This window comes from Oncorhynchus tshawytscha, linkage group LG12 (genome assembly GCF_018296145.1).
Source record: "Oncorhynchus tshawytscha isolate Ot180627B linkage group LG12, Otsh_v2.0, whole genome shotgun sequence".
NCBI classification, from domain to species: domain Eukaryota; kingdom Metazoa; phylum Chordata; class Actinopteri; order Salmoniformes; family Salmonidae; genus Oncorhynchus; species Oncorhynchus tshawytscha.
In genome coordinates, this window is record NC_056440.1 from 58531566 (window position 1) to 58603654 (window position 72089).

Consider the following 72089-nt stretch of genomic DNA (forward strand, 5'->3'; position numbering starts at 1 on the left):
TCCGGGTGTGGAAAGCTCTTAGAGACTCACACAAGAAGAATCACAGCTGTAATCGATGCTAGAGGTGTTTCTAACATGTATTGACTCAGGGAGCTGAATACTTAAGCAACAACTACACATGTTTTCTTCCACTTTGACGATACAGAGTATTTTGTGTAGATGGTAGACATTTTTTTTTATTATTAAATACATTTGAATCTCACTTTGTAACACAATAAAATGGGAAGAAATCCAAGGGGTATGAATACTTTTGTAATGCACTATAAAGCATCACTGTCTGAACCACTGTAGTCTGTCAGTCCTGCTGTTGTTGTCAGATTTAGGTGTTGGGGAAGCCCAATTGAGCACACAGTTAATGGAAACGGCATATAGCGAGATAATGCCATCAATTCCACTCCGGGTCCCATCAATTCAGCCATTACGACCTGCACTAGTCTAGTCCGCCTTTGATGTAGTGCCATGCTTACGTGTGCATAACCACACGGGAATTTTTTTTCTCCCTCTCTCTTCAGATGCTGTCAGAGGAGCGTGTGCATGACGGTGAGGATATGTACAGTATGCATGTATGAGTTCATATGTGCACATCGTCTATGTTAACACGCCGTCTGGAAGTCATCTCTTGCGACTAGATGTCCTTGGCATGAATTAAAGCTTAGCTATAAATCGGGAACCTGCGGCAACCGAGGGATTGGCGATGAATGAGAATCGTCCCTTGTGGTCTGAACAGTCTAAATCAACATTCACCTTCCCCTAGTATCTGCCCTCTCTCAGTGACTTGTGCCTCTTTGTGTTCCAGGCTGACCTTCTCGAGGAGAAGGCATAAATAACATATGGGGAAGGATGCAGTGACCACCAAAGCTCTTGGGGATTCAATGATCAAGGATGCTGCCGGAATAGCAAGCACTTCCATCTCCCAGAGCACAAGTGGCTCTTTGGACTTTATAAAAAGCTCAATGGTGCTTTGGTTTTTGTTCCATGGAGAGAGAGCACAGACACATTAACATTCCACCCACTTATAATGCCTGTATTGAGATCTCTGATTAAAAATGGTGTCATTTTGTACCTGCCTAATACTGTGGGTAATGGTTTGCCGTAGAAATACGTCGTGGAGCATGATATCATCTGTGATTATACTTATCTATGAATTGAGTTGCGATTCTCATCCCCTTATGAAAATGTCACAAATGACAGTGGAGTTCTCGCAGTGGGCTCCTCGTACAGACACGCATCACTTTTGCGGCAGTTTGTCTTTCTCTCGTCCCGTTGGAGGCAGCAGGAAGAATTGACACAACAAAGTAACTCTTTTGGTTCTTTACCATTGATTTAGTTGAATAACTCATCTATATCTCCTGCTGATTTCAAGCTCTATTTGGGTGCTTGCCTTGCAATCATTCCACAACAGCATGCAAGGAACTTGTGTAATTAAGCTCCACCATCCTCTGTGAATCCCATCCAGGGAGTGGGACTTTAATTCTCCACTAATTGAGGCCATCGCAAGGGACAGACAAGGTATCAATGGCTCCTTGAGGGTTGGTGGACTGCTGAGAAGGAAGATTACAGTGGGTAACTGGTTCTCCACAGCGGAGTCAGACACGCCTACTCACCACCAACCTCCTCCACCTCCCCCCAAGGTGCTCATATAGGAAAACCCGAGCCTCCCCAAAACAAACCGTGCATATTGGCTTGCGAGAAAGTTAATCATTGTTTATTCTTTGTTGTTCTGAGAAGTAGGGGAGCAGGTGGGCTGATTGATTGGCTTAATTTATGCTGATATCTATTGTAATTGTTACTGTTGTTGACAGCTGTTCCGTCAGCTCCAGTGAGATGGTAGACCATAGGGAGCTAGAGGCACCCGCTGATGCTATGTCTAATAAGCGGATCCATTTGTAAATATGGTTTATTTATTCAGGAGTTATGAGAGGTGTGTATGCTTTATTTGCTTTGCGTTTTGCCGTGCAAAAGGGGCTAAGCTAAGGCATGTAGCCCCATCAGAATTGTTTCCTTAGTTTTTGGTGACAGTTGTTTTGTGTGTAATAACGTCGGCAAATAGCGTTGCTGCAATACCTCGTTGCTTTCATGCTCACTTTACCAGAGGTGATGTGAAAAGAATTGACTGTGAGGAGCGCCTGCCGCAGGACGCCGTCACGGACGCCGTCTCCCACTTTCCCCATTTCGGTGACAAATCTGACAGCTCTGATGCCGCAGAGATTCAGGTAATGGTTTGCTGCTGCTGTCTTAGGGAGTTGTCTTGAGTTATACCTGCCTATCACACGTCTGCATGAGGGATCTTCAGAGACGCAGAGAGTCACAGGCTGCTCATAAAAATAGCTCCTGTTCTGTTCCAAGTGTTGTAAAGCATCTCCTGTCAATGGTTTAGGGTTTAGTTTAGATGCTGCCTAAGCCGCATCAAGCAGGTTCCACATTGTTCTATACTTAGAAGAATGGCTTGTCAGAAGTCATTGTTTTCCAATGGAGGAGTGCAGAGGTTCAGAAAGGATGCAAAGCTAAAGGCTTGTTCAAATGTGCAAAAATAATGACTAAGCTTAATCAATAGTGCAATACATCAACCTAAAAGATATGTACAACATGCGGTTTTGCCAGCTTTACGGTTCTCTTAGAAACAGCGTTTGCCTAGTAAGCCAAGACATTTTGCTTGCTTGTTTGAAGCTATGCTAGACCCTTTTTTAGACCTTGGCCAATTGCATACACATTCTCTCCTTGTTTTGCTATGACGCCGGAGAGCACCTTGGCCCTGCAAAACAACACTTTGTGTGATTCTTGTCTTGCGTGCTAATGTTTCCCCTTAGCGGGCATGGTAGTGCTCCATTTACCTATTAGATCATTGGCACACCAAAACAAAGCCTGTTTTACCCTTATTCATCGGGGGTAACACTTGGCACAAGAATGCTCTTATGCTCTTAAAACCAGTGTTTTAGGAATTTATATCAAATGGAATCACACAAAAACATTCCATACAGATGATTGTCAGAAGAGGCCAGACATTAATGGGGCATAAAGTACAGTAGTATGCAAAGGTTGTTCTTATCAAATGGATATTATACCAAACACTGATCCATAGTAAGCCTATCAGAGATAACATGCCTTTGGTGAAATCTTTGATATTTTGACAGCTGATTTAATGCCTGTAATAAAAACCCGAACCTATGATTTTTTTCTCAAATATTTATAGCTTATCTCTGGTTGACTTATTTATCATTTGTTCAGACAATACAGGTCACCCTGTGCGAAGGAAATGGTCTACTGAGAAGAGGAGTTGGTGGACTCTGTCTGGAATGTGTTTTTTGGTGAGCATTGTCCTCTGGTGGATGGAAAAGTAATAGACATATTTGATAATGGAGGGCCTCCACCCGAACGCAGTCAGTGTCATTGTCCCCACAGTTTCTCTTTATCCTTACACAGGAAATGTAGCTTACTGTACAGTCAGATTCAACATTAAGGATGTATCCAGTGCTTTATCATAAATGGTTGCCCTGACCCGTATGTGCCCACAAAATGACGCATGGTTGGCAGTACTGTAGGTGACCCCAGTGTTTGTATTACTATGTAAAATAAATGTATGTCCTCCAAAGCCATGCATCTCTAGGGATGGCGGGGGGGGCACTGTCTTACAAGTCGGGTACACATCAGCACTTTGAAATACAACAGTGGAAATGGATCCGCTCACAGCATTACATTGATTAATTCAAAGGTGTCAAAAGGAAGGTCTTCCGAATGTACATTACGACAATTTAAGAGTCATGAAATTCTGCAGTGTGGCCTTGGAGCAGGAGAGGGAAGGCAATGCCAGAGAGAGAGAAAACGAGTGAAGGAGAGAGAGGGAGAGTGTGAGAGAGAGAGAGAGAGAGAGAGGGAGTGTGAGAGAGAGAGAGAGAGAGAGAGAGAGGGAGTGTGAGAGAGAGAGAGTGTGTGTGAGAGAGAGAGTGTGTGTGTGAGAGAGAGAGACCAAATCCTTTGCTTCTACTTTGCTGCCGTTTCCTCTGCTCAAGGTCAGAGAGTGCTCTGCTCTGCTCTGCTCGGCTCAGCTCGGTGGCCACAGCTGGTGTCTACGGGGATGTGGATTGTAATCAATTCTAACATTTCAAGGGGAAAATGATGAGAACGAGTCGCTCAAAGGAAGATAGATGAGAGAGGGCCGCCACAAACATACAGATCAATAATATGCATAGCCCAAAGGACAAAATACAATAAATAACCATTTTAATCGATGAGTTTGAATGGGATTGGAGTGGAAAGAAAATGACAGTACTCCGAGGAATGTGCAGCGGGTGGACACAAACAGAAAGAAGGCATAGACACATCTGGCGTTCATGTTGATATCAAATGTCTGTTAGAAATCAAATATAACTGATCTAGAGAAGGATTCACTACGAATCCAGATAATTAAACTAGGTTAATAACATTAGATTTACATTTAAAAAATTGTGTCATTTAGCAGAAGCTCTTATCCAGAGCCACTTAGTGTCTCCTTCAAGTTACAGTTGTTGTTGATGCTGTTAGGATACTCTATTGCATAGTCGCTGTTCAGGATATCAATGCACATTCAGCCTTGAGTTTGTAAATCTACTATAAGCAATGGCTTGGTTAATTTCCCTTTGAAGAAATTATTGTTTCAACCTTGTGCTCAGATGTTCATTGTGATATCATAGAGAATGCTCGTAATCCAAAGTCATACACAGGCAAGGCCACAAATGTGTCATGTAACATGCTCCTATTGGGTTTTGTAACCATGGCCATAGAACCAATTGAATTGAGACCACGCCATAAATCACAAACCAAGTCACATTGACACATTAACCTTATTACCTCATGTCATCTCGCTATGATAACCATGAGAAACAGAGTGTATCGGCTTTATAGAGCTGTACACTCCTTGTGGACAGATCGCCTCTTGGATCCACTCCAATCTGCCAGTCCTGACTGACTACCACTACACTACTCTATGGTTTCCGCTGCTCTCTCATAGCCCTGTCTTTCTGTGCTCAATGCAGCGAGACACTCTAATACCACTGGATCCCCCTATGAGGGCAGTGAAGCCTAGGTGTCACTCCACAAAACCGGGCAGCGTTTCAGACAGGGGGGTTAATGCTGTGAGTCAACCGCTACAAAGTTGTGAAGGTTCAGGAGTCAGGGCTCAGGTCTGGATTTGGCGGGTACTAGCGAGGGTGGGGGTGAAAGGCTAGAGGGGTGTTGAGGGGGGTCTGTGCTGGCTTCTGATTCAGTCGATGTGATGGCGGCATAAAGGCGGGTGAGAAGCTGTCAGTTCCTTTGAGACGATAATCCGAGAAATCTTTGCCAGTGACAAATGGGGCGATGGAACCTGCCATCTTGAAATTACAGAAAAAAATGGGCAACTTCACCTGACAGCAACAAATGAGGCGTGTGCCTGGGCCCCTGCACAATCACACAGATCTAAACCCATCTGATGCCCTAATCCCCCTGAAATAACCCCACTGGGAATATCAGACAATATCCACACACCCTGTCTGAGAATGTGTGTATAAGAGAAGAATGTGTGTATGTGTGTGTGTGTGTGTGTGTGTGTGTGTGTGTGCACACACAAGTACGTGCTCAGTGAACTCTGTCAGACATTGTAGATGGGAGAGGTGGCATTGAAATATGACAGTTCTCACTTCAATTGCAGTCTGCCCGTAGCCTGGGCGCTGGGAGACACAGAGAGATCACTCTCACACAGAAAAGGAGACGCTTACGGACAGAGCTCTGTTGAAATGTGATTAGAGTGACTGTCAGAAGTACGCAGCTCTCCAAAGCTTCACCTCACAGGGAGCTCAGAGGTGACTGCCTGAATGAGGCTGAAGGATTGTGGAGTGTGGGGGTTCCCACCAACTTACCACTTAGCCGGAGTTGGTCAGATGGCAACTTGTGCTCCACTGCCTTGAGAAACACCCACGACAACTAACTAACCAAAGGGTGCACTGTAACGCTGTGACAGGTCTGTATGTGAGTGGTGTTGTGAGTGTTTGGGGAGGATGGAGTTGACAGAGAGCGGGCTGGTGATCATGGATGAAACAGAGGGAGCTGTTATGCACAGGGTTACGAAAAGACATACATCCTCCCATGAACAGAGTGAAGAATATAGCCGAAAAACCTCCAACTCATCACTACCCCTGAAAATCTACAAAATGGTTGCACTGATCCGCTAGGTGTTTATAATTCACCCTGTCCTGCCTGCCTCTCAGTAGGACTGTAAGCGTGCAGTGGAAATGAGGGGGGATTCCCTGCCATCATGATTCAGGTTGGATTGAGAGAAACGTGTTGATTATACCCAATCATCCCTCCCGCTGAGTGTGACACAAAAGTATCAGGAGCATCAGAGAGGTAGGGGGAATACATCTTGTCATAGTTTTATTATAAAACATTGAGAAAAAGTAAGAAATATTACGCTGATCATGCTCTATATTACAAGCAGCTCCCCTCTCAACCAAATGTGTTCAGTTTCTCAGATCCATTGAAACGGTAATAAATTACACTTTTCCTGTTTTTGCAGGGGAAAAGACAATAGAGCATACAACAACTGTACAGGACATGGAAAATAACAAGAACACGTGTAGAATTATGCAAGGCTGATGAAAAACGCACGTAAAATCAAATATCCTCCTACAATCCAACATGACATTTGAACGTCTATTTTGAGAGCATTCGTTCAACACCATTAAACCAGGGATAATTCACACAGACAATTCACAGGGAACGGAGGCTAATTGAGTGGTTTTATAATACAGAGTGCCATTCCTGGTGGAAACCAGTTCATAAACGTGACCGTGGAAGTATAGCAAGAAAAGCAGAGGGAACAGTCAAGAGTCCATCTTTGACCCTTTTGTGAGTGTAAGGTTGCAGGGATGCTGTTGAGGCTTGGTGAAGGCAGAGGAGGACGCTGTGGTATTGGAAGGAACAGTAACCTCCCGTGATAATGACAGTGTTAGCTGTGAGCAGGTCAGAACCAGAGACAGAGAGAGCCCTGGCCAGCACTGCCACCGCTCAGGAATGTACTTCACAATCATATCAGTCTTGCTCTTTCCTTCCCTCTACAACCCAAGCCACTGATGGAGAGCAGGCTGAGGAGGAAAAACAACTCCCTGGTCATGGAGTGCCCCTGACCAGACCAGACCTCTCTCCCTCTGTATGGGGCCATCCCTCTCTGGGGAGCAGGTGGAAACGTAGGATCTTTATGATCGACAGCAAACAACATCCTATACTCCAGCCACACTCTTCCTGTTTCGCTCCCTGCTGGCTGGAAGTAAGTTGCCTTTGCTGTCTGTACAATTGGCTATCCCATTGCCTTCCACAGGACCACTAGTGCAAATGGGATTTACCATAACGTAGCTGCGATCTACAGTATTTCATAGCACTAACCGATGCTAAAAATGAAGGTGGGGGTCATGAGAGAGGGAGCGGGGGAGTGGAGGGATGCTGACATTTTCTCAAACAAACCAAACAGAGCTGGTCTGGATGGTGAGAGCAGGGGCAGAGTAAACAGAGGGAGGTATGCAGCAGTCCTTTTCAGAGGCATTTGTTGGTCTGCTCTGCTCCCCCCTAAAGCCTGTCTGCTCCCACCACGCCAGGATCTGTGACTAATTAGCATTCTGAAAAAGTATGTCGAGAGAAAGTCGACAACCTCAACCCTGGCTACCCCCCCTCCTCCCACCCAACTATTCCGCCAACTCTCGCCCACCACATCTCCCACCTGGCCAGGCAGAGGAAATAAAGCATCTTCTCTGACCCGGCCCCATCCACAGCTCCCTTTACTAGCCTGCAGACATTGATTTTCATTAATGAGTGGTGGAAGTCTGGGGGATCCTCTGTGGCTCTACCCAGCGCTAGTTAATGATTTGGCATCATATCTACCCGGTGTGAAGGGACCTAGGTTCAGTGCTGCTGGCCCAATATACAGAGGATGTTTACTTATCATTATGATGGATGGGGGAAAAGAACCTACGGTATCCCGGCAGCTGTCAGCTTTGCACCAATATTTTCACAAGACACTCGGAGGATACATTACAATATGGGTAAGCAAACGTTACTTTCTCATACACAAATAGGCATGTATTCACGACATGAAGATGTCTGGAATGTGCACATGTACTGTAAATGCTGCATCTCGTTACACAGTAAAGCACCAATTATGAACCATGACAGATAAGAGGGACCAGGCCTGACAAGTGCATGTGAGAGTTGTGATCAAGTTTGAAAGTTTTACATGCACAATGTACAGTCTAACGATTGAATCTGCGGAGTTTTCGCGGTAGGCATACCTCTACGTGTAAAAGAGCTGGAATCATGGTGCCCATGCAGCACACAAAGCCCATGGTGCACCTGACAAATGCTAAGTAACATGTGGGCCATAATAACTTAAAATGTCATCGGAAACCGGACGCCTTTAAATATAAAAAATATAAAAACATCAGTGAGCTAAAAATGCAGATGTTCTTAGAGCTCGTTTGATGTTGACAACGTCTGGGCGTGCAACACATGCATTTACACAGAGAGTGTCCTGCAATCATTTGTTGCACTGTATTTCCAGTTATGAGAAGACGCTGCTTTAGCATGAATGTCTTTGCCCGCATTGCCATCGTTAGCACAACGTGTCCACAAACATGGAGGTGATTCTCTTTTATTTCGCTAATCACTGTTAGTCAAGTACTCCAGGAACAAAGACTGCACCTCAGTTCTCTTATGCATTATGGCCCAAAATTTATTTTTGAACCACAGTGTCCTTTAGAGTTGTAGCGCATATTATGCCATTTCCCTCCAATTTGCAGCTAGAGGCTCATGGGAATAAGGTGTCCTCCAATCTTATAGCTTTTTTGCCATTGCAGGACTTGCAGCACTGCTGTCCGTAGAACTTGTGATTGCACACACTGTGCTGAGGAACCAGGTGACACCAGCTGAAGAAGTCGACACAAGACTGCTCGCCTGACGGAGAGAGGATCAGGAGGATAGTGTTAATAGACGCGAGACCAACAGAAATGTCAGACAGAACTTTACAATTGTTCCTACGAGTAGCTGAATTAGTTCACCTTTGAACGTTGGCGCCGGAGCAGGAACGTGGGCAGGAGGAGCAGGACAGAAGTGTGTGTTGCAGGCCCGGGATGTTATGGGTCTCTGGTGGTTCAGGCATCCAGCTGCAGGACGTCCCTGTCTCAGACACTGGATAGAACGGGACTGTACCCCTCCCCCACAGGATACAGAACACTGAGAGAGAGAGAGAGAGAGGTGTGTTGAGGATTGCGCATAGAATAGATTACGAATGCATACACCATGTCCTTTACCTCCAAGCTATGTCTAGGGAGAGGAGAGAGAGAGAGAGAGAGAGAGCCTACGTGCATACAGACATCACAGGCCCGCTGATCAAGGGGAAGTCAGATGTCAGACTGTAAGAGGTTGCCTTGGTAGATACTACATACATATACATGAATATCACCCCCTTTGGGCCTAACAGCAGAGCGAGAGAGAGCGAGAGGATGCTTCACTAAATCCATATCCATTCAACATGAATCCCCATCATGTCTGGGAGAACAGGCAGGGTGGATGGAGAGTGGATATGCGTACCTGCTGCCAAGGAGAAGAGTACCAGCCCAGGACCACTGCACTGGCTGTCCTTCCTGGGGAGACAAGTCGAGGCTCTGGGCACGGCCCCCTGCTGCAGGTCTGCTGGAGATCCCCAGAGGGTTTGGGAAGGTTCCTGCACCTTCTCATAGGGAAGTCTGTGTAGTCCCCCTGTGAATCCCTCTCCCCACAACGTAGCTCTCTCCTTCTGACACCTGGGCCACAGGATGTGGAGCACTGCGGAGAGAACGGCCAGAGGGGGCATCATTAGCAAAAAGAGAACAGAGAGAATAAGACGACGTGAGAACCCTCAGAGAGAAATACAGCTGGTCCCCCAGTGGAGCGAACAAGACAAGGTCACCCCGCATCGCCATAGCAACGGTGCTCAACTTACAAAGTGAATGTCTGAATGTCTGTAAAGTTTACATTTGGCATTGAGGCTATTTGCTTTGTTCCGACGAGGGGACACAGCATCAGCACTCTGGATGTGTATGTTTGTCGCAAATGCATTTCTGTCTAGACATTTTCAATGCATGTATTGGGTTCTTTGTGTGTCGGCGTGTACAAGGTTATACAAAAGTATGTGTTTGTACAGCATGTGCGTCTGTCTGTCTCCGTGAGTCACTACCTCGCCCCAGGGTGTTGTGAACCACTGCAGCCGGTCATTCTTGGGGCAGCGGCGCAGAACGCAGGTCTCCTGGGCCTTGGGTTTGAGGTGTGGCTTACACATACTGTCCGGCACCACCACGGCCTTTGCTCCGGGGTCAGTGCTCCTGCAGAACACGCCGCGCTTCTTCATCCCACGCCCACACGACTTGGAACACTGAGAGGAGAGCGGAGGAACAGAGGGTCTGGTAAACTCAGCCTGAACTCATACTGGGAGGCAAGCTCAGAATGAGTTGTGTCTGAGCCCTGTGAAGGATGTAGTCAACAAGGGAGGTAGTCAGTGCACGGTGAAGTGCACTCTGTCTACAGTCCGAATGACCTGTGTCTAAATCACTCCGAGGCTCATCCTGAGATGGCCCGAGAACTCTGAAAAACAGTGGAACATAACAGCGTAGGTCAGGTATGTTCAAAGTATTGCATAAGGGAATCTCATTCTATTTGTACCATATACTGTGCACTGCTTAATTTAAAAAACATATACGTCAGACAATGCAGTGAAGAGAAAACGTCCCTCCGGGTATCTGCGGTATCACTGACAGACAGGCGTTTGCAGAAACCGCAGGTGGAGATCCCATTCACCACCGGCTCAGACGGAGAACACCGTCGCTGATCATGACTAGATATCATAGCCTCTATAAATCCGGCCATGTCAGTTTTGCCTAGCCAACTCTAAAACTGAGGGACTCACAATAATGGTGCGTGATTAATGATGATAATATGATTGAAATAGTTCTGTTATATAGTACTGTTCTCAGGCCAGTGAGTACGCAATTAACCATGTGTCCAGCAGAGGGCGGGGAAGTGTTTTCTCCGTGCAATAGGCCACCACAGACATTTGCTTATTAATTGCAGCATTACCTGACATATCTCAAAGTCCTATATTATCAAATTAAGAGATTTCCTACAGAAATATTTTTTCAAAATGTAATGGCAGTATGTGGGCATGTCGTGCAGTGTGGCCTACCTGTGACCAGACCCCAGAGCTCCACTCAGGTGGGCAAGCCTGGTTGTGGCAAGGCAGCACCTGGGCCGGGGCGATGACGGGGCACAGGGAGTGAGCCACCACCTCCTCTCGCTGGTACGTCACCTTACGCAAGCACTGGATGTGACGTGCCTGTTGGCCGCCCCCACAGGACTGACTGCAGGGCCCCCAGTTCCCTGTCGTCCAGCTGAGGAGAGAAATGGAGAGAGAGACGTGTCAGCCCATGTAGCAAACCAACAAACGCTCATTGAAAAAGAGTGACTGAATTATGAGAAACAGAATGGTGGTAAACCTCTTAGAGTGACTCATAAACCTGCACGTGATCTCACAGTCACATACACACACACACTCTGCAGAATAACTGCTGTACTCAGCACAGTCAGCAGGGAACCTATCCAAACAGATGATTTGGCTGTATACTTTCCGCTCCTAACCTCTGTCATAAGCGTGTCAACCACATGACGCAGATCCCTAATCACAGCAAGGAACCACAGATTTCCTACATTTATTTTGGGTCTAAACACAGCCATCACGCTCTACTCTGTGCCCACAGGAAGGACAGAGACACACGCACACACATACAGGTATATACACATGCACCCACACTCACACAAACATACTGCACATGTGCTGTAACAGCATCAGTCTATGCACGCAGCACACACACGAGAATCTTAACATAAACATTACATCCCTGGGGCAGACCTCCCAGCCACCCCGGACCTCTATACCAGGCGGTGTCAGAGGAAGGCCCTAAAAATGGTCAAAGCCTCCTGCCACCCAAGTCATAGACTGTTCTCTCCGCTACCGCACGGCAAACTGTACCGATGCACCAAGTCTGGAACCAACAGGACCCTGAACAGCTTCTAACCCCCAAGACATAAGACTGCTAAATAGCTAGCCAAATGATCTGCGTTGACAATTTCTGCACTGACTTTTTTTTTTTTACTCATCACATACGCTGCTGCCATTGTTTCTTATCTGTCACTTTACTCCTAATTATATATACATATCTACCTCAATTACCTCGTCCCCCTACACATCAGCTCAATACTGGTACCCCATGTATATAGCCAAGTCATTGTTACTCATTGTGTAACTATTGTTACTTTTATCATTACGTGTTTTACTTTTCTATTATTTCTCTATTTTTTCGTCTCTCTCTGCATTGTTGGGAAGGGCCCGTAGTAAGTAAGCATTTCACTGTGAGTCAACACCTGTTGTTTACGAAGTATTTGATTAATACAATGTGGTTTGATTTGTGTACAACATACTTAAACACTGCAAGGTTTCCTCCATACAGTATAAGGCTAACCTTATACACCCGACTCTCACCTTCAGTTAACCCCTTAGCCCAACTCTCCTCTCCCCTGGCCTGGTCTGGCTGTAGGGAGGGACAGGATGCTACACTCAGTGTCTCCACTAGTTGCGGCCTTCTGGTATCTCTGGATCATTCTCAGCCTCTGATGAAAGCAGCCTGCCTCGAAAATAGACTGTGTCTTGGCATTTTGGGGCAAAGGGAGATTTAGCGCAAAAGACTGCTCTGACAACCACATGACCAGGGGCAAGGAGGACGGACAGCTGACTCAGTCGAGTTCTGAAGCTCCGGTGCCGACCAGCCACTCCTACTGCTCTTCAGTCAGACCTTTCATTTCCCTTCAAACCCAGCTCTGATAAATAAGAGAGAAGGCTAAACTGCAATTTTGAGGGGAGAAACACGACCCGTCTAGCAAAGCACCGGTTCAGATTTCTATTCTCTGTTTTTCCCACTGCAATATAAATAAAAATATGTGCTTCAATGTTGGCTTAGCTGTAATTTGTATTTCTGGAATCTTTCAATAACTCGCATGTGTCCAGGCATACAATTTAACTTGAAAAATGTAGGGAATATTGAGAAATACTGGATGGCTTTACATTCATGCAGCGGTTACATTTTACTGTCATGGTGTGGGGTTGCATTTCGCTGGCATACGTTGACTTTTCATCGGATGCATAATCTGATCGACAAATTACTGCACTAACAATCTGTTCAAGTGTAACGTAAGCAGTGAAAGATCTCGCACAGCAACCAAAAGCACCTCAGGTTCGAACTTCAAGCACCATTCTAAACAGCAGTCTCTCTGAGCACCTCCTCCTCCTCCCTGCTCTGGGCCTGCCTGCTGATGTCTCCCCGTTTCTCCCATTGTTTAGTGCACGTGCCACAACTACCCAGGAAGAGCCAGGTAAGTAACTCCACAGCTGCAGCCTGCCTACGGGGATCTTCTTCAGAGCATTAAATAAACTATAAACTAAATAAACAATCGAGTCAAATAAATAGAAAGGGAAGCAAAAGGAACATTGAGAGAGACGGACAGAAGAAAGTAGAGAGAGAGAGAGAGTAGAAACGGACGCAGCAGGGGAACTGCAAAACTCTTTAAGGCATTAACATTTATCGTTCCAGTGACATCCTGGGCTGGCAGATAACGTTGGCTGCTAGAAGGCCCCGTGGTGTTTGATCTCACCATGCCCCATACTGCACAGAAGCCAGTGGCCCTTGCAGGCAAGCCTGCATTGTCTGGTTGAGGTTGGGGCCCGAGACCACTGCTGGAGTTGCTGGATTCCTGGCTGGCTAGACTGATCTGGCCCTGTGGGGGGATCCAGACTCTCTCTCTATAATAAAACATGGACAGACCTGTCAGAACTGCAGATAGTCGCTGGAAAGAGGCCTCTTTTACGCGCCTCCTTTTCTGTTTTTGATAGCATGCCCGTAAAGTTTGGAAGCATTTCTAAAAGGTATCCCATAAATCCTGACACTTAATCAGCGGGAAACAGGGTCCACTGATTCAGGAGTCTGGTACTGATGGACAGGACTCTGCTCGTGGATTTATGTTGATGATATCATTCACCTGGACGGCACACTTCCTCTCCAGCTCACACGGGGTCATTAGTGGTCTGGTCCATTTAAACTTTTCCCCTGATAGCAGATATAGTCTGACCCAGATTACAGGGAAGAAACCCCTCTCAAATGGTGGGCGTGTTTTAAGTTGTAACTGATAGCGCCCTGGCTGGTTATTAACCCTCGCAGGCGGGGCAGCACAGCCTCGGGTCTTAGCCTTCTATACAGTGACGGAGCCGCCTGTGGAAATGTGAAGAGGCAAAAAAAATGTGACCGCGGCACATACCACAGAAGAAGGGAAGATGATCTCTGTGGTATGTGCTGCTGTCCAATTTTGGCGACGTTAGTCCCCTGAGCACAGAAGAACGTGAGTGGTGTAAGTGGTCTAGCACCAGGCCTACAACATGTCTGAGCGATAATGACGTAGAATAGAATGATGTACCAACGCACTCCGCAAGATGCAACAGTACCGTACTCACACAACAACACACACAGCAAAGGCGCTCACTGACTCCCAGCAGGCTTAGAGTTGTTTTACAGTCACCCACTGTTATTGAACGATTTGTCAAGATTTGGACAGGGAAAGCTGCACGGGTTACTATTGTTTCTTTAAGGATGTCATATGGTCCTGATTTCCACCTCACCCACCATCACTCATATACGCTGTACTGTAACGTGAATGTGGGGGTGGGACTTCAGACAACACAGGCAGACAACAACGAGGAGAGGATGACAGGCGGGTGGAGAGAGAGAAGGCGTTTTTCATCTCTTTGTCAGTGTGTCGGGCTCAAAGAGTCTCTCTACTGACGGGTTCATGGCTGTTCCTTTTGATGCAGGAGCATCGTAAATCGAGCCAGTCCCATAGGAGCTGAATGGATTGTCACTGGAGCAGAGCTCAAAGTGAAGTCCATTCAATATGCCAATTTGCAAAGTCGAGAATAGTATCCAGTGACTGAAGAAAATGGCTGGTGTCTGAAATAAATTCCCCGAAGGACGAGACCAACCAAAATGTCTGAAAGGATTGCTGGTGCCCAGTAAGTGTCTGGAAATTACTTTTACTGGTCTGTCGTGGTTGTAGAAAATTGTTGACTATCCCAATTTAGCAGACAGTCGTTAATAATGGGCTACTAAATTCGTCTGTGATCTCTGTCTGGCTTTTTCTAGCATCTTCCTTCTTTCTCTCCGGTGGCGAAGACCGGCCATTGAGGAGAAGCGAGAGGCTGCGGTGGTCTTCTTTCAGAGCTGTCTCTGCGCTGAACCTTATCGGTGCGAGCGGTACTCAGACGGCCAGGCAGAGTGAAACTGAGCATGAGTGGGGGGATGGGGCAGCTCTCCGCGGCCTAGAAGCTGTGGCTTTGAGCAGGGGCCAGGGCTGGGAATAGCAGGCCGGGCCTGCCCCTGTCTGGAGGGTATGTTAATCCTGTTTGGTTTGGGAGCCGGAGACTTGGGTAGGGAACGTACGGGGCTCTCCAGCAGGACGCGACAAGGAAAGAAGGCTGAGTAGTCCCTGCCCACAGTAAAGGGACCACACCAGCATCCCAGACCCAAGCCACAGCAGCTCGCCAGTGGAACTACTGCACAGAAAGTAGGCTGAGGTTGTGGTATGTGTCTGTCAGAAAGAGGGAGAGAGAGTCAGAGAAATAGCGACAGACAGCGCGAGAGAGAGAGAGTTAATTACTAGGCTGGGCAGGGCTGCGTGTTGCACAGGTGAGAGCTGAGCACTGGTCTGGTCTGAGGGTTGCACTGTGTCGAGTTGACTTGGGTCCGCTGATCTTGAAAACAGATGGCCTTTGTTGAGATCTGACCTGAAAGGGAGAAAAAGAGAGCGAGGCAGAAAGACATAATTCTTATCAGTTTTCCTTGTGTTTTACAACCACTGAAAAGGTCACACAAAGCCCACTCTCTTCTCCCGTCTGGGCAACACGGGAGGGCTTGACAACTAAAGTAAAGTATGAACGAAATAGTGACAGGGTGCAGATAGCGATCTCTGCTCTAAGCTTGTCTAGAGCTCTCTGTCTGCTGTCACCCTCCCTACTGGGATAAAGTGAATGGAGTAAGCGAGCCACTGATCCAGGCTCACATATAACAACACACACACATTCGCTGACATACATTGATGAGTGAATAGGACAGAGTACTCAGGGAGGTCTGTAAAAGGACCAAGGGAGACCGTGCAACCTTTTCACTGTCGCTTACAAAGATGCTTTTGATAAGCCAGAACGCACTTCCTGCCACCCCAATGTACACACACACACACACACACACACTTCTCTCATCCAAGGCTCACCTCCAGCACACGGAGCAGAGCAGTCGGAGCGAACCACTCCCCATGTGTAGTTGGGTTTCCTCTCACTGCGAGGCAAGGTGTACTCCCACACCACACCCGGGTTCTTACCCTGCAGCAGGATCTGAGGGAGAGGGAGAGAGGGGGAATATGACAGTGAGGTAATGGATCCGTCTTAGCAGCTTGACAAGTGTGGTTAGCAGTCATTCCCCTCCCCTGCCAAAACAGACAAGTCTAAGCATACCCTGAAGTGGTTCCAAGCAATGGACCATAGAGAATGACATTGAAAAACTAAGACAAGTGAAGTGGCAGGAAACTGGTGACTTGGTGACAATGGCGTTGTGGAACTGTGTGTGTGTGTGTGTGTGTGTGTGCATGTCTTTGTATGTGTGTGTCTGTGTGTGGCCCTTGTGAGGGTCCGATAGACAAAGCTCTGTGACTGAACCGAAAAGTGACCGCTTGGCAGACCTAGATGTTGGGTCATGGAGCACAGGCTGAGGTTGCTTCTAATAGAGTGGAAAGCTCTCAAAATGAAGGGCTGCTTTGTTCCCCATAGACTTGGCCAAAACTTTTTGGGGACAATATTCAAACCAAACTGAGGGATTTGTTGACAATGACCAGCAGCAAGTGACACTGACTTAATAGATTTAGGCATATGCAAGCAAATAGCAAATTCTTTACCTGTGACAAGTAATTGTTTCTCATATCAAAATGCTAACATTTGTCTCAAATGTTGTTTTGTATGTGACCCAGTAATAGAATGTCGAGTTCTGTTTCTGTGCGTTGTTCGTGTTTCTTGTTTTTGTATTACATTGTGTTTATTTATTAAAGCACTCACTCCCTGAACTTGCTTCCCGACTCTCAGCGCACATCGTTACAGTTAAGCTGACCCCCAGAGCTTCCAGGCTAACTATGTTGCCCTGGAGCTATGCCATTGGACCCTTCACGCTAGCCTGTCCACGACCGGTCCAAATTTACATCAGGCACGGCAAACACAAGATCCAGAACGGGTCCCCGGGGGCTCCCCTGTCCATCTGGAGCACAGAAAGCCACCTGACATCAGACACAATATGAGACAGCCCTCCCTGACCCTGCCTGCCTGTGAAAGTCCACAGCCCTAACTGCCCTCTCCCCACCTCCACCTATATACAAGCCTCAACCAAATTCACATTTATTTTATTATTATTTTTTATTTCACTTTAATTTAGCCAGGTAGGCCAGTTGAGAACAAGTTCTCATTTACAAATGCGACCTGGCCAAGATAAAGCAAAGCAGTGCAACACAAACACAGAGTTACACATGGGATAAACAAATGTACAGTCAATAACACAATAGAAAAATCTATATACAGTGTGTGCAAATGTAGTAAGATTAGGGAGATAAGGCAATAAAATAGGTCATAGTGGTGAAATAATTACAATTTAGCATTAACACTGGAGTGATAGATGTGCAGAAGATGATGTAAGTAGAGATACTGGGGTGCAAAGGAGCAAAAAAATAAGTAACAATGTGGGGATGAGGTAGTTGGGTGGGCTATTTACAGATGGGCTGTGTACAGGTGCAATGCTAGGTAAGCTGCTCTGACAGCTGATGCTTAAAGTTAGTGAGGGAGATATAAGTCTCCAGCTTCAGTGATTTTTGGAATTCGTTCCAGTCATTGGCAGCAGAGAACTGGAAGGAGAGGCGACCAAAAGGGGAGTTGGCTCTGGGGATGACCAGTGAAATATACCTGCTGGAGCGCGTGCTACGGGTGGGTGTTGCTATGGTGACCAGTGAGTTGAGATAAGGCGGGGCTTTACCTAGCAAACACTTATAGATGACCTGGAGCCAGTGAGTTTGGCGATGAATATGAAGCGTGGGCCAGCCAACAAGAGGATATAGGTCGCAGTGGTGGGTAGTATATGGGGCTTTGGTGACAAAATGGACTGTGATAGACTACATACAATTTGTAGTAGAGTGTTGGAGGCTATTTTGTAAATGACATCGCCGAAGTCAAGGATCGGTAGGATAGTCAGTTTTACGAGGGTATGTTTAGCAGCATAAGTGAAGGAGGCTTTGTTGTGGAATAGGAAGCCGATTCTAGATTTAATTTTGGATTGGAGATGTGCTACGGGTGAGTCTGGAAGGAGAGTTCCCAGTTTACAGTCTAACCAGACACCTAGGTATTTGTAGTTGTCCACATATTCTATGTCAGAACCATCCAGAGTAGTGATGCTAGATGGGTGGGTGGGTGCGGGCAGTGATCGGTTGAAGAGCATACATTAAGTTTTACTTGCATTTAATAGCAGTTGGAGGCCACAGAAGTTGTGTTGTATGGCATTGACGCTCGTCTGGAGGTTTGTTAACAGTGTGCATAGAAGGGACAGAAGTATACAGAATGTTGTCATCTGCATAGAGGTAGATCAGAGAATCATCAGCAGCAGGAGCGACATCATTGATATATACAGAGAAAAGAGTCTGCCCGAGAATCTATCCCTGTGGCACCCCCATAGAGACTGCCAGAGGTCCGAACAACAGGCCCTCCGATTTGACACACTGAACTCTATCTGAGAAGTAGTTGGTGAACCAGGCGTGGCAGCCATTTGAGAAACCAAAGCTGTTGAGTCTGCCGTTAAGAGTGCAGTGATTGACAGAGTCGAAAGCCTTGGCCAGGTCGATGAAGACGGCTGCATAGTAGTATCTTTTATCGATGGCGGTTATGATATCATTTCGGACCTTGAACGTGGCTGAGGTGCACCCATGACCCGCTCGGAAACCAGAGTGGAGAAGGTACGGTGGGATAGTGGAGAAGGTACGGTGGGATTCGAAATGGTCGGTGATCTGTTTGTTAATCTTCTTGATACTACCCATCCCGGATCCGGGAGCGTAATCATCGCCTCAAACTAATTAGCATAACGCAGCAGACATAAATATCCCTAGAAAATTTTCCTATTAATGAAAATCACAAATGAAATATATTGAGACACAGCGTAGCCTTTTGTTAATCACACTGTCATCTCAGATGTTCAAAATATGCTTTACAGCCAACGCTAGACAAGCATTTGTGTAAGTTTATCATAGCCTAGCATAGCATTATGCCATGCCGGCAGCAGGCAACATTTTCACGAAAATAAGAAAAGCAATCAAATTAAATCATTTACCTTTGAAGAACTTCGGATGTTTTCACTCAGGAGACTCCCAGTTAGATAGCAAGTGTTCCTTTTTTCCAAAAATATTATTTTTGTAGGTGAAATAGCTCCCGTTTGGCTGAGAAATCGACCAGAAAATGCGGTCACTACAACGCCAAACTTTTTTCCAAATTAGCTCCATAATATCGACAGAAACATGGCAAACGTTGTTTAGAATCAATCCTCAAAGTGTTTTTCACATATCTATTCGATAATATATCCGTCAGGACAATTGGTTTCTCATTAGAAGCGATTGGAATAATGGCAACCTCAGTACTTTAGGCAAGATTTTCTGCGGGAGCCATCATGTGACCACTTGCTCAATGTGGTCCCTTACGGCTATTCTTTAACATAAATGCGTAAAAAGACGTCACAATGCTGTAGACACCTTGGGGAATACGTAGAAAACGTAAGCTCATTTGTAGCCATATAAGGAGTCATTGGCATGCAGCGCTTTCAAAATATGGGGCACTTCCTGATTGGATTTTTATCTGGGTTTCGCCTGTAACATCAGTTCAGTTGCACTCACAGACAATATCTTTGCAGTTTTGAAAACGTTAGAGTGTTTTCTATCCAAAGCTGTCAATAATATGCATAGTCGAGCATCTTGTCGTGACAAAATATCCTGTTTAAAACGGGAACGTTTTTGATCCAAAAATGAAAATACTGCCACCTAGTTACAAAAGGTTAACTTGGCATACAAAGACTTTAGAAAGGCAGGGTAGGATAGATGTAGGTCTATAACAGTTTGGGTCTAGAGTGTCTCCCCCTTCAAAGAGGCAGCTTTCCTATCTTTAGGGATCTCAGAAGACACGAAAGAGAGGTTGAACAGGCTAGTAATAGGGGTTGCAACGATTGCGGCGGATAATTTTAGAAAGAGAGGGTCCAGATTGTCTAGCCCAGCTGATCTTTAGGGGTCCAGATTTTGCAGCTCTTTCAGAACATCAGCTATCTGGATCTGGGTGGAGGAGAAGTGGGGAGGCTTGGGCAAGTTGCTGTGGGGGGTGCAGAGCTGTTGGCAGGGGTAGGGGTAGCCAGGTGGAAAGCATGGCCAGCCGTAGAAAAATGCGGTGCTTGACTGCTCTCTGATATGCCACAGTGGTTTCAAACAGACAAAAACCAACTATCTAACAACATCTCAACTTTCCATTCTCACATAATTAGAGTAGATTAATGCCTATGAAAATAATCATTAATACTTTGTCCCAGGGTATATTATTCATTTCACTGTAGCTCTCATTAGGCTAAGGGGGAAATGATGATGAATTACAGTGTGGCAGACATGGCTACAACTCCCCAGCATCACCTGCTGCCTGCCAGCTGCCCAGGTCCACAATCCTCTGTTCTCGACTGGCGTGACCCCACCGAACACTTTGCCACAAGAATGTGAATACAGAGAATAAGCCCTATTCTATTTCAAATAACATCCCTAGAGCTCACCATATGTTATGTCTCGTTTCTCTCCGCCTTTCTCCTTCCATTCTCCTGTCTGATTAGGCTATATACATGAACACTGTCAGAGTTTACCCTCACCACTCTTCAACATTTGTTTTCATAAATTGTTTCTAGCTGAGTCAGGGTCTCAGAACATTCAATAATGTTCTAGTTTTCCACGACAGCATAAAATATCTGCCAGGCTCAGTGGAAATCAGTCTCCTTCCCCTTCTGTTGTGTTTCTAATTTGGAACGTATTTAAGTCTCTCTCTCAGTGCCCTGACCCAAGCTTTTTCAGATCTATACAGTTCAATTGCAGAATTATTTTAATCTTTTAATCTGTGTCCCTCTCTCTTCTTTTTGTAATTACGGAACATAGAGAGATTAATGTCCTCTCATTTGCAGATCAGCGACCTGCTACTGCTAACCCTGCTACTGCTAACCCTGCTACTGCTAACCCTGCTACTGCTAACCCTGCTACTGCTAACCCTGCTACTGCTAACCCTGCTACTGCTAACCCTGCTACTGCTAACCCTGCTAGTGGACACATGACTCTCAGGCTTCATGGGAGAAAACCAAGTCAGTGCAGAGAGCAGCATGCTGTTACCACGCTGAGAATGGAGCACTAAGCACTTTAAAGTCGATCAAATCTGGTCAGTTCAACTGTGTGTGGTGATGTAGAGCTAACAAAAACACGTCTACATTGGAACTACACGGTTAAATCCCCCCTTTCTGCAAAATGACAAAAATTACTAAAAGGCATTCCAGAGATTTCACTATGGCATTTCTCGTATATTTATAGTCACCGTTTAAACTTCAGCTCTCAGTTCACAGGTAGCCCGATGGCCGAGGGCTTTGTCCAAACTAGCTTTTACATGACTTTCACCTTGCCTTTGGTGGATAGATAACAAACCAAACTTTCTAAACTCACCTGGTTTTCCCCCTCTGTTTTTAAGAGTTCAAAGGGCATGTGAAAAAAGCTTGCCACCGTTTACATAGCTATCTGGGGAATATATCCTCTACCTCTCAACACCCTAACTCTTAAATATACAAACTAAAGCATGACCAACCTTGAGTCACTTATTCGCCAAGGACAATCAATGACATTCAGCTGTCAGGATCTTAATTTCTATTCTTTTCGACCATCAGTTGCAGCAATGTGCGACGACAAGTAATGACTTGCTTTTACCTCAGAGCTTAGGCCTCTGCTCTGACAGACAAAGATAATACATAAGAATGTGCCGAGCGTGTGCAAACTGTGCAGTGTCTGTGTCCAACCAGCTGCTAACTCTACATCTTTATTAACAGCATGTTTTAAAAGGAAAATACTACATCATAGGATCACATACTAGGGCCTGTGACACATAAGGTGAGGGGTCTGCTTTGACCTGGATGGAATATGGAAGCATGATAGCCCGTTTAGCCTAATGGACCCCTTTTTCTCCCTTCTCTCTCTTCCTCTCTCTCGCTCTGTCGGTCTCCCTCTCCCCTCCCCTCTCTCTCTCTCTCTGTTGGCCACCGCTTTGAGATGCCTGACACCTCTCCCCGCTACTCTATTGAAGTTAAAGCCGCCGGCCTGGTTTCAGATAAATCTTGCGGAATGTGCAGATTTGGTTTCTTCTTTTTGCATGAAGTGCACGATTCTGGAAGTTCAAAGCGCATGGCGAGCTGTTTGAACCCCAGACCTCTTGATTTTGGAGATGAAAGCCCCGACGACATCAGAATCAGGACACAATTAATCCTGAACAGTAGCGTTACTCCGATGTACCACTCGTTGTTATTGGGAGTTCTCTTTTTTTTTCCCGCCCACCCTGCACTACAGCCCGGCCTTGTTTTCATCTGAGTGAGTGTCCGAGCGCTGTGCCAAGGCCCTGTCACCGCTAATTCGCTAACGGACGTCAGGGCAGACGGGGACGGAGGGGCAGCTTACTTCAAAGACCAGGGTCTCATTAGTGGGTCCGGCCGCGTACAGGCTCTCTGGGCGGTTGAAAGAGCGCTGATAGTCAAACACCGTCCCACCGAACTGGAACTTTCCAGGCCAGTCCACAGTCCAGTCCCCTGTCAGATAGTACTTCCTCTTCAGGGTGCGTACAGCCAGGTAGCTGGTGGAGATCTCCATCTCCTGAACATGGATGCTCCGTGCTCCAGGTGGGATGGTCACCATGGCGTAGTATTCTGAACAGGGAGAGAAAGAGCTCATTTACCATCTGAGAGTCAGGAAATTGATTTATTAGAGATTCATCTTTTTTTCAACGTGGCAATACACATTACAGTGGAAACACAGAGCACAATTTGTATAATAATCCTATACAAGCAACAGACTGTCATGGGTATATTCAAGTATTTTATTGGTATGAATTCTCATCAAGACCAAACACAAAAAAAGTAGATTACCAGTGCAAAAAACACCTTCAAACGAAAAACTTTCCCTGGTTTTAATCTTACCTTTGTGCATTGAATTACAAAGTGTTTTTCTTACATGATCATATGGTGCCGTGTTTTCAGTAAAACGGTGAGACAGTAAGCTTAATTCACTGAGACAGCATAAACCATTATAACTCTCTGCAGTACACGGCTGCCCTGGTGTAACGACGCATGCCAGCGGCCACATAAATAACTTTCCACTATATTAGTAGCAACCCCAGCCTGTGCTCCATGACCCAACATCTAGGTCTGCCAAGCGGTCACTTTTCGGTTCAGTCATAAAGCTCTGTCTATTGGACCCTTAAAGGGCCACACACAGTGATCTGGAAAGGTTGCTTTTAGCCAGTTGTGAGAGTAGAGTATGAGGTCTGGAGGAAGAGAATGTCTCCAACAGTGGCATCTGCTAGAGAATTCACCCTGTCATGTTCAGATAACTCTGCCCCGATAACACTGTGCCAGAACTGTCCTACAACAGAGCTCCCCCTCTCACCCACCGATTCAAATTGACCCTGTCAGTCTTCTCGCTTGACATACCGTTAGCTCTGTGCTGGAGGACGTACTGGCCTTTGAAGAACTTGCAGGTGGAGTTGTCCCCTCTACAAACTCCACAGGCATCCAGAGTTGCCTTAGAGCCCAGGATCTGGTCACAACCCACCGGCTGCAGGATGGAAGTAAACAGAAGGAACTTAGAGAACACAGACGGCACCCTGTGTCCTATATCACATCCAGTTGACTTAGATGTAGTTTTATTTTTTTATTTGACCTTTATTTAACTAGGCAAGTCCGTTAAAGAACAAATTCTTATTTTTCAATGACGGTCTCAGAACAGTAGTTGACGTGTTGCAGTACAGTACATCCCGTTCCGCAAATCTGCCGTTTACCTCACAGGCTCCTTCGATGCACACGTCACCTCTGTGGTCTGAGCAGGATGTCCCGTCCTTGACTTTGCTGGCCATGGCAAAGAAGAAGGCAAAGTCCTCAGCGATGCAGTACAGCTTGCAGATATCCTCAGCTACAGAGGACATAGAGAAGATTTAACATGTGTTATAAACAAGATCATGGACGTAATCCTGCACCTGTACATTAACCAACTCCTCCTTCCCAGGTGTGAGTCTCTAGGACTGTATTGAGAGCACAAACCTCCTTATGGCCTCTCTCTTTGTCACTGGTACGCGCCATATTTCAATGTGGGGATTAGGACAGGGCTGTGGTAATGAAGGAGCCGCACTCGCCAATTGATGAGGCAAGATAGGAGCCAATCGATGGAGTACTGGTGAAGAACGTATACAGGGTTCTATTGTGTTAATGGTGCATGTCCACTGCAGCGCAATGTACGGAACCTCTGAGGACTGAAGGAGTAGCAGACCTCTGGCACAATTCACATATGTCAGACCTGAAAGGCTGTTACAAATGGGCTCATGAAACAGGGAATGCAGAGAGGGCAGCTTCTCCACAAACCTCACACACAGCTCCCAGACATGGGTTCCGGGTTCTACTGTACAACACACAGTAACAGTCTAATGACAGGGGTGTTACCAACAGCATGACAGCCTGGGGACACAGGGGCATCGTTATCTGACCAGCGTCAGTTTTTAGACTGTCTCTGGCTATTCAGATTCCTTCCATCTTTTCTTAATGCCAATCTCTTACATTGCTGAGGATGTGAACCCCTGAATGCATTCCAGAAGCATCTTATGGATTTCTATTTGACATTCCATGTTAGTAATTCACATCCGTAGGCCAAGGCACTTGGATTTCATAAAGCGTATTGGATCTGGTGCTTAGAGCCCAAGTCAGACCAGGGTAAGACTGTCTTTACCTCCTGGTACCTCGGCTTGTCCGCTGAAAAGATGCCTAGGTCAGACAGGTCAGGCAGGGCCTTAGGGAGAGTCCCTCCACAGGGAGAGAGAGAGAGCAGGGAGAGTGGTGTGGAAGCACACTTACAATCAGCCTTTAATTAACGGAGGCGACCGTTCACCTCAGGCCCCAGGAGGCTGTTCAGGATCTGCTGCTTGCATCTTCATAAATCAGAGGTCTCGCAAAGGTAATGGGGTGACAGGCAAACTCTCTCTCTCACTCCCTTCTCTCTCACTCATACAGTATGTATGTGGTAGACACAGGTAAAACCTGCCTTAAGGGCTTCCTTTATATTATATTCTTTCTCCCTGAGAGAGAGAGAGAGAGAGAGAGAGAGCGGGTGGCTACATGTTTCCCATGTAGTTTAGACTCACAGGTTATTCACAGCACTCTCGTGCATGAGTAGACTGACGCATTGACATGGTGCACACGAGGCACATTTGTGGCTTCAGCATTCAAATGAGTAAACAAGGTTAATCACAAAAGATTTCAAAAAGATTTGCAAAGTCATCCAACATATAGCCTCATTTGAGAGTTTTACAAGAATAAACAGGACATAAAGATCTGATCCACCTGCAATGTTAATTAAATGCACTTTTAACAAGCACTGTATTTAACTCGACTGCGTTTTCTTCTCTCGGTTTATAAAGTCACTTTCGTACTCTTGGACTTCCTGTAAAATGTCCCTCTCAGGGGTACGGCGAATCTGTAAAATGTCCCTCTCAGGGGTACGGCGAATCTGTAAAATGTCCCTCTCAGGGGTACGGCGAATCTGTAAAATGTCCCTCTCGGGGTACGGCGAATCTGTAAAATGTCCCTCTCAGGGGTACGGCGAATCTGTAAAATGTCCCTCTCAGGGGTACGGCGAATCTGTAAAATGTCCCTCTCGGGGTACGGCGAATCTGTAAAATGTCCCTCTCAGGGGTACGGCGAATCTGTAAAATGTCCCTCTCAGGGGTACGGCGAATCTGTAAAATGTCCCTCTCGGGGTACGAAGAATCTATAAAATGTCCCTCTCGGGGTACGGCGAATCTGTAAAATGTCCCTCTCAGGGGTACGGCGAATCTGTAAAATGTCCCTCTCGGGGTACGGCGAATCTATAAAATGTCCCTCTCGGGGTACGGCGAATCTGTAAAATGTCCCTCTCAGGGGTACGGCGAATCTGTAAAATGTCCCTCTCGGGGTACGGCGAATCTATAAAATGTCCCTCTCGGGGTACGGCGAATCTATAAAATGTCCCTCTCGGGGTACGGCGAATCTATAAAATGTCCCTCTCGGGGTACGGCGAATCTATAAAATGTCCCTCTCGGGGGTACGGCGAATCTATAAAATGTCCCTCTCGGGGGTACGGCGAATCTATAAAAGCTGACTGAATGAGGTGCATTCTAGATGTACTCTATTGGCTCATTCAACATTTACCCTGTTCCTAATTACAGGGGGCATTGAACAAATAGCTGCCATACCTTCCACCTTGGTGTAGGGCTTCCATTTGTAGTACCAGCCCCTGAAGGGTTTGCTGTTGTACTCAGCACACTGCTGGGCACGGAAGTCCACTCCGCTTGGCTGGCACGGCTTTGTGTTACAGAGCTGGTTGAGACGAGCGGAGCCCTGGCAAAACTTCCCGTTGTGTTGTGGCCTAAAGCAACACAAAATTAACACATGTAGACTAGGTTAGGGCAGGCGTTCTCTTCTTCAACACATGGGGAGAAGGGACTCAAGCCAACATTTCTAGGGCCCTGTATTGACAGTTTCAAAGCAGAATGAAATAAATCACATTTAAGACTCAGCAAGATCAAGTCAAGACCAAGTATACAATGGCAGCCTCAAAACAACACTACAAATCAGGTTATTGGGTTTTCATCCAGGTTCCCAACCACTCCTGTGAAGACAGCAGCCACAAGTATCTCCACTCAGCCACATTAATAGAAAAGACCTCTGTTCTTAGAAACAACCTAACAGTGGAGGCTGCTGAGGGGGAGGTTGGCTCATAATAATGTCTGGAAGGGAGCAAATGGAATGGCATCATGGATTTGATACCATTCCACTCATTCCCCTCCAGCCATTACCACGAGCCCGTCCTCCCCAATTAAGGTGTCACCAACCTCCTCCGGTTTCCCTGTTGTGAGCCTGATGGGCTGTTTTAAAGTGGAGCAGTGCACTTCTTGGGCAGGATTCCACTGCCTAACCTCAAAGCAAATGAATCTCCGTTAGGCTCTTCCTGCTGGACCAGAGCCAGCATTCACTTCCAGCTAAGTGAATGTGTGGGTGTTGTTGTTTGTATGTGTGCTTGTGTTTTTACACATGGGGAACAGTGTGTTGTTAGATGAGAAGGAAAGTCTTCCATGATTCATCCAAGTAAGTGATTGATATGTCTTAATTTCAAAAGCCCTAGGTAGACAAAGAGTTGAAGTCGGGAAGTTTTTTTGAGTCATTAAAACTCGTTTTTCAACCACTCCACAAATGTCTTGTTATAAACAAACTATAGTTTTGGCAAGTCGGTTAGGACATCTAATTTGAGCATGACACAAGTCATTTTTCCAACAATTGTTTACAGACAGATTATTTCACATTCGCTGTATCACAATTCTAGTGGGTCAGAAGTTGACATACACTAAGTTGACTGCCTTTAAACAGCTTGGAAATTTTCAGAAAATAATGTAATTGCTTTAGAAGCTTCTGATCATTTAAGTCAATTGGAGGTTTACCTGTGGATGTATTTCAAGGCCTACCTTCAAACTCAGTGCCTCTTCGCTTGACATCATGGGAAAATCTAAAGAAATCAGCCAAGACCTCATAAAAAAATGTGTAGACCTCCACAGGTCTGGTTCATCCTTGGGAGCAATTTCCAAACGCCTGAAGGTACCATGTGAATCTGTACAAACAATAGTACGCAAGTATAAACCCCATGGGACCACGCAGCCGTCCTACCGCTCAGGAAGGAGACGTGTTCTGTCTCTCTTGATGAACGTACTTTGGTGCGAAAAGTGCAAATCAATCCCAGAACAACAGCAAAGGACCTTGTGAAGATATATCCACAGTAAAAACAAGTCCTACAAGTCCTTGCTGAGCGACCTGAAAGGCCGCTCAGCAAGGAAGAAGCCACTGCTCCAAAACTGCCATAAAAAGCCAGACTACAGTTTGCAACTGCACATGGGGACAAAGACACAGCGTGGTAAGTGTTCATGCTTTTTATTTAAACTGAACACTATAACAAAGAGAATAAATGAAACAGTCCTTTCAGGTGCAGAAAACAATAAACAGAAAATAACTACCCACAACAAATAGGTGGGGAAAAGCTACCTAAGTATGGTTCCCAATCAGAGACAACGATAGTCAGCTGTCCCTGATTGAGAACCATACCCGGCCAAAACAAAGAAATACAAAACATAGAAAAAGGAACATAGAATGCCCAAACCCAAATCACCCACTCCAAATCACACCCTGACCAAACCAAAATAGAGACATAAAAAGCTCTCTAAGGTCAGGGCGTGACACTTCTGACTTCAACTGTATGTGCATTAGTAGACCGTCTGTGTTAAAATGCCAACCAACTCTGGCTGATGCCAACCAACTCTGGGAAATATTATTGGATTTCATTGCCAAGATCAAATATGTAATCGAACAAAACAACATCAGCCCAGACACTAAACAGCAAAGCAACACAGGACTTATAAAAACATCTCATACCACTAACTCCTATCAAACCACACTCAGCGAAAACGTTACCTGCATGATGTTCAGCATCAAAGCGGGCACACATTCCATAATATATTTTACTGTCAACACTTATCTGAGCAGAGCTTACACAGAGAAAAGCATGTGCTGATAACAGTGGATTGTTACATAGAAAACCTGGAAGGCAAACCTCTTTCTGGTGCATCCCGGAGCTGCCAGGAAGGCCCAGAATGACAGGCTCTATTACAGGTGTCAGTGTCAACCTCCTGTTTTTCAGAGCACCTCTCATTTTGTGTGCAGAGATCTGGGCCCGAGCTCCCAGTCTGATCCTATTAAGGCTTAGGAATGGAGACACATAGGCCCATATGTTAGACTGCTTATGAGGGACGCAGACAACCAGACGTTGTCGGGGTTCTAACAGGGTTTCGGGTGCTACTTGTTTAATTCAGGGAGATGAGATGGAGTAAAGGATCGTTAACTACATTCAGCCGCAGGCTCCTTTTTTCTTGAGTGGATAGTCCGAGGACTGGAACTTAATTACAAATTATTTGTAGCCTGCAAACGGACCGCAAGAAGCCCAAACAAATATAATATTTGACTAAAACATAATAATTTCAAACCTTGCTTACATTCTTATGAGATCACATATATCTCTCAATTATGCGTGGGAATACTTTTGAACAGATTTTTAAAAAATTAAATCACTTGGAGCTGATTTGCTGGTGTTTTTATAGTCTATTAGGTTAAACAATTGCATTTAAAAAAAAAATATATATATGACATGGGGGAGGGTGCCAGCCAAGTTTAACTTCTTGTTATACATTTTTTTCTTTTCTTCTCACTCTTAACAGATCCTATACCTCCAGCATCGCAGAGGGACGATAAATCTCCCGGCGACAGCAACGAGTCCAAACTTCAGTGGACTAGAGGTCATCCTGTCTGGCTAGTCATCACCTGCTCTCTCCCTTCCCCCTCCTTGTCCTCCCTTCTCTCATCCTCCTCCCTGTCCCTCACACAGCGACCACCCCTCGACCTCTTACTTTGCTGCCCTGCTTCCTCCCCAGTTCCAGCCCGCTGGGACCTGGGCCTCCCTGCTGGATCACACTCCCCTCTGTGTGGTGCGGAGCCCCCAATGAGCCCTACTGACCTCTCCCCTCAGGGCCTACTGGGCCTCCCCTATACCAGGCTGTGGTTAACCCAGGGCTCTGCAATCTGATAGAATCAAAGGCTGCACACGCTGTCAATAACTGCTGTGTTTTAATCTTTGCAAAGCATCTTTCAGAGCCTGTCAGATGCTGTCGTGAAACAGGCAATCTGATCATCTCCAATCCCATGCAAGCTTATAAAGGGTATTGCCATCAAACCCCAATTTATAAAGGATCTTACCATCAAACACCAACTTATAAAGGATCTTACCATCAAACACCAATTTATAAAGGATCTTACCATCAAACACCAACTTATAAAGGATCTTACCATCAAACACCATGTTGCCATATTTATCAGGACTGTAAATGTATTTGATCTGCCAGGTGATTGCTGTGTTCAGAGGGGATTCCCTCGCTACAATTTTATTTTTATTTTACAACCCCTGCAAAGTATGTATGTTAGGTAGCTATGAAACGTTTGAAACTGTCTTCAAACAAATAATGTTTGCTGAATATAAATTGCATAATTCATTGCATGTTCTGCTGTTTTTGAGGAGAGAACATATTCGACCCTAATCTGTAAACTACACGGGGATGTTACAGTCTGAGAGCCAAAACAAGTGGGCAGATTGAGGGTAATCCATCTTCAGAACCTCAGATTATACGAAGAGGGGGCTGCCAAAATAATCTGACGGATTGCTTAAAATACACTCTCCTGTTCTCACGGATCAGAGCTAAAATGTGATTTAAGGGGACAAACAGATCCAACAGTCCAGTGGTGAAATGGAAGACACTGTGCTCAGAAGGGAGTTAAATATGATTCTAATATTGTAATGGACTACAAACTGTCAGAAACACACAAAGTAGTCAGCAAAGAAGTGAAGTACCATAAATATCATTGCTCCATACTGTACAGATGTAGGACCTTAATTTGAGCCCGTTTGCTATAGCAGGAAAATAATCCTGCCGCAAGAGGAAATGTAAACTATTATGTGGATTATAATTAATTGACATTTGTGTAGGGGTTGATGCATTTTTGGTGAGGGCAAATCCATTCTGTAGTTTAAATGGAAATTACAAATTACAATATAAACATCAAATACAATACAAGTTTTACATTTCCTGAAACAGCGTAATCAAATTAGGATCCTGTAGGATCTGTAGGTAAACTGATCCGTGACAATTTATAGGTCATGATTCGCCATGATTCCCAATTCGCAACATCAACCAAGATTTAGCGTCTGCTTCTTACTAAAAATACCTCTTTATTGCCCCCCCCCCCCAAAAAATCAACATGACTCATAATGTGCATCATATGAGGGTATGTCTGCCTCTGGCTCTCTCTCTCCCAGGCTGGTCCAGGCTGGGTTAAGTGAACAATCAGGTACAGCAGAGAGGACAGCACCTCACCAAGAGCAGTCCTCCAACACAGCCTGTTGACTGGACAGAATGTTGGGGGAGAGGGAGAAGTAGTTTCTAATTCTCTGCTGAGGCACTACATCCAATCCAATTGAGGGTTTCCCTCTTGTAACATGTGGGATTTTTAGATTTTTTTGTTTGTTGCTTTGTCTGCATGTATTTATTTGAGGTAACAGTAAAACCCATTGAGACGTTACGCTATTAACGAAAAGAGACACGTACGTATGTAAGTGAGGAAGGTAAGGTGGACTTCTCAAGCCAGATAGTTTCCACACAGGGACAGCATAGGGACACCTGTGCCTGGGAAGGTTACTCTATCCTGCCTGTGCTGAGAGGAGATATCCTCCATCAACCTGCTGCAACTGCTGGGAGGAAACACCTGGGCTTACACCATCAGACTCACACACAAACACACACACACACATACACACTAAACTGTCCTGGAAATCCTATCTGCCATTACATTTCTAAATCATAGCCTTGTTAAATTACAATTCTCGATCATAGTCTAATTGGTGTGGCTAACAGATCGTCTTATTCATCAAAATGACAGAACAGAGAAATCAGTGTTCTCAACACACTCGAAAGGTTTGAGTTAAAAGTCTATCCTTGATGCAATCAAAGTGGTTGAGTGCCTGGATGTTATCCAATAGGCATGATTACATCCCATCCTGCAAGACACAAACCTGAGAACAAGCCAGATGCTAAGATATCTAAGCCACCTGTCCATCAATAAAGGCCCTCCTTCTGTCAGCTCCTTGTCCTTTTCTGAAGCAGCCAAGCCCTCCGAAGCCAAACCTGCCCTCAGGGGGACTTGTAAATCTCAAATTAATCCACAAGCCAAAGGTCAGATGCAATCTGGCTCTACTTGAGGTTTCACATCAATGTGACTACTAGTGGGAGTACCATGCAACAAGCACACAAAGTCTGACATCAACCAGACATATTATGAGAACAATCTAGCAAGGAGACATATAGCGCACAGAAGATCTAACTGATAAGCTAAAATGAGTCTGAGAATTGAATCTAGTATTGGGGCATTTGTGTGCTACATCTCTATATTTACATCTGTGTGTGTGTTCAGTGTCTGCCTCGGCTGTGAATGCTTGAAGAATAATAGGTTTGTGTTGCCCAGGGAAGTCAGAAGATTGGGCGAGTAGCTTGAGGCAGAGCATTGAGTAGCGCTGTGAGCTGAGCAGGTTAAACTGGCACGAGAGAGAACCCTTTAATCTGGCCTGCTGTATTTTTGTAGACTGACAGATAATAGCGTTTAATGGGCTGACAGCCAACTGGCAGGCAGCCAGGCAGGCCACGCTCTCAGGTGCTCAGTTAGTAAGTCAGGGGGAGCTGACTGGGAGGAAGGCCACGTTCACCTGTCCAAATCCAACCCTGTTCTGTTTGCACAGAGCAGACACACTGTATGTGGAGCTCTTCATGTGTTCTATGGTAGTGCTGGTAGAGACTTAGCGAAGACAAGCTACAGCTGAGGTAAAATGTGGCTAATCATGCCTCAAGCTCATCTATCCACCAGCCGTCTTGTATGGAGCATTACCTCTGCCAGACAAGGTAAAGTTCCTCAAAAGAGGGAGAATTAACTATCACAGTAAGAATCCTCTCTGGGGTATGACCAGGAGTTGTTGAGTTCACCCAGTGCAAATCTAGGCTTGTTATGGTAGGAGAGAGTGGGGTAAGTTGAGCCAAAGGGGTAAATTGAGCCATCCTTGTACACAAAATATATTAATCGACCAAATATTTCGACCAAACATAATTTTATAGAGTCACGGAAAAAGTGGTAAGTGTGATTTTCACCAAGTCAAATTAATTTAGTGTTAGATGTTTCAAGTAGACATTTTTAAGACTGTTTTGTACACCAGTTGGGGTCTCTATAAGTGTGAATATGAGGTCCTAAACCTAGCATGAAAGTGCATCCTTGTAGCTGTGTGGGCTAATATTGTCAAAATGGGGTAAGTTGAGCTAATAGTCGAGCCAAGGGAAAGTTGAGCAAATGTTTCTATTTCCGTCACAGGCGTAGTAATGCAAGGCATTATCACTGGGATATGAGGTAACAACAGGGCCTAGCCTATGTTAATTTGTAGACGGCTTAACTTACCCTGTAGTTCTGCTAAGATAACACTTTTTTGGGACAAGCTAGGTTTTCAAAACTGTCATTTTTACCTGAATTCTAATTATTTTCAGGGATACACAACATCCTGAAATATATGTAGATATATTTGTTCAAAATAATACTATATTTCCCGTGACAGAGTGATACTACTCTATGCATTAAAATAGCCTAGAGTGAGATTCTAAATTAGCAGTGAACTCTTATGACCCCACTTGACCCCCTAGTATGGCTAACAGTACTGTACCTGGGGCTGGTGCAGGATCGCTCCCTGTACATAACCCCTCCCCCACAGGTCCTGGAACAGTCCGACCACTCCAACCATCCTGACCACTGACCGTTGACAGCTCTCGGACCGTGGTCACCATACTTCACACACTGGCCTCGCCGACACCACTGTTGAAAGAGGAGAGAGAGAGAGATTGAGAGAGAGAGAAGAGAGAGAGAGTGAGAGAGAGATAGAGAGAGAATGAGAGAGGGATAAAGATAAATATAAAGAAAGAGAGGGAGAGAGAGAGAGAGAGAGATGAGGGGGAGGAAGAGGGCGGGATGGACAGAAAAAAAATCAAAATGTTGAGTTAGTATCGGTGGTAGGATCTTTGGCTTGCCCCAACGCTGAGGTTCCTGGTTTGGGTGAATGCCCAGCACCACACCTGGAGACCTAGGCCTATCTGAGCCAAACCACACACTCACACACATCACCACCTTTCTCTCTCTCCCACTATCATCTTTCACTGCAGAAAAAGAATAGGAGCCTTGTGTTCTTAGGGGACATTTAACAATGCACAAAACGCTCCTGCAGGTGTGTGCATATGTGGATTTGTGAGGGAACCTGTCTTTTGTGCTGGTGCTTGTACCTTGGGCATTTGTGTACGTGTCCCTGTGTGTGTTTTTACGTCTATGTGTGTTACATTGAGTGATACTGATAGATGGAAATCCCTGTCTCCTTCCATCCCTTTCACGATGGGCAACATTGCTATGGAAACAGATGGTACACTTACCAGGTCAGTCCCACAGCTGGTGCCCTCGGCGGCAGGCATGAACTTGGTCTCACACCGGTGACCTGTCCTGTGGCACCACAGTGACTTACAGATGTCCTGCCGAGTGACCAGACACACCAAACAGTGAGTCCAGCATCTGCCTCCCCTCATCAGAACAACACCACTACAACACCAACACCCCACTGCCATGGTTACAAGCAATAACCCCCCCATTTCCAAAAAAACTGTCAAAACCAATCATTGTATTCCCTGAAACACGCTATTCATGTATCTTTTATTCCTTCCCACAATGCAGCGGTAAGTATGGAGAGATGAGGCATTGGGAGCCAGGCAGTGGACCTGTGCCACGCTGGCATGCTGCCCGATTGCATCTGGCAAACAGCTAGCGAGACTGGGGTTATGAGAGAGCTGGTCCCCCCGTGCTAATCTAGCTCTGCAGCAGACTGACTGGGCTAGTGTGCCACGGCCAGCCGTAAGGGCAGAGCACGCGGCTAATTAGCTCTCCTCTGCACCGCGCGAAACGACTGCAGAATCCCAACAGGGGGAAGAAACACAGGGAGGCAAACATCCCAAATCCTTGTTAATTAGGATGTGGAGTCACCTACGTCGAGGTTCAGGAAACGGGTTCAAACTTAGGGCTGGGGTTCAGGAGAACACAAAAGGTTGTATGGGGGCTATGCAATGGCTCAGCCTATACCATGAGCACTAATGCTACAGATGGACTGGTGTGGATGTTGATTTCCCACACACAACCTCCCTTTCTTGACCCGTTCCTTATTCATGCTGGATTTGCATGTCAATGCATGTCTTGTTGAATGTAGTAAAGTGGAAGGTTAAAGAGGCCCATTTCCTTAGGGTTGTGTTCAAGTCTGTTGGACCCGTTTTGAATACTGTAATTGGAGGTTAAATACGGCTGTTTTGAACATATAATGGTTTGTCCCACAAAGATCATGCAAATGAGATAATACTGGGTTAAACCCTACCTATGTTTCCCAGTAGCACACTTGTCAAACAGCTTCGTGCGACCCACTAACGAATGTGCCTTTCAGTGTCAGGTACCTTGACAAAGTCCAGGTTGCACAGTTTAGCCTTGGAGCCAAACTGCCACTTGCACTGTGTGTCAGCATCATAAAGCTGGCCTGGGAGCTTCTCTGGGTATTTATACTGCCCAATCTGCCTGGGCTCATCCACCAGACACGACGCTTGAGCTGTTCTGTAGAGTAAAACCAAGAAACACTGAACAGGACAGGGACCTATCATTAAAGGCTAATAAACACAAACAGGTGCATGAGAACCACACTACATCATTACATGCATGGCAGCCATATCAGAGGTTAATTTATAAGGCTTACCCAAGGAAGCGGCTGAGGTATTGGCGACTGCAGGCAGACCAGGAGAAGACCCCGTTGTTTCCTGCCAGGGTTGGAGACATGATGTTTCCTTCTGCTTTCCGACAAGGATTCCCCTCTCCATCATGGATCATCCCAAAACTGCCATAGAGACAGATCATTAAGAAGGAGAGAGAGAGAGAGAGAGAGAGAGAGAGAGAGGAGCGAGAGAGAGAGAGACGGAGCGAGAGAGAGAGACAGAGAAAGAAAAAGAGAAAGAGAGACTGTTAATGTCCAACCTCAGGTCAGAACTCAACTGGTCAGGTCGGAACTCTTACCCTAGTAACCTTAAAACATTTTCGTTTTATAAAACTCGTTAAGCTCCATGGAGTGTGACGGGTCACACGTTTCTAACATAGCCTCACGTTTTGGTTGAGAAACATATGTGTTATAAACAGGCATGTGTTGATACAGCATTAAAAACGCTTCGGTCTACCCTCCTACAGTACAGTACATAGCTGAGGTTCACTAGTCTGTAAAAGACGACGTCATCTATTTAGAAATGACATCTCCTCAATTTGTCAGTGATTAATGGTATTTGGCCTGGAAGTGGTTTTCATCTCAACAATGTGCAAATTCTGGGAATGATTCCTATTAATTTGACCAACGTGATTGAGCCATTGAAAATTACAGGAATTCTGACATGTTACCAGCTCGGCGTATGAAAGGAACAGCTTCTTTCCCGTTTGTGTTGAGAGAGTGCCAAGCAGACAAAGGGCTTTACCGTAATAATTAAAATCTCAAATGTCAAATATAAACAGCCTCTTATCTCGATGGAAACGTGTAAACACAAACCGAGCATACCCATCGCCTGTGGCACTTCATATGGTTTCACATGTTGTCATGGAGCAAATTAAGTGCTTTGCTAGCGCAATGCTATTGTTTCGGTCTGCATTTTTTGTTGCTTTAAATGGACTCATCCTTCTTTGATGTGGCACTGTAAATTAAAGCCATCTATATAGTAACAAGTTCATCGCCTGTACTAGGTGTTCTCCTGTTTGCCTAAAATATATGATGGTCTATTCTGCTCTATGTGAAGGTAAAGCTAATGGCTAGCGCTAATAGCGAGGGCATTGATGGACTTACTTGTGGCCTGATTCATGAGCGATGGTGAAAGCTAAGCCCAGTCCTGTGTCTTCATTAATCGTACAGCTCCGGTATTTACTACACATTCCACTTATAGGAGCAAAACCTGCAGAGATAAGCAGAGGAAGAGGGAGAAGGAGAGGAGGAGAGGTGTAAAGTTAAAGAGTGTTGTCAGGTAGATATCAGGCTCAAATACGTATTCATACAAAGCTACTATGTCTATCTACAAGAACCGCCAGACAACATAACTGTTCTGGGAGAAGGAAGGCCGTAGGCAGTGTTGCAAGACAAACTTTTTTTCTTTTTTTTTTTTACTATCGCCAACCTCAAATTCAAATCCTGCTTTTAGAGTGAGCCAAGACTGCTGTTACATGGCAATAAATGCAGTCTTTACGGTTTAATTGGTCCACGGACAGCATGAACACTTTGTATAGTAGCATGAAGGCTGTGGGTTGTGTTACAAAGAGCATATTTAAATCAAGGCCTTGCTTGCTCCTCATACTGTACGTCCCAAAGTGCATACTTGTGGTTTAGGGCCATTGAGACTAATTAATTACAGTTGGCTGATGCTTCAGTTTTAACTGATCTGACAATGCTGCCAATCGTTCACACTATTGAAGAGAAGGACAGAACGGGATGGGTGTAAGATGTGTGTGGGTGTGTGCATGTATGTGTGTGTTAGTGCGTGCGCTCATGTATGCATGGCAATACTGTAAGTGTGTGTTTGTGAGTTTTGACAAGGTTGTATTTAGTGCAGGTGAAATCCCTTGCCGGAGGGAGTCCAGGCAGAGCATGTAGGATCCCGCCCACCCTGGAAGTGACCCTATGACCTCTGGTGCTGTCTAATCCCCCAGCAGCACCATGACTAAGGGCTCTAATCTCCAACAGGGGCCCTGGCTGACCTGCTTCACCCCCCACCCCCCCTGGGGTGAGACCTTACCCAGGGTGTCACATGGCTCATTCTTCCAAGAGCAGATGTCCAGGCCGGTGAGGAGCACAGCATGGTCGTGGCGCTTCCCGATCAGGCCCGACTGCCACTGGCAGAAACTGTTGAGAGACTGGTCAGCGTGGTGGTTGATGGACAGGCCGAGCTGGGGAGGAGACAGAGAGGAAATAGATCATAAAGGGAGACTGGAGAATTCATGACATTGTGGAGGCTGGTGATTTTATTGTCATGCACTCAGATCAATGTGACTCACTGGATCTTGCTCTAGAAGAAGCAGGCTGACCACCACAATGTTGATATCAGTTCCGATGGTGCCGTCTTTGAAAAGGCTAGAAACCTAAAACATAACATTTTGGTTCAAATTAATCGTTGCTTAACATTTTGTGTGAAATAAATACATAAATCATGACATTCATTGTTGGTCAAGGATTAGGCCAGGGTTTTTCTTTAGGATAAAACCTACTTCGGGATATGTTACATGACTGATGACTGACTGACTGACTGTTGTCCCTCCCCTGCTCACCATGTTCATAACAGTGAGGACGTAGGTGGTGACGTTCTCTCTGCCGTGTTTCTCCAGCATCTTCCTGTCTGCCACCACCAGCGTTTCCACATTCAGGCCCCCCACCTTGTTAGATGTGATGGGTGATCGCTTCGCCCTGCCTGGGAGCTCAAACTCATCAGGCATGACGAGACGATCCTCAGCAGGGGGCTTGGGAGTGTCTGCAGAGATATGGTAGAGGGATAGAGGGCAGGTAGGGAGGGATAGAGATATGAAGAGAGAGAAAGAGGAGACAGGGGGAAAAATGCTTTGAAAAGGATCTCAAATGACAGCTCCTCCTTTTTCCTGGACTTTTCGGTGATAAGACCACGGGGCCGGCAGAGCGTTGAAAGAGCAGGAAATATTCAAAGTCTTTCACTTCTCAAGCTGCTTGCGTGTATTCATTTCAATAAAGGCCAGCTACTTTATACCCTACACTATCTGAGCGCTTTTTCTTTCTAAGTACATTATACACATTACATCATAAACAATCAGTAGTGGGACATTTTGACCTTTATTTTATATTTGTTATTGCACTGTTATCGTTCTGTTTCTGTGATAAAACCACAATGCATGTCTCTCTACCAACTCTACTATCACTGTCCTGTGCAAACAGTCCCACGTGACTGTAATGTGTGTTTCTCATGCGAGCCAATCAAAGGCAGTCATGATAATAAGGACGTTCCCTTACATACATTGCTTGCGGCGTCCACAGAAGTGTTGTCTCTGCAGCTTCCCATGCTGGTCGTCGTGGTGATGCTGATGATGGTGCTGCAGATATGGGTTGTCAGGTTGCGAGCTGTGGATAGATCCCTGGCCACCATGGACTTTGTGTTCAGCCGAGCGTTTGTAGACCACGTGTGGGTGGTGTCCACTTGGGGAGCTGTAGTTGTGCTCTGCAGCTAGGTGCTGTGGCAAGGGGGCGATGAAGTACTCCTCATCAGACATCCGGATCAGACCTGACTGGAGAGCACAGATACCCCTGGGCATTAGATGTATTCATCAACATTAAACATTCATTATGGGGGATGAAGGTGAGAGTCGGGTCAGTAATAATTCATGTAGATTGGCATGTGTTAAGGAATGGCGTAAGTAAGAGGTCTGTCAGCAGTTCTTGGATAAGGCCTGAAGGGACATAAAAATAGCGAGGAGTCATCTCAAACCAGACACAGACACAAGAAACCCTGGGACAAGGTGCTGTCTCCGTAGGTGTTTCCTTAGGTCAGGCTCCCACAGGGATGTGACTTACTGTCTGTCAGGATGATAGAACAGGGTATCAGAGGTATTCTGGGGCAGCTGCTCCTCAACACAGGATTCCGAACCCAGAAGGGTAGTGGGTGAGCCATTAACAACAATTCTATGCACCCCAAAAGGTTTTTGGCATTCCAAAGATACGGTACCCAAAAGTGAAAACATGAAGCAGATGAAACTTTTTGGTCCTTTAAACACCTGTTGTAAGTAAAATATTGTGTGCTATAGCTTGGAAAATAAATACAATGACAACATAATGTTTGTTTCCAACATTTGGGCTGTTTTCCTAAAGAAGTTAAATCCGCTTTGTGTTTTGTTTCCTTGCCACGATACTAACTAGTATTGTGATACTTGTATCGTCCCGGCCCTTGTATTGTAACGCCTGTCGTCGGAAGGAGTGGACCAAAGCGCAGCGTGAAAAGTGTTCATTATCAAAAAACACTCGAAGAAAGTAACAAGAAGAAAGTAACAAAAACGAAAGCTAACAGTTCTGTCAGGTAACAGAGACTAAACAGAAAATAACTACCCACAAACACAGGTGGGGAAAAGGCTACCTAAGTATGATTCCCAATCAGAAACGAACAATAGACAGCTGCCTCTGATTGGGAACCGCACTCGGCCAAAAACAAAGAAATAGGAAACATAGAATGCCCACCCTAATCACACCCTGACCTAACCAAATAGAGAAATAAAACTGCTCTCTAAGGTCAGGGCATGACAAGTATTCTAGGAACAGTACCATTCTAAATACAGCAATTCTTTCCTCGTCCACAACATTTTCCCACCATAATTTGAAGCACCATAATTTGAAGTAAGTAAAATGTTTGAATATTTTACAGTTGTTAATAACCCACAATACTGTATAAAGTACAGTTTTCAGTTACAGCGTAGTTTACCTCTCAAACACGGCCATAGAAAAACTCCTGTGCACAACCTAAGTACTGCTAGTTGCCATGGATACAGCTGTCAGATCCAGTGTAAAAAACATTAAGTAGCATGATGCAAGACAGCTTTATAGATGATAGTGAGTGTGATAGTGAGAGCAGGCAGAGTGTAACTGGTAAAAGGTTGTTAGAGAAGTCCCTGACTAGTAGTGTCTAAAATGTTTGCAGGTCAACAGAAACAACAACCCAAAGTGAAAAAGTTCCTTTTGAACAGACCTCTGACAGAAACTGTTCTTTAATTAATCAGCTCTTCATTTAAAGGATTCCAATACACTCCAAAGAAAGCAATAAAGTGTTGAGACAACCTTTCGGGGTCTGCCTGTAAAAACTCATTAAGGCGGGAGGCCATTACTCTTCAAGCATCAGCATGGTCCTGTTGACGGAGCTAGAACTGGAGGGGACTGAATCAATTTGATTAGCGAAAAGAGCCGAACACAGCGGCAATCACTTTCCCTTTACATGTTAGAGGAGGGCCACGATGTATGAGATAGCCTCTCTATGGAACCCTGTCAGCAAGCCAACAACTGATTGAAAAGATCCAATATTGTCTCTTTGTCATCCTTCAAGGCAGATAGCTAGGCTTTTCTTCAACACCCTTCGTTCCCTGTGGTGTGTGTTTGTGTGCGTGCGCACGTATGTGTGTGTGTGTGTGTGTGTGTGTGTGTGTGTGTGTGTGTGTGTGTGTGTGTGTGTGTGTGTGTGTGTGTGTGTGTGTGTAGTTTGATGATTGCATGGTTGGGGAGAATGGGGTTTAGGTTCAACTCAAAAGTGACAATATCCTTTCATAAATTAGGCAAAGGTCAATCAAGAACAGAACATAAGGCACCAAGCTACTGTAACACCTCTGAAAATGTATTTGACTTACTCACTAGTCAGGTTTCTGTCTATGAGCCATGTGCAACTGCTTCAGTCCTACATTTGGAAATCCATAGCAATATGATCAATCTTTGAAAGTTTGACATATAGATACAGAACACCTTTCCAATTAATAAAACATTTATAATACATCAACTGTAGATTCCTTGTTTATATCATCACACTATATGGAGGTGTAAAATATTATTTCAAACATCACCACAGGCTGACAGTTTAATTTATACTGAAAATAAATATAAACGCAACATACAACAATTTAAATGATTTTACTGGTCCCGTTCATATTGTCACACCCTGATCTGTTTCACCTGTCTTTGTGCTTGTATCCACCGCCCTCCAGGTGTCGCCCATCTTCCTAATTCTCCCCAGTGTATCTATACCTGGATCGATGGGAGGCTTCGAGGAAGTAGGAGGGAGAGGGAATCTATGCCCTGTCGCCCTCGTTCGACCTTGATTCCCACCTTGCCTCCGAAGAATCCCGGAGACCCCGAAGTCTACATGTACGAGTGAACCCGAAGACACCCGAGTTCTCTCTGTAATCACCGAGGGCTGCTGAGGACTCCTTCGGAGTCCAGGCACCTGGGCAGGGCTAGATTGACTCCAGCTGAGCGCTTATGCCGACTCCACACCCAGAGTTGTCTATATTGTGGAGCTACGGGACATTTCGTAGCTACCTGCACATTAAAAACCCAGGCTCATCAAGAAGGGGCAAGTACTCTGGTGGACCATATGGATAACTTTTCCTCTCCCCTTACTCGCACCCCTTTCCATGCCATCCTGCTGTGGGGGAATCAGTCGAAATCTCTTCGGGTACTCGTCGACTCTGGGGCCGATGAGTGTTTTTTGGACGCTAACCTGGCATCCGAGCTGGGCATCCCCACACATCCCCTCTCCATTCCTATGGATGTTAGAATGCTGGACGTGCGCTCTATAGGCCGGGTCACTCACAATACCACACCCATCAACGAGGGAACCACAGCGAGGCAATCCAATTTATGCTGATTAAGTCTACTCAGGTATTGGGATTCTCTTGGCTCCAAAGACATAATCCCATCATAGACTGAACTGCTGGTGCCATTATGGGCGCCACGGCCATTGTCTGAAGTCAGCGCAGCCTTCCCAGGGACGTCTTCCTGTGGGCTCGGTAGTTGCCCCAGACCTCTCCGCCATTCTCGAGTATCCCAGGACCAGGACCTCTGGGAGGTTTTCAGTAAGGCCCGGGCCACTTCACTTGCTCCGGCACTGACCCTACAGCTCTTTTTTTGTGGAGAAGGGCAAAACCCTGCGCCCATGCATCGACTACCAGGGCCTCAATGACATCACGGTGAAGGATCGTTACCCGCTACCACTCATCGCCTCGGCCAACTGCCTTCTCTATGTCCAACAGCCAGTTGGAGCGAGCCAATCAAGAACTGGAGATGACTCTTCACTGCCTTGTCTCCGCCAAACCCAACCACCTGGAGCCAGCAACTCGTGTGGGTGAGAAGGCAACAACTGTTGGCGCAATTATTAGAAAATGGAAGAAGTTCAAGATGATGGTCAATCACCCTCGGTCTGTGGCTCCATGCAAGATCTCACCTCGTGGGGCATCAATGATCATGAGGAAGGTGAGGAATCAGCCCAGAACTACACGGCAGGACCTGGCAAATGACCTGAAGAAAGCTGGGACCACAGTCTCAAAGAAAATCATTAGTAACACACTACACCGTCATGGATTAAAATCCTGCAGCGCACGCAAGGTCCCCCTGCTCAAGCCAGCGCATGTCAAGGCCCATCTGAAGTTTACCAATGGTGGAAACATCATTATTTGGGGATGCTTTTCTGCAAAAGGGACAGGACGACTGCACCGTATTGAGGGGAGGATGGATGGGGCCATGTATCGCAAGATCTTGGTCAACAACCTCCTTCCCTCAGTAAGAGCATTGAAGATGGGTCGTGGCTGGGTCTTCCAGCATGACAACGACCCGAAACACACAGCCAGGGCAACTAAGGAGTGGCTCCGTAAGAAGCATCTCAAGGTCCTGGAGTGGCCTAGCCAGTCTCCAGACCTGAACCCAATAGAAAATCTTTGGAGGGAGCTGAAAGTCCATATTGCCCATCTGAAGTTTGCCAATGACCATCTGGATGATCCAGAGGAGGAATGGGAGAAGGTCATGTGGTCTGATGAGACAAAAATAGAGCTTTTTGGTCTAAACTCCACTCGCCGTGTTTGGAGGAAGAAGAAGGATGAGTACAACCCCAAGAACACCATCCCAACCATGAAGCATGGAGGTGGAATCATTATTTGGGGATGCTTTTCTGCAAAAGGGACAGGACGACTGCACCGTATTGAGGGGAGGATGGTTGGGGCCATATATCGCAAGATCTTGGCCAACAACCTCCTTCCCTCAGTAAGAGCATTGAAGATGGGTCGTGGCTGGGTCTTCCAGCATGACAACGACCCGAAACACACAGCCAGGGCAACTAAGGAGTGGCTCCATAAGAAGCATCTCAAGGAGCTGGAGTGGCCTAGCCAGTCTCCAGACCTGAATCCAATAGAAAATCTTTGGAGGGAGCTGAAAGTCCGTATTGCCCAGCGACAGCCCCGAAACCTGAAGGATCTGGAGAAGGTCTGTATGGAGGAGTGGGCCAAAATCCCTGCTGCAGTGTGTGCAAACCTGGTCAAGAACTACAGGAAACATATGATCTCTGTTAATGCAAACAAAGGTTTCTGTACCAAATATTAAGTTTAGCTTTTCTGATGTATCAAATACTTATGTCATGCAATAAAATGCAAATTAATAAAAAAATGTGATTTTCTGGATTTTTGTTTTAGATTCCGTCTCTCACAGTTGAAGTGTACCTATGATAAAAAAATTACAGACCTCTATATGCTTTGGATGTAGGAAAACCTGCAAAATCGGCAGTGTATCAAATACTTGTTCTCCCCACTGTATATTTTATAATTAAAATACCTTTAGATCATTAGCCCCTGGGGCTGTTCATCTTTTGTTTCCCCGTAACCCCGTATTCATCCCACTTTTCATGTGTCTAGGATTAAACCTATGCCTCACAGCCCTTTGTCTCCTGTTCCCAGGCCCACCCCTCTCACCCAAAGAGATATGCATATTATTAGTATATAGTATTTATTAGATTTTATATATATATATATATATATATATATATATTAGATTTGGATAGAAAACCCTCTGAAGTTTCTAAAACTGTTTGAATCATGTCTGTGAGTATAACATAACTTATTTAGCAGGCGAAACCCCGAGGACAAACCATTCAGATAAAAAAAAATTGAGGTCACTCTCTTTTCAATGAGTTTTCATTGGGAATCCAGATTTCTAAGGGTCGTTCTTGCAGTTCCTACCGCTTCCACTGGATGTCAACAGTCTTTAGAAATTGGTTAAGGTTTTTCCTTTGTGTAATGAAGAAGTAGCCCTGTTCAGAACGAGGGTCACTTCAAGTGTACTGTTAGATAGAGGCGCGTGACCAGAAAGCATGCTACAGTTTGTTTTCCTCCTGTATTGAACACAGATCATCCCGTCTACAATTTTATTGATTATTTACGTAAAAAAATAACTAAAGTTGGGCCTCCCGGGTGGCGCAGTTGTCTAGCTGTGCCACCAGAGACTCAATTGGCCTAGCATCGTCCGGGTTAGGGAGGGTTTGGCCGGTAGGGATATCCTTGTCTCATCGTGCACCAGCGACTCCTGTGGTGGGCCGGGCGCAGTGCACGCTAACCAGGTCGCCAGGTGCACGGTGTTTCCTCCGACACATTGGTGAGGCTGGATTCCAGGTTGGATGCGCGCTGTGTTAAGAAGCAGTGCGGCTTGGTGGGTTGTGTTTCGGAGGACGCATGGCTTTCAACCACGAAATTGGGGAGAAAAGGGGTCAAATTCAACAACAACAAAAAATACCTAAAGTTGTATTACAAAAGTAGTTTGAAATGTTTTGGCAAAGTTTACAGGTAACTTTTGAGATATTTTGTAGTCACGTTGCGCAAGTAGGAACCGGTGTTTTTCTGGATCAAATAAATGGACATTTTGGATATATATCGACGGAATTAATCGATCAAAAGGACTATTTGTGATGTTTATGGGACATATTGGAGTGCCAACAAAAGAAGCTCGTCAAAGGTAAGACATGATTTATATTTTTATTTCTACGTTTTGTGTCGCGCCTGCAGGGTTGAAATATGCTTTCTCTCTTTGTTTATGGAGGTGCTATCCTCAGATAATAGCATTGTTTGCTTTTGCCTAAAAGCCTTTTTGAAATTGTGATTTCATGAAAGTTTGATTTTTATAGTAATTCATTTGAATTTGGCGCTCTGCATTGTCACTGGCTTTTGGCCAGGTGGGCGTCCCACATATCCCAGAGAGGTTTTAACAAACTTGCGCACAACATTTGAGAGAAATAAGGTTTTTCTGCATATATGAACATTTCTGGGAACTTTAATTTCAGCTCATGAAACATGGGACCAACACTTCACATGTTGCGTTTATGTTTTTGTCCAGTGTAGTTTTGAATGAGTTCAAGTTGTGCAATTTGCAACAGCACTTCAGTTAAAGGTTTGCAATATAAGACAAGAACACAGATAACATTAATCTGGCAGCCACGACCGCATCCAAGACGTTCTAGAAGAGTTTGCTGTGCTGTGCTAGCTGAGCGTGCATTTATCGCAGTCCGTGAAATGTGTCGTGTTGCTGTAGAATGAAGAGGCTTGTGGGTTTGGTTTATTCCGCCTGGCAGAGCGACCAGACAAACAGGCTGATAAACACCCTGGCCTCTGACAGGCAATCAGTTCACTACTGTGGATGTTCATGTCAGCAGGGAAAGAGAGCGTTAGACAGCGCTGGTGAGCAGGATGTATCCACCTGGCCTCATCCACTGTGAGTTACAAACAGAGGAATAATGGTGAAATGGACTCTGTAAGCATTGGCAGACTAGGGGGAAAAAATATGTATTTTCTTTTGGTCAGCACTACTATATTATTATGTATTGCCTAGTCATTCGTTTATGTGATGATGTGATTTCATGAGACAGAGAAAGAACCGAGTGAAGAGAGGTGAATGAAGAAAAATGAATTCCTTTTTCTTTGGTTTCCCCAAGCCTCTGTCCTTTCTCTCATTTGATGACCAAGTTAAGCAGTTAATTCCACTCTCTGACCATGTCCGAGATCGTTGACTAGAGTGCTGAACCTCACACATTCCGTCTGGCCATGGAATACCATTTAATCTCACCCCCTACTCCCCAAATCCAGCTCAAATAGCTGTGCATTGTCATCCACACCCCCAAACCCCTCACACCCCATGACCCCTGTCCATTCTCTATGTGTGACACCCACCTCCCCCTTCACCCTCCTGATCCACATTTCCCCAGACTAGCAGGTGGCAAAGTAAACATATGCGCACAAAGGGGGAGCCATGCAGAAGCTCTTGTTGTGAAAACAGTGGCGGGCCATGGCAGACTGCCACCATGCACAGGCATCCGCTCCCAGACTCCCACCTCCTGGGACAGGACAGGGGGACAACGGGGGCACTCTGGGGAGGCCAAGTCCACCATAATCCCATCCATCTCTCTTCCCCCAGGACCTGACAGAACCACCAAACCACCTTGTATCGCTCATTCCTCCCCCGATGAGGATCAAAAGGCCCTGTGTGTGACCCAGGGGCTCTTGTCAAACTTGGTTCTGTTTCTCCCATGATAGTAATGGGCAGTAATGGCTTCGGGCGTCCGTCGATGTCTGTCAGCCTCGTTCTCTGTGTTGCTCCAGTGCTTTGTTGAGGCAGAGTGATTTCCCTTTCCGACTGATGGGTTTCAATCAAAGGGGGTTTACACTAAATGCAGTGACGTCTATTTTGGCCTAGCCACCGGGTACCTTGTGTGCCTTGCCTTCCTGTGTCACATTTTCCTCCTTGTTCTCTAACGTGACTTCGGCAGAGCCTTAGAAAACTGTGTCCAGACAGAGAGAGAATAACCGTACGGGATGTCTTCAGCACAGCTGGGCAGCCAGAACAGCCAGGACCCCTCCCTGTGAACCAGCCTTAGCAAGCCCCCGACACAGGCCATAATTTAGGAGTAGACAGTGTGAGGACAGAGAGCAAGGAGACACTGACAAACATGGTGAGGATACACAATGCTATACTGGATTTAGAAACCATTCCACTGGTTTAATAGCCACAAGACTTGAGTGCAACCCTCACTGTCATTTCATTACACTTTTCCACTGCACTGTAAAGATCTGGTAGCCGGGTCAGTCTGGTGCCTGCTCCAGCTCTTTGAACTGACGAGTTTAGGGATCTCACCAACTAACTCACAGCACACTGTCAAGCAATATAGGCCCATGCATGGATATATGGATGCTATTTGTATAAATCTCGGCTATGCGTTACATCAATAAAGATATTATATTTTCTGCTATTTTTTGCAGTGGTGATAGTAGTAGTAGTTCATCCCAGATGAGCCCATTTTTAACATTTGCATATGTTTTGTACAGCTACCCTGGACTAAGCTTGTGACATTAACAAATCTGTCAGCGACAGAATCACTCACACAGACTGAAACTGTAAAAGAGACAAAGATGGAGGAGACAAATAACCTCTTCCAGGTTCTAACCTCTATCTGTGTACAGTCTGTTAGCAGATTAGCCTGGAATCTCGCTAGCCACTTCCTGTTGTAATGTGCCTCCCCCCCGATAACCCACAACAAAGTTAACCAACACCCTGGAGCAAATCCAGTTAGCTAGCTAGCGCTTCCCATTGTCTGCCAACCCCACTCACCACCTCACACTCAATTATCACACATGTATTCCATTTGTCTCAGAAACATACCACACTTTACTATAAAATATCTAATAACATCTTCCAGCAGTTAGCAGTATGCTTGATAATGGGAGGAAATTGATTCCATCTGTTGAGATGTGGTGGCGTCTCTCTTCTTGTTCTGCCTGAAATGTATGTGAGAGTCCTGCGAAGACTAGCAGAACTGTAAGATGAAATGTAAAAGTACAACACTGAAGGGACAACATGCAAAGAAAACATAAACTTACTTGTAGCCATAAAATATCAGTCATATCAGATACTAATAACTCAATGTACTGTATTTTTTCAGGCAAAACATTTAATACATGTTTTGTTATGTGTAGTGCTGTGAAATGGATGTTATTCACGATAACATATATCATCTGAAAAGTACTTGAGATGTATTGAATTTCACAGGGAGTAGAGAGACACCAGGTCCTCAGACTTCAGGGAAAGCTGGCATATTGATGTGGCAGACCTCTAGTGATCTCCTTAAAAGTACACTTGTAAGAGTTACACAGATTAGAGGGAGATGTCCTCTGTTCAACCCCAGTCTATTTCTCCTCAGACCTGCAGACATCAGACGACCCCCCCATACACACATGGTTACTCTGAGTAGACAGTTTTCCGAACCCAACAGTCTACAACACACCGATGGTCTCAGAGGACTTCCCTATGGAAGCTATTACGACATGACTTTGCTTTTGCTTTCATGTGGTTTTCCGAGGCCTGTGACTACATACTGTAACCGTACACATTTCGGCCATGCATGTTTTCAGTGTTAGAACGGGACGCAATTTATAGCTCGTTCCTTAGGGTCTGTCGCGGGGGAAAACGTAATTAGCTTGTCTTTGTGTAAACTGTAGCTGCTTTTAAGGCTCCCAGTCATGACATTATATTTTAAGTTAGTAAGCGCTTACATGCTGTTAAAGACTGGGAGATAGATGTGTGAGAAACTCAAAGCCAGTGATTATAAAGCTCTGAAACACATCTGCACTCCAGCTCAGCGTTACATGTGACCACAGTGTCGGTGAATGCAGACCAGAGCATCCACATCACTCAGCTTCTGTCAACTATGGTAAAAGGATACAGGCCATTATCAGTCCAAAATACAGCCCACTTCTGTGTGAGCGGTCTATGTCTCCATGTCTATCATTCGACCTGGCCCGTAATGATTTGAGTTTGCCTCAGCGTTAGCATAGAGCATTCCACAGAGTGTGTGGCGTCACTAATTGCCTTTAAAGAGCATCGACACCCACTGAGCAACCCTTGTTCTCCAAATAAAGCAGAGGTGGGCCTGGAAACACCATGGCTAATGATGTTATACAGCCCCCTTATCAGCTGAATCGAATGGGCAAGGTTCAACTCATTTTCCTGTCAGACCAGTTGGGACCAAGCAACTTCCTCTGACAGTGGATGATGACTCTGCAGGCGGCCAAGTTGGGAAGTCCACTATTTCTGGCACTCAGTCACTCCCAAACTCACAAGAGGTCAGAAATAGAGAGAAGAAGAGGATATGAGGGGAAAAGAGAAATTGATTCAATCTTAAAGTAAATATGGGATATACTGTATAGGGTTCTGTGTTCAATTTAGCTAACACCTTTACAATTACCATTGTTTCCAGTACCCTGCCCTGAACCACAGACACGGTCACTAGCCGGCTAACATACAGTACTCTACCCTGCACCTTTGAGACCGTTGCCCTTGTACAGTCATTGAACACGGGTCACTTTAATCATGTGTACATACTGTTTTACCCACTTTATATGTATATACTGTATTCTAGTCATGGCTCATCCTATACAGCTGATTGGGGACCTTATTATGAATGAATGTGCTTTTTCTTTCCGCTTGCATTTTGTATTTATATTTGATGTGTGTTTTCTGTCATTTCTGTAAAAGAGGCCGTGGTCTCAGTATAACTCCCTGATAAAATAAAGGTTAAAAAAAAAAGTTTTTTCACTGCTATACACACCTTTTCTATTCATATACTGTCAATACCCCCCATTGACAAACATATATATTATTTTGATTCTGGACTCAGGTCCGGAAGCTAATTTCCTGCAATTCTGTCCATTTTGCTATTGGGTTTTGTACTGTGTATTTCAATAATTTATTCTCTCATTCTAATATTTTTAATACTGTACATTTCATTTTATTGACACTGTTTAAACACACCGCATATTTTTTGTATATACTGGATTCTTGACATAGCTCACTCTGGTATATCTACAACTGTACATATAATTCCGAGAATATCTTGTGTAAATTCATCCAGTGTAGATACGTAGAGATTGCATTTGGATTACTGTTACAGTGCTATTTGGGTTGTTAATAGGATTCGTTATGACATTTCTTAATTTCTTACTTTTTTTACTTTTTAGATTATGTGTGTAGTGTCTTGTATTGCATCGTATTGCTGCACTGTTGGAGCTAGAAACACCAGCATTTAGCTGCACCTGTGATAACATCTGCAAAATCGGTGTACGCAACCAATAAACGTTGATTTGATTTGTTCTGCAACCATGTTTGTGCACGTCTTATACACAGAGACAAATGTTCACTAAAGCAGCCATACCGGTCAAAACACTATCTTCATCTCACAACAAGCCAGAACCGCTGTTGGAAAATAACATATTGTCTAACTAAAGCTGTACTGCATCTACTGTGCTGACACAGACGCGTCAAGGAATATGTATGGATTCTGCTTTGTGAAGTGACGACCACTTCAGCGCTCCTCATTTGTCTTGCGTGAGAAAACCCGAGCACAATGCCTGTGACAAGAGCAGAATGGCGAGGGCCTGGCTCCCTCTCCTACTGGCATCTAGCGGTGGGCACTACATCACTGTCACCACAGAGACCACCAGGGAATCGCCCTCTGCAGCGCTCACAACACGACCGGCTCACGTCGTATGTGGCATAACAGCCTATGAGTTATGAGAGGGACGAGGGAGCCATTGTAACTACAGAGGCCCAACAGACGTTCCAATTTGTCCAGTCCTCTTATGAAAATGGACAAGTACAAATGCCCAAAGCCCTACCTGAGAATCCCTCATCATGTATCAGGCTCAGCCCTACTCCCTGTATGCCCTGCATCCATATGGAGCCCATTGTGGGGAGATGGAGCCCATGGGACACTGAGCAGAGAGAGTTGTGGTTTACAGTAGGTCATATGTGGTGCTGAGAAAGAACTGATCTGCAGCCATCTTGTTTATTTCAGGCCTGTGCACAGCATTTAAATATGATACTCTCCAAAGAAAAGTTCACTCCAGGACAATCATTTATGGCCACCACATCACCTATAAATCATGTTTTGTAATATATGTAGGACTATAATATTCCCAATAATAATCCCAATAAACCGGTTATATGACCAATACCACCCCACGGGAAGGGAATGACCGTCTTTCTTTTTTTCACACAGCGGAACGTCCTGCGACTTACACCTCGTCGAGACAGACAAATGTGCATGTCTGCTGATACGTTTCCTTTCCTCAGTACATCGTTAATGGATATCACAACTGTCCCCGAGTGGTATTCCACACTCTAGGGTGTCAACGACCACAATAAGGCACTCAGCAAAATAAACAACTTGCTTTGAGGTGTCTGAGAGCAAAACGCTGGGGAATGAGAGAAAGAAAGAGACAGGGGGGAGTTTTCACACTCATCCCCTAGTACCTGGGGGTCATTAAAAAGACCCCTAGTACACATCCAAACAGACTCAATTACCCCCCTAATTAGAACAGGTCTACAACTCCACAGGGGTTGTGGGAAAATAATACACCTAGACCTCTCAGGCTAATTTCTAAAGCAAAGAACAACAAAAACGTGTTCTCGGAATATATGTGGTTACCTAAGCGAAAGTGACCTGCTTCAATAGGGAACACTGAAAGGAGAGAGGCCTCGCAGTGACCACATTTACATGCACACAGTATTCCGGATGGTAGCTCATAGCCCGGTTTTAGTCTTACTTGGGATAAGCTGCACCCGCTCACGAGTATCCCTGTATCTGTAAATAAACAGAATATTCCTAATTTAAGATCATATGGGTTAAATGGAATATTAACTGAAATATGGACACCGACTGTAGGCCTATAACCTCTCACACGTAGAGTAATATAATATTAACTCTTGCAGAATTATGCATTTCTTGCTGTAAAATTATACAACAAATGTTAATTTTGTCTCGGCAACAGGAGTGGAGAAATCGGATTTCTTTCTCTCAGTATCTCTTGAGAAAAAGTGACAGCGCGTGTAATGTGTTATCTTTGACGCTGTTATGCAAGCAGACTATTTCAACCACATAAAATATGCGCCCAAGACGAACTTGAAGTCTTATCAGAAATGTGTTTCATCGTTTTCTCAGCTAACACTTCAACTTTAAAAGGTGTGGCTGTAACTGTATAGATTATAGAGACACGCATCCTAACGTGGAAGAGGGGGCTTGGGAAAGGTCATGGTCGAGTTTGTCATGGTCGGACACGCTTAGCCAGAGAGCCGGAATCCGCTGAAGGGGCAATCTAACGGCTCAACAGCCAAACAATATAGCTGGTCCACACACCAATGCTCCCGCCTTCCAATAAGATAATAAATGACATATTAGGGAAGGTCTCAGAGAGTGCATCCAAGCCTACTGGTCGTGGGCTGGAACAGTTCTTGTTGAGTTCAGTTCAGCTCTTGGGGACTGGTCCTTGTGAGGAAGGGCTGGCTCTGTCACCCAGTGTACGGAGTGGTGGCCTGGGGAGGACAGCAGAGCTCTAATTTATCTCTCCCTGCATTCACAGAGGAATGGGACAGCAGAGCTCTAATTTATCTCTCCCTGCATTCACAGAGGAATGGGACAGCAGAGCTCTAATTTATCTCTCCCTGCATTCACAGAGGAATGGGACAGCAGAGCTCTAATTTATCTCTCCCTGCATTCACAGAGGAATGGGACAGCAGCTTTGAACTTGCACTACAGAGGAACTGAGACCAGCACGACCCTGAAAGAGAGAGTGACTGAGGTCAACCACCGTGACCTCTGGTACCAGAGAATGCAGGCAGAAACCTCCTGTGTGCAACCAGCAATAGCTGTACTAGTTTTATTTTATTTTATCTGGTGTCTTGAAGTCATTTGAGGTCAGCAGAAAAGAGAAAAAGAGAAAATACTATTGACACACAAAGGAAGTACATGTCCTTCTCATGAGGAATGTAATTAAAAACACCATGTTAAATTATTCAGGATTTACTAAGCAAATCCCCTATCCCCGGTCTTAATACAGAGTCTGCCTGATCTTGATTTAAAAACAGAATCCCCCTCCATCTGCTAGGGGCATGATGCTGTCAAACAGTAGTTAAGAGAACCAGCGTGGGCAGACTGACCGACCCTGAGCCTGTCTGTCTGTGTGCCAGCAGTGGGGACCTACTGTACACTACCACAGAGAGGGCCTCCATCCTCCCTAGGAGCGCCACTCCAAACTCGGAATGAACATTCTTCTTGCACAAAAACAAAATCAAGCTCTCACCCAAACAGGCTGCCAGTTATCCTCCGTTTCCGGGCAAAAGAAGCTGCTGAGGATCAATGGGGATGAATGGGTCCTCATTTGTACTTAATCCAAAGATCCTCGTGAAGGGGAGATGACATGTGGGGTTAAAGTCCTCCAGGCTATGCACTCTTTCAGTGTAACAGACAGACCTTCTTTCCGGTGCATGTTTTTTTTTCGATCTTCCCCCTTTTTCCAGTTTTAATGTACTACTGTAAAAGTAGGTATTTTAATGTGGCTCTCCCTTCTTTCCGTCTGAAATCTAAAAGTAGAAGCACATTTTACGTAACGGTGGACTAAGTGAATTTCTGATGGCCCTCGGGTCATCCTTGGGAGAGAAAAAAAGAAAATGGGGAGGAGAAAACAGGTCAAAGAGTCCTTCCAGTCTATTCAAATGCAACTGCTCCCAAATTACATTGTGTCCGTGCACAGTTTTAAAAGAATGGGTCACTGCTGTTTTATTGTGGAGAAGCTACTACTAATGAAAGGGACAATACAAAGAGTAGCACTGCCAGCCAAGCGGCTGAAACTTCACCCTGGGTTTAATTGCACTGAACAAGGGAGATGGGGAAGCAGGGCAAACAAGGGACAAAAAGCAGGCAGCAGAAGAGGTAGATGCTATTGGCAAAAATAAAGGTATGTTTTATGGAGGCCTAGTGTCCGGGGTGGGACATGTGATCTGCGTGTCCAACCTGAGGGGAGGAAATAGTGAAAGAGGCACTAAGGCCAGCAATTTAAAAAACAGAACTGTCTCTTACATTGCATATTATAAAGGTGGTTTGCATCACAAGATGCAATCCATGAAAAGTCTAAATCACAAGAAAAAAAACAGGTGAATGTTTCCTGACACAGGATAAAGTGTAAGGAGTCAAGGGGACACTTACCAAGCCAGAACATGTAGATATGGCTGCAGAGGAAGCTGTGAAGTTGTGTATAAATCCCTGATACAAGCAGTCCTGATGGGCTGGCTCCTGTGCCAATGTGGTGATGCCCTCTGTCCCCACTACCTGTACTGTGAAGCCCTCTGCCACTACCATGGAAGGCTGTAAGTCCAGGTGCATGTGCCACCCGAAGGCAGATAGTCTGTAGTGTACAGGGCCCCTCATGGATGGCAGGGACCTCTTATTCCGGCCTCGCAGCAGCATATCGTGGGTCACATACCCACCCTGAGCATCCACCTCAATTGGCGTCACAAACACGTAATCTGAAGGAGAACCACAGAGAAGGTCACTTACCAAACCCACATCCAATGGGTTCATCTTATTTGCACAAAGCATTTGCACAAATCTCAATTCCCTCTAGTCTAATTATACTGATCACGGTATAGTTGGTCAAACAGTGTCATAATATTTAACTGATTTATGAGGGGAGTATTAGACATCATCAAATCATGTTTCAGATCCAAAAGTCATAAACGTTATTCCACTATCATAGCCTATATCAATATAATAAACATTTATTCAATAAGAACACGGAGACACCCATTATTTAGAAACAGTATCAGACGCCACGTAGGCCTAATAGGAACGCCCAGAAACAAATCCAGATAGTTTTTTACAGTCACATCCACTCTCACTGGTAAATCAAAGAATGTAAATCATCTAAACTTGACCCGCCCCGTATCCGGCTGCTCAATGAGGAAACTGCCGCTTCTGCAGGGAATTCCTTCACCGGCATAACGCGCGTGGCTAAAGTTTACCAGCCAAGAAGATGAGAGGCAGTATGCGCGCAAGAAACCATGCGCTTTAACTGGCGACTCATCGATAAACCTGACACACCAAATACAAGTAATGCGTTTTATTATTTCTGAACAGTAGCTATGTTATTGTTTCATTCTAAAGGATTGCAAAAAAAATAACAGACTGTTGCAGACTACAATGCTGTTAGTAAACATTTTCTTATCTGTTATGGAGAGAAGTAAACAACCGGCCCGTGCAAAAATACGAACCGTGATTCAGTCCACTGGTGTCACTGGCAAAAGTGGACGAAACAGAGTAAATGGAATGTGAGCAGTAGATATGCAGCGTCTGCAAAACGACAGGTAGGAACAAGTTAATGGCACAACATGCGCAACAGTTTACTGTAACAGGCAGCCTACTGCAATTTAAACGTATATCTGATTATACAGTTGTCACCTGCCTTCAATGTGTTCCAGAACCACAGAGTGGATAAAATCTTCACTGATGTGCAGCTGACAAGTGGGATAGGCAAAGTCCATAGCAAAAGAAAAAGGCAATCCATGTTGGCATGCAATACCTCCTCTGTTACCTCCTCAACAAACACAGAAGTAATAACCTGCGGCAGCGCATAATGCAACTGTAAGACATTGCTAATTTCTTTTGGTGCCTTTTACATATAATCACGTCAAGTCCGCAGGGTCCATTTGGCTGTGCCTGGAGAGGTAAAGCGCACTCGTGCGTCTTTCTGAAACAGGTAGCAAATCGCCGGAGTGCTGACTGTGCTCTCTATAGTGAACAGTGACAGTCAGCTCCTGCAGACTGTAAAGCAGCAGTAGCACCCGCGGGTGGAAACGAAGCGGGGCCAATCAGCAAAGAGCATCATCTTCTCTGAGATAAGTAGTCTACTGTTGTGTAGGAAAGCTCTTAACTCACTTTGGCTCAGTGTTGAGCTGAACAAATTCGTGCTCCCCACACAACCCACAGGGCAAAAACGGGTTAAATCAACGTTGTTTCCACGTAATTTTAACCCAAACAAATATATGTGATAATGTTGAATCAACGTGGAAAACAAATTGGATTTGCAAAAAGTCATCAACATAAGTGCATTTCATTTTTTTCACCCAGTTTTGAGAGCTAAATCCAATGGCATTATGATTTTTTTGTTGTTGATTTCACGTTGAATTGACCTTAGTTGACAACTAACCAAATGTAAATCAAAACAAGACGTTGAACTGACGTCTATGACCAGTGGAAATGATATAGAGATGTTAAATGAATATTTCAGGTCCAAGCAACTTTCCACACCAAGGAAGATACAGAAAGTATTTGATTAAATACGAATTGTGTAGCCTATAATTCAAGGTCAGATTTTCATTCCACTTTAAAAGTCTTATAAGAAATTGCCCACCTGACAGACCTTTGTAAGAAATGTAATTATCAAATGTCATTTTTGCAAACGTGATTTTTTTCACTTGTCCAGTGTGTGTTTACACGTGATTTGAACACTTGTTCTGATCATTTTGCACTTGCTTTTTCCAAGTGTCAAATGGCATTTTTGTTCACATGTTCTTTACACCTGTCCAGGGTGCATTTACAGGGGACTAGAACACTTGTTATTTTAACACACGTTTATTATACCTGTTCAGCCTATTGGGTAAGTAATGGCGTTTTTGTAGTTGTTTTTGGATAATTGCCGAAGACAACTTATTTGGTAGAATTTAAGAATTTATGTATTGAAAAAAGCACAGATTTCTTTTTCTTAATTTTAATTAGCTATCCATCATTTTTCCTTGTCTGAAGTATCAAACTCTAAGTCCATATGTAAAAAAAAAAAATTATGACACTTTCCATCCACCAGATGGGATTGTTTTGAGAAAAGTACCTACTTCTCCAAAACCCCATTTGTTTGATAAATAAATTAAAGCAATAATAGTCACTGTACCTTCCAAACCACAAAGGCTGGATTAAAATGTTTTCTAAAAAGGGATTTATAAACTGTTAAGGGGGCAGCAGAGGAAAGGACCAGGGTGCAAGTTCTGGTTTCTCGTGAATTCTCCATTCCTCCTCCAATGTATTCCATTTTGCCCACTTCCTCGCCAGACAGTTGCAACAAACTATTTTTAAAAATGTGCTAATTTCATTCATCTACAACATTTTAAAAATGGTAGTAGACCTTTACAGTAGACATTTCCCCGACTATAGTCTAGCTCAAAAATAATGAGACTTTTTCAGTATGCAAAAAGTAACAGTACGAAACATACATTATTTTAGCAAACATAAAATCATAAGTGAGTTTTGACTGAATATATATTTAATAAATGTTTCAAAACAATACAAAATTACTCACATCAGGCATAAAAAACATTAGAAACAGAATAAACTAAAATCTGATGTAACAGTTGTTCATGAAGTAAACATTGTATGACTTGGTGAAGGTGTGGTGGAAATGAGCTGTCCGTTTTCCTCCCCCTCCTTCATCTGTGGTGCTCGTTCAACATAGCATTTGGAGATTCCTGTGAACAGCAACATCTTCCTAACAAGAATTTAGACCAGACAATTCAACAGAATTCACTCTTGTTCTTGTTGATGATCGGTACAACATGAGACAGATAGCAAGTAAGCAAGGCATGGTATATCAGACCGTATACCATGGGTATGAGTCAATATTACTTGTTTACTGTTGGTAACCAGTTTTTAATAGCAATAAGGCACCTTGGGGATTTGTGGTATACGGTATTTTGCCCCGTTTATCAAAAGTTTTGGAAAGACTTGTCTATAATCAACTGACTGGCTTTATTGATGTCTATAGTAGTCTCTCGGGTATGCAATCTGGTTTCCGCTCAGGTTATGGATGTGTCACTGCAACCTTAAAGGTCCTCAATGATGTCACCATTGCCCTTGATTCTAAGCAATATTATGCTGCTATTTTTATTGACTTGGCCAAAGCTTTTGATACGGTAGACCATTCCACTCTTGTGGGCCGGATAAGGAGTATTGGTGTCTCTTAGGGGTCTTTGGCCTGGTTTGGCCTGGGTCTTTGGTCTACCTCTCTCGAAGAGTGCAGTGTATAAAGTCAGAAAATCTGCTTTCTCAGCCACTGCCTGTCACCAAGGGAGTACCCCCAAGGCTCAATCCTAGGTCCCACACTCTTCTCAATTTACATCAACAACATAGCTCAGGCAGTAGGAAGCTATCTCATCCATTTATATACAGATGATACAGTCTTTTACTCAGCTGGTCCCTCCCCAGAGTTTGTGTTAAATGCTCTAAAACAAAGCTTCCAACAAATGTTCTCTACCCTTAACCTTGTTCTGAACACCTCCAAAACAAAGATCATGTGGTTTGGTAAGAATGCCCCTCTTCCCACAGGTGTTATAACGACCTCTGAGGGTTTACTTGGGAGTATGGCTAGACAGTGCACTGTCCTTCTCTCAGCACATATCAAAGCTGCAGGCTAAAGTTAAATCTAGACTTTGTTTCCTCTATTGTAATCGCCCCTCTTTCACCCCAGCAGCCAAACTAACCCTGATTCAGATGACCATCCTACCCATGCTAGATTATGGAGACATCATTTATAGATCGGCAGGTAAGGGTGCTCTCGAGCAGCTAGATGTTCTTTATCATTCGGCCATCACATTTGCCATCAATGCTCCGTATAGGACACATCACTGCACTCTATACTCCTCTGTAAACTGGTCATCTCTGTATACCCGTCACAAGACCCACTGGTTGATGCTTATTTATAAAACCCTCTTAGGCCTCACTACCCCCTCTCTGAGATAACTACTGCAGCCCTATCTACTGCAGCTCCTCTTTTCAGGTCCCTGCAGCTATTGACTGGAACGAGCTGCAACAAACACTCAAACTGGACAGTTTAATCTCAATCTCTTCATTCAAAGACTCACTCACGGACACTCTTACTGACAGTTGTGGCTGCTTTGTGTGATGTATTGTTGTCGCTACCTTCTTGACCTTTGTGCTGTTGACTGTGCCCAATAATGTTTGTAGCATGTTTTGTGCTCCTACCATGTTGTGTTGCTACCATGTTGTTGTTATGTTGTGTTTCTACAATGCTGTGTTATCATGTGTTGCTGCCTTGGTATGTTGTTGTCTTAGGTCTCTCTTTATGTAGTGTGGTGTTGTTTCTCTTGTTGTGAAGTGTGTTTTTGTCCTATATTCATATTGTATTTATTTATTTATTTATTTTAATCCCAGGCCCCCGTCCCCGCAGGAGGCCTTTTGGTAGGCCGTCATTGTAAATAAGAATTTGTTCTTAACTGACTTGCCTAGTTAAATGAAGTTTAAATAAAATCAAATAAAAGATGGCCAATACACCATGGCTAAGGGCTGTATCCAGGCATTCTGCGTAGTGTCATAAGTTATAGCTAGGTTAGCCAAGTTGAGCAAATAAATCTCAGCTTGCTAACTAGCCAAGCCAATGAATTACACAAGAAATATAGACAAAGTAAACAATTATTTTCCAATATAAAGATAGTCTCAACCAAATGACAAGTACAAATAACTATTGCTCTGATCCACAACGTAACAACCATTAGTTACAGGCGAAACAGAAATATATTGCTAGCTAGCTAACTAGCCATGCTATTTCAATGAAAATAAGCTATCTAGCCAGTGTCAGCTTTGTAGTTGTAATGCTATGTGGAAATAGTTGTTTTAAATTCTTACTCCATTTTTATCACCAACGCCTTGCTGTAGCGTTTACATTCTGTAAATGTAATTTACTAATTTTAACAATTTGATTCATATTTAGAAACAACTCCTCTCTCCCTGAGTAAGCGATTCATCGCAACAGGCTGGAAGTCAAACAAAGTCAAACTCACAGAAATATATGTGAGAGGGGCTACAATGTGGTACTTTCAGACGCATGAAATGTACCCGTTACTACACAGGAGTTCAGAACGTGTGCAGTGGCACAATTTAATCTGTCTGAAAGTACAATATTCAAACGTTCGAATCACCTATAAATGCACACTGAACAGGTGAAACAAATCATGTTTACAAAAAAGAACATTTGACTCTTGAAAAAAGCAAGTGAAAATGATAATTACAAGTATTAAGACGATTTGAAACTCTTGGCCTTCCATATAGCCCCGAGACTGCTTCGCAGAATAAATAGAGTATCAACCCATGGATGTCACTAAGGGTCCACCTTTATTTAACTAGGCAAGTCAGTTAAGAACAAACTCTTAATTTCAATGACGGCCTAGGAACAGTGGGTTAACTGCCTGTTCAGGGGCAGAACGACAGATTTGTACCTTGGGAGCTCGGGGGTTTGAACTTGCAACTAGTCCAATGCTCTAACCACTAGGCTACCCTGCCGCCCCTAAGATGGTGCCTCTTCCTGTTCGGGTGGCGCTCGGCGGTCGTTGTCGCCGGCCTACTAGCTACCACCGATCCCCTTTTCTGTTTCATTTAGTTTTGTCTGATTAGTTGCACCTGTTTCTTGTTTAGGTTTTGGGCTATTTAAACCCGGTAGGCCCACCGGCTTTTGTGAGGGCTTGTTTTCTGTTATATGATTTTTTTAAATTTTACCTTTATTTAACGAGGCAAGTCAGTTAAGAACAAATTCTTATTTTCAATGACGGCCTAGGAACAGTGGGTTAACTGCCTGTTCAGGGGCAGAACGACAGATTTGTACCTTGTCAGCTCGGGGGTTTGAACTTGCAACCTTCCGGTTACTAGTCCAACGCTCTAACCACTAGGCTACCCTGCCGCCCCGGCATGTGATGTGTGTGATTTTTGTGGAAGTATTTTGTTCTCGAACCGTTTTGTCCTGTTATTTTGGACTGGGTCTTATTGCGCCCGTGTGTGTGGCGACACTGTTGTTTTGGGAATAAACATTCCACATATCAACTACCCTGCTCTCTGCTCCTGACTCCTCCACCCACTACTTCTAGACGTACATGACAATGGAGAGAATCACGAGATTGAATTTTAATTTAGTTAACTCTACCAACGTTTCCGTTTACTGTGGCAATTGTGATCGAATCAACGCAATTATTAGCCACTTTCAATGCATCATACTGAAACAAAACGAACTATGCAAGACTTAGTATGCAAAACTAACTATGCAGGATATTTTGTTGTAGGATTCTATTGCGTTGACACCCATGACTCAGCCCGTAATCTACACAGACTGGTGCGGTATAAACAATCAGAGCTGAAGTAGGCCTATATGCAATTTTAAACTGATTGGTTCAAGCCCTGAATGCTGATTGACTGACAGCCATGGTATACCAAACCACAGGTATGACAAAACATTTATTTTTTACTGCTCTAATTACGTTGGTAACCAGTTTATAATAGCAATAAGGCACCTTGGGGATTTGTGGTATATGATCAATATACCACGGCCAAAGGCTGTGTCCAGGCACTCCACGATGCATCGTGCTTAAGAACAGCCTTTAGCTGTGGTATATTGGCCATTCGATCTCCAACTGTCACATAGTAATGAACGTGTAGGGTTCGGGAGTCAGGACGAGAGAGGCAGGAAGCGTTTCTCAACCAGTCGAAATCATTAATCAGCTGACATCATTTTTATGGATATACAAAGAAATCTCAATTGACAAAAAGGTCAAACAAAACAAAGTGCAGCTAGTTTGCAGTCTTTCCAGCTTCAGTTTGAAGTTATTGTGTTATCTGTGTTGTTGGCTAGCTCCTCTGAACAACAGTGCCCTAATGAATTTTCTATGTCAGGTGAAATCGTGCTTCATTAGCTCATTGTTATGGATGCATCCAAATAAATGTCACTAGAAAACAGCTTAAACGAATGCAGTTACTTTTGTTATTCTATCTGCACTGTTTGACATGACTGTATGTTAGCCGTAGTTGGCTAGCTAGCAAGCAAGGGATAAGAACGCTGCCAGCCAGTATGACAATGGAACATTTAGAACAAACGACCGGGTCGCGTCCATAGATACAGAACCGAAATACTGAACGACTGGGTCACGTCTCTGGCAACCGAACCAATAGAACTAACGGCCAGCCGGCTTGGGTAGCAACCCTACATTTGTTTCGGGACTATATCTTGTGGAAGCATGAAATAGTATGAATAAATTCATCAAAATGATTTTTTTAAAGAAAATATGGAAATCATTATTTGAATATGTTGATAACCCGTTGTGTAAAAGTGATAATCCCAGAGAAGCTGGTGTTTGGAGGATACCAGTATATCCTCCAAACACAAGATTCTTGGGCATTATCACTTAAATACACCATTGCTATTTATGGATCTGTGAAATTTACTTTGAACTGGACTGTTTACAGCATGAGCGGTCATGAGTAGATGTGCTTATTTTGAGATCAAAGCGAGATCTGCATGCAGAGTGATTGCTTCCTACAAGAGCACAAAACATGTACATCTTTGAAAAACAAGTCAGGTAAAGAGCATTTTTTTTGTCTTAAAGGGGCAGTGGTGTAATGCGAGACAGGCTTGAATAAGCTAAGTAGCCAATAGGCAGGGTAGCATAATTTGTCTGATTCTCTGTAATAATGGTATGGGAATAATAATGTGTTTTATTTTGTAAAGTGGTTTCTTGCATCAAACACCACAACAACATTTTCAGTCACCTCCTTGTCTGAAGGACAAGTGGATAAATATCAAGCCCAGCATGTTTTATTCAAAAGCCTCATGGAATGTAGGCCTACATTGAACACCACACATTGGGTGCTACTGTAGGCTGAATGATATAACAGCTATTTCCATGTTAAAATGTTATGGGAGGCATTTTCTCCATTGTTGTTTTTTTTAATCAAGGCTCAGGAGAAAACCCAGATACAGACAGTTTCAAAGTAAAAAACAGTTCATTACAGCAACAGGGAGGCAGGCAAACGACAGGTCAAGGGTGAGGTAGTCAGTAGTCCAGAGCAGAGTCTGAAAGGTACAGAATGGCAGGCAGGCTCACCGTCAGGGCAGGCAGAGGTCAGTAGTCCAGAGCAGAGTCTGAAAGGTACAGAATGGCAGGCAGGCTCAGCGTCAGGGCAGACAGAGGTCAGTAATCCAGAGTCTGAAAGGTACAGAATGGCAGGCAGGCTCAGCGTCAGGGCAGACAGAGGTCAGTAGTCCAGAGCAGAGTCTGAAAGGTACAGAATGGCAGGCAGGCTTAGCGTCAGGGCAGACAGAGGTCAGTAATCCAGAGTCTGAATGGTACAGAATGGCAGGCAGGCTCAGCGTCAGGGCAGAATGGTCAAAAACCGGGACAGCTAAAAAAATTGGAACTAGAGAAAGACAGGAGCATGAGGAAAACGCTGGTAGGCTTGACGAAACAAAACTAACTGGAAACAGACAAACAGAACACAGGAATAAGTACACTGGGGATAATGGGGAAGATGGGTGACACCCGGAGGAGGGTGGAGACAAGTACAAAGACAGGTTAAACAAATCAGGGTGTGACAGTACCCCCCCTCTAGGGTCGCCACCTGGCATCCTACCTGGGCACACAGCTGGTTGACCCTGGTGCCGGCGTTGAAACTCAGCGGGATGTCCCTAGCGGGGACCCAGCACCTCTCCTCCAGGCCATAACCCTCTCAGTCAACCAGGTAATGGAATCCCCTGTCCCACAGTCAAACCTTCAGGAGGCACATCACCGTGTACGCCGTTTGGCTATCGATAAGACGGGGAAGAGGGGTTGGCCTAAAAACAGGAGACAAAGGGCTGTGAGACATAGGTTTAATTCTAGACAAATATCTGGGCCGAGGGTATGCCGACCTCTTCCTCTTGTTCCAGGAAGAGTAGGGGCTGATAACCCAGAGAACACTTGAAAGGCGAGAGCCCAGTAGCGGAGCAGGGGAGGGTATTGCAGGCGTATTCGAACCCACACGTGTTGCTGGCTCCAGGTGGTGGGGTTGGCAGAGACAAGGCAGCGAAGAGGCGTCTCCAGGTCTTGTTTGGCTCACTCCGACTGGCCGTTAGACTGAGGTGTGCAGAGGACATGCTGGCCGATGACCCAATGAGTGTGCAGAATGCCTTCCAGAACTGGGAGGAGAACTGAGGACCCCAGTTGGAGACCATGTCACTGGGAGTCCATGGATCCGGACCATGAGCTGAGCCATGACTTTGGCAGAGGGTAGCTTGGGGAGAGGAATGAAGTTGGCGGCTTTGGAAAACCGGTCCACTACTGTCAGAATGGCGGTGTTTTCATCAGACAGGAGGAGACACGTGATGAATTCCAGGGATATGTGAGACCAGGGACGGTGAGGGAAAGGCAGTGGTTGAAGGAGAACAGCCGGAGCTTGCCGAGGAGTCTTGTTCTGCGCACAGATCGTGCAGGCGGCATCGAATGCGCAGACGTCCGGGACCATGGTAGGCCACCAAAAGCGTTGCCACACAAAGACCAGGGACCGACAGGAGCTTGGGTGGCAGGCAAGCCTGGAGGAGTGATCCCACTCCCAAGGGGCAGACAGCATAAGGAACAAACATCTGGTCATCCCCCCCCAGCGCCAGGCACGAGGTGGGAAGGAAGGTCTCGGTGTACAAGGTTGTAGACGCGGGGCTATAGCGGCTTGACACCACATCCGGCATGATATTCTTGATCCCGGTTGTTAGGAGAGGGAGAAGTTAAACTGGGTGAAAAGCAGGGCCCACCTAGCTTACCTGGAATTGAGGAGCTTGGCATTGCAGAGATATTCCAGGTTCTTGTGATCCGTCACAATGAACGGATGAATGAATCCACACAATGAACGGATGATCCGCCCCCTCCAACCAGTGTCTCCACTTCTCCAATGCCATCTTCACCACGAGAAGCTCATGGTTCCCCACATCGTAATTCCTCTCCATGGTGTTGAGGCGATGCGAGAAGAAGGCGCAGGGATGTAACTTGAGGTCCAGGGCAGGACGCTGGGATAGGACATGCCTCACTCCGACATCCGAAGCATCGGACTCCACCACGAACTGACGAGACGGGTCAGGATGAACCAATATGGGAGCTGTGGTGAAGCGTTGCTTGAGGTCCCGGAACATCCGGTCCGCAGCTGGGGATCACGTGAACAAAACCTTGGAAGAGGTGAGTGCAGACAGGGGGAAGCCAGAGCGCCCGTCCAGCACTCTTAACATCCATGGGAATGGAGAGGGACTGAGTGGGGATGCCCAGCTCTGATGCCAGGGTAGCATCCATAAAACTGTCATCAGCCCCAGAGTCGATGAGCACCTGGAGATATTTTGACTGGTTCCCCTACAACAGGATGGCATGGAAAGGGGTGCGAGTAAGTGGAGAGGAAAAGTTATCAGAGTACTCGCCCCTACCGGTGAGCATGGGTCTTTTAGTGGACAGGGGGACACAAAATGACCAGTAGTTCCGCAATACAGGCAACTCTTTGTGTGAAGCCAGTGTAGACATTTGGGTGGGGACAGCCTAGCTCTGCCTAGTTGCATCCGCTCGGCAAGAGGTGGAATTCTTGGGTGTGCAAATGGAATTGGATATTCTCTCCTTCCTACGTTCCCATAGCCGCCCAACGATCCGGATGGTCAAGGCAACGAGCGAGTCGAGATCCGTCTGTAGTTCACGGGCTGCTAGTTCATCCTTAACTTCCTCCGATAATCCTTGCTAGGAATGTGTTGAACAGCGATTCCGGGTTCTAGGTAATCTCACCTGCCATTGTGCGTAAATCCACCGCATAGTTTGCCACACTGCGGGAGTCTTGCCGAAGCTGGAGTAACTTCCGGACAGCCTCTTTCTGGACAATGGAGAATCAGAAATCTTCTTCACCTCTGCCAAGAACTCCTCCAGACTGAGGCATACAGCCGACTGTTGTTCCCACACTTCGTAGCCCAGGCGAGAGCCCTTCCAGACATCAGTGTGATGAGTTACGTTATATCCGAGGGGAAGGAGGAGGGCTGCAGCTCGATGATGAGAGAACACTGCGCAAGAAATGCCTGACAGGTTCCTGACTCTCCAGTGAAGCGTTCCCGGGGAGGTAAGCGGGGTTGCCGGGAAACTGTGGTAGCCGGGGAGGTTGTGCTGCTAACAGCCGGGTAACAGTGACTGAGGGACTGGGAGGTTACCGTCATGGTAGGCTGCCTGACAGACAACCCACGGAATTGCTCCAGGAATGTGTGGCGGCCAAGGTCTGGGACCGTTCCATAAGACCACAAAGCAACTCCTCGTACCTTCTAATGGTGGCTCCTTGAGAGGAGACGGCGTTGCGGAGATTCAAGTCTGCCAAGCTGTCGTCAAGGCAAAGGGTGGCTACTTTGAAGAATCTCAAGTGTAACATATATTTCAATTTGTTTAAACCTTTTCTGGTTACTACAAGATTCCGTTAGTTATTTCTTAGGTTTTGACGTCTTCCCTACTATTCTATAATGTAGAAAATAGTAAAAAATAAAGAAAAACCCTTGAATGAGTAGGTGTGTCCAATCTTTTGACTGGTTCTGTACATTATGCCATTTATGGCAAACAAGAGGTACAACTTGCTGTATGTGATTATTTATCGTGGCTGGGGATTGACTGTGACATAGTGGCCTTTGTGCGCCATGCTTGATCCTCTTCAACTCTTTTACTGTCCATCAAAGCCCCGGGATCATCTTCAAATGCATAAGTGTGTGGAGCTGTGCTGTCTTTTTGCCTCATTCAACATTTAAAAAAACTCCACCCGCAGGCATATTAGGCATTGGAAATATCTAAAGGCAAGTCTGTTTGTGACAGCCCTTTCACAGACTTTACTTCACAACCATGTTTTCTTCCCTGTAACTTGGTTACGTTACTGTGTGCTTGTATTTTGTGGAAATGCCCGTTGTTGATATGCTGAGATTAAGCATGAACACAAAACTATTTGGCTTTGGCTATTCAAACAGAACAGAGGTATGGCAGTGCCAGTCCTAGATATACCAAGAGCCTTATGAAAACATTTTAAAGACAGAATAACACAATACAAAAAGAACAAGGGCGACTTATATGCAGGCAAAGGTGTTTGAGTGTAAACATGTTGGCCATATCGGATTCAGAATCAAATTTACACAATTCTGAAAAATGCCTCTCATTTACAAATGTCATATTTACATGTGATTTTACCTCCATCAAATGTTATTATGGCAGCCATATTGAATTTGAGGCTAAGTATAAAGCTAATCTGTGATAGCCCCCTGGCCTAATTGCAAGACTAGGGATAAAGATACAAAATCCTTTTAGGAACCTTGAACCCCCAAAAATTGTATTTCGATGTCTGAGACCATTTGTTTTCCTTAGAGCTGATTACAATAGCCACAACATCAACAAAAGTGTAACTGTATGTATTTTTGTAAGGTAGGACCATACTGCACTGACTGAGAGCACATTTGTCCTGGAAAGTTTTCTATTGAACAGCTTCCAAAAAAAAATCATAAATATTCATAGTTGGTTTTTCCACATATTGTATCTGTGTGTTTACAGGTCTATATTTCCAAAATGCTTTAAGATATGCTAACGTTGTTTGTTTCTGTATGCAAGGCAGACAATTGACTACGTGTATTCTAAATTTCAGCATTATCAAAGCTTGCAATATTGGGTTACATGAGCGCATGTGTCCCACCCCTCTCTAGCCAGGCATTATTCTGCACTGAGTTAAAGGGGTGTGTCAATTTAACCCCTTTTGCAGTAAAATATTTTGACACATCTATCCAGTTCATATATGGAAGACCTTAGAGATATGGAAAAACATGGTTCTGGTTTGTTATACCTCGGGTAGGAGTATCAAACATTTTTGTGGGCCTTGCCACTATCCTATTAGGGAAAATACAGCTGCACCTAGGCCAACCAGCTTCACTCACTAGACCATGTGAAATTATTCAGAATCAGAGTATTTGGCTATTCATGTGTTATAATATTACTGTGGGCTATATGGGTAGGATGTTTTCAGGCCACCTGTAGCACACTGACACCTCAGCTGTAGCTACCCATTACCTCTCCCTCCACCAACTTTCACATCTGTGACCTGTGTCACAGCAAGTCCCCTGAGCTCCTGCCATGTCTGGGAGATGACAGAGGACATCTTTAGGTGTAGCTTACTTCTACGGCTCTCTGTCAATAGCTTTTCAGTGTCATAAGCTCCCTGCCTGTTATTTGGTATCATAGACCGTATTTACCATAAAGTTGTGTACCGATGATTGGCATTATTATCTTTTATGATTCATATTAAACAAAACTGTATACTTAGCCAAAACAAAATATGCCCATTTATGATATAATAAAAAATATATAATGTTGCAGATATTGGAGTTAGGGCTAAAGTCTAAAATACATATGATTTTCTTCACCTTATCCACATTTCAATCAGTAATTGACGGGATTGTGAAGGGTCCAAAAGGGTTCTTCGGCTGTCCCCATAGGAAAACCCGTTTTGGTTCCAGGTACAACACTTTTTGGTTCCAGGTGCAACACTTTTGGTTCCAGGTACAACACTTTTTGGTTCCAGGTACAACACCTTTTGGTTCCAGGTACAACACTTTTTGGTTCCAGGTACAACACTTTTTGGTTCAAGGTAGAACTATTTTGGGTTCCATGTAGAATCCTCTGTGTAAAGGGCTCTACATGGCACCTTTTTTCTAAGAGTGTGGTTGTCTGTGCTGTCAGGATTTCAAAAGTACTCATTCTGAGATAATGTGGTTGACATCGGCGGTGTCAGGCCAGTCACCCACAGCCCTCCTAATGTGCCCAGCCTATGGAACTGTTAACTTGCAAGGAGGACGGAGGGCAGGAAAGCACATTTTGCTTTGACTACAATGTGGTTGTTTACCAGATGGTTCTTGTTTTCCAATGTTTCTCTTTCTTCTCTCTTTTCAGTCCTGACAATGCAGGATAGAGTGGCCACAGATGGCCCCAAACTGAACAAGGCCACACCACACCACTGTGTTCACAGATGAGTTTATATACGGTACGCTTGACCAACTGTCCAAAATGTCCCAAATGTTAAGAAGTTCACCCAAGCCTCTCTGTTCATTGGAGCCTGTCAGACAGCTAAGTTGTTTGTTTCGGGAGAGGAATACAAGATATCACATTACGAATACATGTAACCAGTGTGGTTCTCGTGGGGATGGATATAAAATCCCAGAAACCGCAACAGGACATGACATCTGATAACAAAAGACATGATTAGCTTACATACTGTGAACCGAGAACTCTCACTTGCTGTCATTTCAATATGCAAAGCGTATGCTATCATAAACAACCCACAGCAGTTTCCTCAGCATTTGCTCTGCGAGCTGGCAAAGATAATTAGTGAATTCTGTTTTGAATCAAATTATTTACCCAATGACACAAATACTCAGTGAGGTCATAACCAAAGGGTAACCTTAGAGATTTTTTACCAGTTTTTCCCATTCTCTTTTCCTCCATTAGTTTTGTTTGTTTTTAATTTGTTTGTTTGCTTATTGTGTGGTAGTCCCTTTTCCAGCCGTGGCTTGGGTTCAGATTCTTGTGCCAGCATCCGTATGCTGCTCCCTGTATCTGCTCCTCATTTACAGTCCCCATCCCCTTGTAATTTCGTTGCTGCTCATATCTGCAAGCGTTTTGGGGGGGAGGAGTTCTGCTATTTCTCCTAGATTTTATTTTGGGTGCTTTTAGTGGTTGCCCCTGTGGCAGCCATATGTTTGCCTGTCACTCAGTCAGTGCTCGTCCTTTGCCCTTGGGATTTTCCGTAACTGAGCAGAAATAACCCTGTTTTGTCTGCACGACATACCACCGATCCCATATGCTTTTTTGGCCAACGAGCATGCATGGAATATTTTCAATTACTTGTTATGTACTTTTGAGGAGTGATGTTCGACTTAGATTAATCACTGTTCGTATGTAATGTTTAGTGTCTCTCTAAGTTAGGATTCAGTCATGGTCTTCATTTTTTGGGAGATTCACTGAAGAACACACATTAGCCGAAGTCAAATGATATACTGTATAGGCTAACCTCAGCATATATCCTAATTGGATCCTATGTACTTAACACTCCCAGCAACCACACTTGGGTTACGGGATCATCAATCAGAAGATGTGACATGAGCACACATTGGGAGGAGGGGTACGGTGGGGGGTCTCTCACACTGTTTATTTTTCTCAGTCATTGAGAGCCCAAATAGTCTACAGGACTGGGTAATTGCCTTTCAAGACTGACCCCCAGGCTTAACATTTTATCCTTACGATCATCCCAGTTATGCCAGTCTAAATGGCTGCTGAAGACCACAGCCTGACTGTTATCTCAATCCAAAACTCAAGATCAAATGTTTCAGGGGAGACAAGACTCACCTTTTCTGTAAAATGGTCAATGTTATGTGTAGCACAGACTCTCATAGACCACTGATCAACGTGATTATCTGGAGAGTTGAGTGTGTCTAGGATGATGTTTCGTTTTAAGGTGATACATGGCAGGTCTTGTTTCCTGAATAAACTATTTGTCCTAAATTGTTATCCCAAGAAATTGTGGCAAGGAATCACAACCAAACACGTAGCAGTGTTACGACATAGTAACGTCTCCAAGGGTTTATTACTGCAAAGCAAATTAATGGAGTTTTGCTTAGCAGTAGAGAGAACATTTATACATACCGAGTGTGCGGTGGGATTTCCCCAGTTTTACTTTGATTTTGTGGCGATTACAGGTTTAAAAATATTTCATCACTTTTAATGCCAGATGTCAGGAGAAAGAAATTGCCCATTTCCTTTGATTCAGCACTTTTCTCTCTCTCCATCTTTTATGTCCTCAAACAAATTGAAGTGCTAACTGTTTTGTGTGTCTGACATGTTTCACTGAGCAGTTTGTCACATTGCAAAATACGTCATAGCTGACTGAACCGAAACATTTAAGCTACAAGACGAGGGAGTAAGTCCCACAGCCAGCATCGCTACAGATAGGTACAATACAGACATGTCATTTTCACATGCCTACTTCCTGAAAAAGGGTTAAAAGACAGGGTGCATAATAGGTTGATTATATTCCATCTAAAATGTCTTGATGCAGAAGTTTTTACAAACGTAAATAATTATATAATCATACTTCTATTTTTGACATCGAGAGGAATGGCCTGGTGGCGGCAGTGCATTGTTTATTGGCATACATATTTGGTCAAGATGGGAAGAAAGTCGTACCGCTTCGGGCACACTGGGTCATGGGAACCCATTATGTCCCATTATGTCTGGAGAAAACCAAACACTGCATTCCACAGTAAGAACCTCATGCCAACGGTCAAGCATGGTAATGGTAGTGTGATGGTTTGGGGATGCTTTGCTGCCTCAGGATTCTGCTTAGTATCAGAGCATTCTACAGGAGAATGTCAGGCCATCCATCTGTGAGCTGAAGCTAAAGCGCAGCTTGGTCATGCGGCAAGACAATGATCCAAAACACTCAATCAAGTCTACATGAAAATGGCTAAAAAGCAACAAATTTGAAGTTTTGGAATGGCCTAGTCAAAGTCCAGACCTAATCCCAATTCAGATGTTGTGTAAGGATT

The 72089-nt window shown here is 44.8% G+C and overlaps 1 protein-coding gene across 1 annotated transcript; it reads right to left on the reverse strand.

The window, feature by feature from the left end:
- Positions 1-6358: 6358 nt before the first annotated feature.
- Positions 6359-56460, reverse strand: LOC112232222 (A disintegrin and metalloproteinase with thrombospondin motifs 18-like). Its single transcript, XM_024399037.2, has 23 exons — positions 56124-56460; positions 55933-56011; positions 54869-55188; positions 39296-39563; positions 38583-38782; positions 38313-38396; positions 38054-38204; positions 37114-37219; positions 35992-36129; positions 35699-35852; positions 34640-34735; positions 33886-34034; positions 26738-26910; positions 24299-24429; positions 23952-24075; positions 22924-23168; positions 16396-16516; positions 15787-15913; positions 11216-11420; positions 10214-10408; positions 9589-9822; positions 9057-9231; positions 6359-8952 (listed from the first exon to the last, which is right to left on the reverse strand). Exons 1-23 carry the CDS (start codon positions 56223-56225, stop codon positions 8807-8809), a joined length of 3723 nt encoding a protein of 1240 aa, XP_024254805.1. The 5' UTR covers positions 56226-56460; the 3' UTR covers positions 6359-8806.
- Positions 56461-72089: the final 15629 nt, after the last annotated feature.

Coding starts and splice junctions, on each gene's coding strand:
- LOC112232222 (XM_024399037.2), bottom strand. CDS start 56,225: ATGGATTGCCTTTTTCTTTTGCTATGGACTTTGCCTATCCCACTTGTC. Junction 39,564..54,868: donor TATCTACATGTTCTGGCTTG/GTAAGTGTCCCC, acceptor TGTGCTCTCCAG/TCAGGTCTGATCCGGATGTC. Junction 37,220..38,053: donor TGAGCCATGTGACACCCTGG/GTAAGGTCTCAC, acceptor TTATCTCTGCAG/GTTTTGCTCCTATAAGTGGA.